Below are 72,089 nucleotides of genomic sequence, written 5' to 3'. Positions count from 1 at the left end.
GGGAAGCAGAAAGTGTGTGACTGTTGCCTAGTTTAGGCAGTCAACTGCACCAATGATACATTTACACTTAAAGCGCCCTGCCTTACAACCTCGCTGCTGCGGGCCTGCACCCCCCACCTCAGCTTCTGCCCCAGCATCCTCCTGTAGGCTCCATGGGATTGTTATTTAATCATCACTCAATGTTCTATGTACATTTGTGGAGTGAAGAGGCCCAAGCCTAGATGCCAAACTCAAACTAAATGCTGCTTCTAATAAACATTACAAACGTAAGTTGTCTGACTGAAACCATTAATGGTCTGACTTAATCACAAGGACACGAATTGAGCCTTCTTTATACATTTGGAGAATGGATTTCCCCTTTATTTCTTCTTTTCAAAGATCCATAGTCCCATTTGTGTTAAGCAAAGTCAGTGGTTGTTGGAATGCTAGATCTAATAAATCAGAGCTGTGGTCAGCTCATAGAAAGGCCTTCTGTTAGAAATGTTTGCTATACAACTTTACATGATGCACACATACTCCACTGGTCATTGTGTTAGTAAAACAGAATGATTGTGTTATCAAATGTATCAAATTACTATTCAATGTAATAATTTGTATATTTCTGTATTTTTGAGATGATTAAAGCTCAGGTGCCAAAGTTCTATATGTTTTGTCTTCAATTGAGAGCAGTAGAGGAGCAGGTCAGTGTCTCTGTCCTCTGGTGTTAAATGCTGTAATGACCAGGAAAGCAAAAAGGGTCTGACTGTTAAAATTAGGTTTTTACTTGTTCCGTGTAAATACATTAGAGCTCTGAAATAAAGTTACAAATGTTCAAAGGTAATTTCATCAACATTCATTTAGCCTAAGTTGGGAAGTCACTCTGGTATTGTTGTGGCTCAAACAAAATGTTTTCACATTATGTAATAATACAACATTCATTTAATCTTCATCATGCAAGTACAAATGTAATATTCAAAGAATTAGCAAAACAGTAAATAGTAAAAACAGTGATATTCTTCATTCCACAGATGCTGTATTTCACTTGCTTGTTTGTGTTGCTTCAAACTATTACAACATGTCTCCATGTCTTTTTCAGTCTCAGTGTATCAGATAAATGTGGGAACAGCCCAGGTGGAACAACAGTTCCAGACAACCGTACACTACACATGTGAGTCGTGTTGAATACTAACCCTAACTTTTTATCAAATAACTCACTATTAAAAATGAAATCACACTGTTGATAGGCAAACTCCTTTTTTGAGCACATTTTACAATCTCAATGTTTTAACTCTCATCAAAGATGCATAGTTTAGTTTTAAAGACGATTTTGTAAAAAAGAAAAGTCAATAATTGTTGGACAGCTAGATCTTATAAATCAGAGCGGTGATCTGTTCATATTAAGTGTCGTAGAAAGGCCTTGTGAAAAGGGTGTAAATATTTTTACTCTCTGTGTATGTTGGAGCTCCGTAATTTTGGTACAATTGTGCGAAGGTCATTTTATCAACATTCATTTAGCCTAAGTTGAGAAGTCACTCTAGTAATGTGGTGTCCTAAATAAAATGTTTTAAAATGATGTTATAAATTAATTATTCCTTTTCATGTTCATTGTGCAAGTACAAAAGTAATATTCAAATAATTAGCGAAACACTGAACAGTAACAACATGGAGACTTTTTGTTATACACATTTATCACCTGCTTGTTCCTGTTGATATTTTAAAGTGTTTGTTTCCATGTCTTTTGTCCACGTCAGTCTCAGTGTATTAGATAAGTATGGGAACAGCACAGGTGTAACAGCTGTTGAAGTCACAAGCAGTACCTACTGTATCTAGCATGTGGAATATTTGTAATGAACACACATCAAGATGTATGACACACTCACTGATGAAAATGAAATAACACTGTTGTGATTGAGAGACAGACAGATTAACACACTTTAAATATAGTCTCACTGAGGCCCTGTGGAGAGTAATGTACAATACAGGATCAATTATTTTAACAAAAATGTTCTTCATCATTTCTCACAAGCACAGCAAAGTAACGCATTTTTAGAGAAATCTCTAAAAACAGAACATTCAGAAAGTGCGGACCCACTTTTGAACATTTCTTTAGTGATCACTTAGCATCAACATATTCCTGCAGAAAAGCTTGTTTTTCTGTGACTCTTTGGCAGTCCAAACGTTTTATTTAATACCTTCATTTGGTTTGGTTGAAAATAAATGATGGATTCCGTGTGACATCGCCAGCTGAGCTGTTAGTCTTTTTTTAGTTGATGTCCAGATACTGTTTGGTTGTGAAAAACAGACAGAGTATGCCAAGTTCAGTTGACCAATAATATTAGGCCAACAGTGAAAACACCCTCTCCGATGCATATATAAAAAAGCAGCCTGTCATCTGTCTCCTTCAGAGTCTCTATCCCTTCGAACGCTTCAAATAAACTCAACCGACAAACAACCCTTCACCCTGCTCCTGTGACGGAGAGACTTCATCATGCTGTTGTTCCTCTTCCTGCTGGGTCTGGCTCTGGGTGCTGTGTCTCCTTCAGATGACCCTCTAGTGAAGCTTCAGCGTGGCAGCTGTCGCCCGTTCTGGTACTCCTTCAACGGCCGCTGCTACAAGTACATCGCCGCAGACATGGACTGGGCTGATGCAGAGCTCCACTGTGTGTCAGAGGGAGCCAACCTGGTGTCTATCCACAGTCAGGCCGAACATGAGTTTGTCAAATCTCTGATCAAGAACTTTCACCCTGCTGAGGGATGGACCTGGATCGGACTCAATGACATCCCCAAAGAAGGAAGATGGATGTGGTCTGATGGGTCAGCAGTCAACTTTGTCTTTTGGAATTCAAGACAGCCAGACAATAAAGGAAATGAAGACTGTGTCCACACCAACTTTAATCATAAATGGAACGATAGATCTTGTTCAGATACTTATCCCTCAGTTTGTGCATCTCACATAACTTGTCCTTAGCAACTGAGATGTTACATTTGTCTGATTGAACCAGGTCACTGTAAAACTGTTACTCTGTTAACATGCTTTGGACCACAATAAAGAGATGAATGTACACTTATATGTGTGTAAAGAAGTAATTGTATTAGTGCGAATGCTATCTTTATTCTTCCCCTTATTAGTGTGAATGCTGTTTACAGCATTCCACTATAGTTCTTCGAATCTTTAATCCCCTTATTCTTATTTCAACCGATACTTTGGCTCTCCATGACTTCAGCATACTTTCAGCTACAGAAACCATTCAAATATTAAACTATTCAGCCTTTTCAGCAATCGATGGGAAATCTTCAACTTTTTCAAAATATTTCATACTTTTTGAAATATTCAGCTTTTTAAACTCTTTTTTTAACATGGAAGTCAATGGGAGGAACCTTCAAATCCTCTTTTAACTACACCTTGCGCCAAAGGCTTCTCCTTCCACGTACTTTCAGCTAGAGACTTCATTCCAACTTTAAAATGATCACAAGACCTTCAGCTATTGTTTTTCAGATTTTAACATTAGTGTGTATTGAGCAGCTCGTTAAGTCTAGAGTGCTTGATATTTGCCCCAAAAAATGTTTTAAACCTGCCATAATTCCCAAACCCTATCTAGCATGTGGAATATTTGTAATGAACACATCAAGATTTATGACACAGTCACTAATGAAAATGAAATACCACTGTTGTGATTGAGAGACAGACAGATTAACACACTTTAAATATTGTCTCACTGAGGCCCTGTGGAGAGTAATGTACAATACAGGATCAATTATTTTAACAAAAGTGTTCTTCTTCACTTTTGACCTGGGCTGCAGCAGAGCTCCAATGTGTGTCAGAGGGAGCCAACCTGGTGTCTATCCACAGTCAGGGGGAACAAAAGTTTGTCACATCACTGATCAAGAACTTTGACCCTGCTGAGGAATACACCTGGATCGTACTCAGTGACGTCCACCAAGAAGGAAGCTGGATGTGGTCTGATGGGTGTGCAGCCAAGTTTTTCTATTGGTTTACAGGAGAGCCAAACAACGCTGGAGGAGTTCAACACTGTGTCACCAACAACTATTATCAGAAATGGGACGATTGGAATTGTCCTCATACTCATCCCTCAGTTTGTGCATCTCAAATAACTTGTCCTTAGCAACTGAGATGTTACATTATGTCTGATTGAACCAGGTCACTGTAAAACTGTTACTCTGTTAACATGCTTTTGACCACAATAAAGACATGAATGTACACTTATATATGTGTGTAAATAAGTCATTTTATTAACCTTAATTTCCATGAATTTTATATATTGACACAGGTAATTCGATTGAATACGATCTCAAACTTAAAGTGGACCTATCATGCTATATTTAAATGATATATTGTAGGGCCATACCTATATAAGGTATATTTATACGTTTCTGTTTTCAAAATACCAAACAGATCATGCATTTTAGCCATGCCTCATTTCGCTCTATTTGCTGTTCTCCAGCCCTGTTTTTGCAGGGGGCTGATTCTGTGAGCTGCAGCTGACCACGCCCCCCTGCAGGAGAGGGGAGCCGTGCTCTGATCAAGTCAGAAGAGGGGGAGAAAAATAGATCTCCGTCCTCCGTGTTTTATTATAGCCTATTATTATATAGAGTCGTTATTCATTTGTTTTAAAGCTCAATAAATAACAAAGAAGACCTTTGACCGGCACTTTTCTAATTTTGTCCGGAAGATTTAAACTTTAACGGACATCTTGACCGGCGAAAGAAAACCTAACTGAAACTCTGCCGCACGGTCCCCTCGTTCCTTGGAAGAGGCGGAGAGGTGGGTGTTTGTCATCTGCTGGTGGACTAACCGGAGATAATTACAGTGCTTGCCTCGACGGGGAGGGATTGCATTGAATTACAGCAGCGTGAGCAAACGCTTGCCTCGGGGAGGGAGAAAAAAAGCCACAGCGGAGAATAAACAGAAGGGTAACCATGGTAACCATGCGCGGGAAGTCTTCTTCGCTGCTTTTGTGGCAGACTACAGCGCCACTTACAGGCCTGGCATATGTACTACAGCGTCTCCAGCGCTTTCGAGCGGCAATGGCCGGCCGTGGCCCAACCCCACATTCCCCTGATAGGTGGAGAGTTGGCCCAATAGCCGTAGCGCCACCGTCCTGACGTCAGGACAGTGTTCAAATCAGGATCAGTTTTTATCAGATCCGTTGCAGCCCCTTTTTTTTTAGATATGGGTATGGAGGAAAATAGAGAGGGTTGTGTTTTCTGACACTTGGTGAGTTCCCTGGAACACCGGGGACACATATTCATGTATAAAAGACGTACAAAAGTGCATTTTGCATGATAGGTCCCCTTTAAATGAATGAAAACATATACAAGTGTTTGTGTTTCCATGTGTGCATAAACATATGTATTTTTCTTTGTATCTCAATGTTGTATTGGCTTTCAATAAAATTAACAAGATACAGAAAAAATACATAATTAAAAATAAATGACAATTATAGTTAATTAAATTAAAATGAATAATTAAATTCAAAATAATAACAAAAACTAATAAAAACTGAGAGAAAAAATACTATATAAACCAATAAATAAAATTAATTAATAAAAACAATCATAATAATATATATAGTTTTAAATATACATGAGGTAAGACTCTAATAAATCAGAGCTGTGGTCAGCTCATAGAAAGGCCTTCTGTTAGAAATGTTTACTATAACACTTTACATGATGCACACATACTCCACTGGTCATTGTGTTAGTGAAACAGAATGATTGTGTTATCAAATGTATCAAATTACTATTCAATGTAGTAATTTGTATATTTGTGTATTTTTGAGATGATTAAAGCTCAGGTGCCAAAGTTCTATATGTTTTGTCTTCACACACGCACAGCCCCACCTAGTGTCAGCAGAAAGTATTACACATAATGAAAACAAAAAATTCAAAAAGATGCAAAAAAAGAAATAAAAAAATATATAAAATATATTTTAAGGTCATGTTTAATCATCTGATTCGTCTGTACATTGCTGTTTTAGTCTGTGTTCTTCTAATTAGTGTCTACAGTGCCGTTTTGAGCCATGTGGGACAAAACCTGATTCTGCCCCTCCCTCTCACTGTTTAAGTGAACGGTGACTGTAAAAACTACACTGCGCATGCTCAGAGTATTTTTCAATGGAATGTGTGTGGCAAAAAAAAAAAAGGCCAAAGGGGCACGGAGCTGCCATCCCCACCATATGTCAGCTCACATTATTCAGAACTGATTGGCTGTAAATATGTCACGTGTGCAGTGCTGCGAAACGTCACGTGTAGTGTGAAGAGAAGACGAGAGAGCAGCATATAGCTAACATCACCAGCGATTAAAAATAAGTAAAAAACGGAAAGAAAATGAATGAAGTTGACCATTTACTGGAGCACACATTTGAGACACTTAGTCTCGGAGAGAAACTGGAGGTAAAGCGCCTCGGTGCCCACCATCCACCGGATTTCCAAATGGTCCAGACTGCGGGCAAAGTGAACCGCGGGTTTAATGCTGAGTGGTTTGCTAAAAAGAAATGGCTAACGGCGAGCATCCAGAAGAATTCCCTCTTTTGCTTTCCTTGCCTGCTTTTTGGTGAAGATCAAGGTACTTGGTCGAGGACAGGTTACAAGGACTTAAAGCATCTTTCGGAGAGGACAATGAAGCATGAGAGCAGCAACAGTCACTTGGAAAATGCCGTAAAATTGGGATTACTGGGAAGGGTGAATGTTGCAGCTCAGATTGACAGCGCCTACAGACGCGGCATTGATGATCATAATAGAAAGGTGGAAGAAAACAGGTACGTGTTGGGTCGGATCATCACCTGTATTAAACTGTGTGGGAAATGTGAGACAGCACTGCGGGGCCACGACGAGTCGGCGGACTCTCTGAATCCAGGGATATTCAGGTCAATTTTCGAGACAATGTGTGAGGGCGATTCCAGGCTTCGACGGCACTACGAAGCTCAGCCCGTTTTCAAAGGGACATCAAGCACCATACAGAATGAACTCTTGGACTGCATGTATGATGTGTACAGGGAGGAAATATCCAAGCAAGTGGACAACACATCATTTGTTGCCGTTCAGGCCGATGAGACAACCGATGTCTCATGTAAATCGCAAATGGTGATTGTGCTGCGATACATTATGCCTGACCTCACAGTTACAGAGCGTTTTTTGGAGTTTGTGGAAGTAAAGGACAAAACTGGTGTAGGTCTCTCTAACAGCATCAAGGCTGTTCTTGAACCCCTGAAGCTGAAAGAAAAGCTAATCGCTCAGACCTATGACGGGGCGGCCGTCATGAGCGGTAACTGTGCGCGGGGTACAGACGGTCATGAAGGAGACGTACCCAAACGCTCAGTTTGTTCACTGCTACGCCCACCAACTGAACCTGACCCTGCAGCAACTGTGTTCAGCAAGGATGAGCATCCTGAAGGTGTTTTTTGCAGATCTAACTGCTTTTTCCACTTTTTTCTCCGGTGCTCCAAAACGTGTTGCAGCTCTTGCAGAGGCAACACAGAGACGCATACCACGGCCACCGGCTGTGAGATGGAACTTTAAAAGCAGAACTGTGAACGCGGTTTGGGAGACCCGAGAAGCACTTCTTCAGTGTATGGACCATATACGCACACAACCAGGATGGGATGCGGTCACCATAAGTGAGGCATACGGCCTGTCAAAGAAACTGCGGGACCGAGCATTTATGCAGCTCCTGGAGTTTTTTTCGTTGCTTATGCCAGAAGTGGATGTTTTATACAACACTCTGCAAAAACGAACCATCGATGCACCTGGGATCAACAGCGCGCTCTGCCGCTTCAAGGAAAATGTCCAGAAAATGAGGCAGCAAACTGATGCATTGGCCGCCACCACTCATGATGGAACAGACGAGCCAGGCCGACGAGTCAGCAGCACAGCGCCGGTAATGAAGGAGGCATGTGACACAGTCATCTCACAGGTGGAACAGAGGTTCTCACAGAGTGACCATTTGATCGCTGCAAAGCTCGTTGACAGCTCATTCTTCCCACAGCATGTCCTGTCATTTCCTACACCTGAGCTTGACTGCGCAGTGAAATTGTGGCCTGCTTTGGGAAACAAGGAGAAGTTGAAGTCTGAGCTGACTACGCTCTACCGCCACAGTGAACTTCACACTGGAAACACTGCCCTGTCTCTGTTGAAATCCATTCACGAGAACAACTTGGAGGATACGTTTGCTGAGACTGTTATTTTGGTCAAAATAATAGTAACAACTCCGATGACGACATCCGAGTCAGAGAGGAACTTTTCCACCCTCAAAAGGATAAAGACTTTCACTCGCAACACCATGGGACAGCTGCGACTTAACGCATTGGCCATGCTTTCAATTGAAAGCCAGTTGATCCAGCAACTACAGGACTTCATCCCCAAAGTGATAGAAACATTCTGTCAGAGGAAGGACCGCCGTGCCGCTTTTCTTTTCAAGTGAGCCTTCAGCTTTGGTAAGTTCATTTATGTCATATATTTTGTTGATCTTCTGTGTTTTGCCTCTGCTGGATCGATTGATATTGTGACCTCGGTGATGAGTGTCTGTGTTTTCCTTATATTTACAGTCTATGGTGTTTTAATGCTAAAGCATTATGGTGGTTGTTGTTGTTGTTAAGAATTGCTTTGTGATGGTGCCCTTTACTTATGTATTAAGGTGCATTACAATATGACATCCCCACGCTGTGTACCGTACATTTACGTACACAGTGTACGTAAATGTATGCGCTGACAGTGTTGCTCCGTGTGGTCTTCAGTATGTAATTTGACACTCCCCCTCTCTCTCTCTCCCCCCCTCTCTCTCTCTCTCCCCCCCAACTCTCTCTGTCCCCCCCTCTCTCTCTCTCCCCCCCACCTCTCTCTGTCCCCCCCTCTTTCTCTCCCCCCTCTCTCTCTCTCTCTCCTCCCCCCTCTCTCTGTCCCCCCCTCTCTCTCTCTCCCCCCACCTCTCTCTCTCTCCCCCACCTCTCTCTGCCCCCCCAGTTTTGTACACATAGAAACGCCACTGCGTACACTACACATCCAACATGCGAGTCGTGATTAATACTAACCTCAACTTTTATCAAATAACTAAACTCACTATTAAAAATGAAATCACACTGTTGATAGACAGGCGAACATAACAAAAACACTTTAAATACCGTCTCACTGAGGCTCTGTGAAAGATATAGTACAATAAAGAAGAAATGGTTTGAAATGAAAAGTATTTATCTTCTTTTTAACTTTAAGTTCACATGAACAGGGACGAAACTCCTTTTTTTAACAAATGTAATTTATTAAATGAGGAAAGTCGACGGGATCTCAAAGACAATCTCAATGTTTTAACTCATCAAAGATGCATAGTGTAGTTTTAAAGACGCTTTTTGTAAAAAAGTAAAAAGTAATAAAAAAAAAAAAGTAAATAATTGTTGGAAAGCTAGATCAGGGTCTGTGTGGTGGTTTTGGATTAGGACAAACAGCCCTACTATATTTTTCTCTTTGTAAAGCCTTATGTTAAATATGTCAAGCGATAAGCCAAGCACATGAGGAGATTTTGACTTTTTATTCTTACTGACTGAAATGTCCACATTATTCAGAAGTCTTGTGTAAACTGTGAAAACACAGGGTGTGGAAAGAATAAAGGAGGCACAAGTGTGATTTAGTAAATCTGCCTGGTAGGAGTCTTACAGCTTTATTTTTGCCTTGCAACCACTAACTAGTATGGACTGAAAATGTATCTTCTCTGAACCAACAGATCCTACAAATATATTCCTGTTTACATTGCCCCGACATGTGAAAAACAGTTTTTATTTCAATCACAGAGGGACCATCCTGAAAAGAAATGTGGAGCAGCATGAGGGGAATCATTTAGAAATAATAAATGAGTTACAATGACTTGTACAAAGAGACATGCTTTAGATCCACAACATCATCTGGCAAACTATAAATAAGTGTTTGTGTTTATTTTGTCCCTGCCCTGTGTCTTTAAAACGCTTAGCCTGTCACATCAGTGCTACATTTCTGCTGAGTAGGAGAAAACATCCAAAGGCGAGGTTCCTAAATGTTATGTAGCGATGCATGTATCGCATTGTTTGGATACTTTTAAAACACGGGTGGTAACGTGCAATAGTAGAAGTAGTAGAAATGTTGTTGCCACTAGTGTTAATCATCATTTCAACACCAAGCCTTTCCGAGCACAGGGGCGTGTCTCCTCCAGATCATTATTAACCGGTGGACTGGGATTTCCAACTGTTCCAGTGCCAAAAACATCTCTGGTTCAAAAAGATCAGAGATGATTAAGGTAAAGACTCACTAAATATAATGTGTGTGTTTTGAGCAGCTTAGTCATTTTCTGTGCAAAGACTCGTTTGACGACTCTTAACCTGTTGTGTGTGTTGGAGTCTTGAGATCGATCCTCTCCAGGAGTTGTTCATATCCACACATCTACTCAAACTATTTAAGATTATTAGAATAATATTCATAAATTCTGAGAGTGGATTTCCCCTTTAAAGTGAGACTGTGTAACTTTTGCTTCGGAAACTTTCTTCAGGCAGGTATGTGATGATGCTAGTTGCTAAGCTGTTGTTAATCATTTAGCATTTAGCTAAAGACTAACCTCTGTAACAGTGGCACATGTGGAAGAGTCATGAGTCAGCAAACTGACTGTCCGTTATATAGATTTAGTGACGTAAAGTTTTTCAACAATAGCCACAATGAGGCTTTAGCAGCAACAAAACCCGGACTGTTGAATTGGACAATTATTTGTTAAGCGTTTTATTTATAAGACCGACAATGTGTTTTACTTCTCTTAAAAAAGTTACAAGGTCTCATTTCAAAGATGCATTTTGTGAAGTCAGTGATTCTGTGACAGCTAGATCTAATAAATCAGAGCCGTGGTCTGTTCATATTCAGTGTCATAGAGAGGCCTTGTGGTAGTCATTTTATACTAAAAACCTGTACATGACGCACACATGCACAAACACTCCTCTGTTCTTTGTGTTCATAGAGCAGAAATACTGTGTTATATTACCTATTTATTGTTTTATGTATTTTTGAGGTGACAAATGTTCAGGTGCCAGAGGTTCTGCAAAGTACAAGAGCATTTTGAGAAGAAAATATGTTTAAGGTTTGAATGCTCGAATGTACCTGTTGTGTTTTGTGATCACGCTCCTCTCTTTGCTCTGGTGCTGTAATGGACAGGAAACCAACAGGAAGGTGTATTTAGTGTTTTAACGGCCATTCTGTGAAGTAATTTTCTTTTCTTTTTTAAAGCAATGTTGTTTCAAACTTGTTTGCATGTTAAAATAAAAAAGTTCACAATTCAAGAAAGGACACATTGAAGGCTTTGTGCTACTGTAATATTGTTTATGTGTAAATATATGCCCATGTTTGGTATGTAGTTTTCAGTTGTACATGAAAAGAAAAGTCAGACAGAAAGCAATATGTCTCTCCTTGTGTCCCAGCAACCTTCTGACAGCTGAAGCCACACGTCTTTTCTAAAGCAGTGTTTTACTATTTCAACATTTGACTGAAATGAATAAATCATAGGTTTTATGTGACATCTCCAGGTGAGCTTGTGGTCTTTTTTGGGTAATGTTCATATTCTGTGTAGTTGTGTGAAACTTAAAGTTTTTGCAAAGTGAACTTTACCAATGTTTTGTGATTGTACTTTGCACAGTAAATAATTGCGGATGGGACTTTGTCTTTCTGGAATACCCGACATTACACAACCATAGACAAACATACACACACATTTATACTGCAAATGTATTCATCCTTATTTGAACTCCTAAGCTTAGATCATAATGAATCAAAAGGACAGGAAAGAGACACCATTTTAGAGCATCTTTGATGTATTTTAATATATTGTTCATGTATTTTTGTGTGATCATATCATTTTAGATTGTATTTAATATGGACCTCTAGACTTTTTTCAGAGCCAAATGTCACATCAAGTCCTGCAGCACAGAGGTCCTGGTTTATTATGGTCACTATTATCAGTGTCTTTTTAGTTTTCACCACAGTGTCATTTCCTTAACTAAGCCCCCAAACGATTGGTCTGTGATCATGTAAAGCAGACCAGATGTTTGCTTAGATGATTTTTGACATTATGACTGATATCAGGGTCTGTGTGGTGGTTTTGGATTAGGACAAACAGCCCTACTATATTTTTCTCTTTGTAAAGCCTTATGTTAAATGATGTCAAGCGATAAGCCAAGCACATGAGGAGATTTTTGACTTTTTATTCTTACTGACTGAAATGTCCACATTATTCAGAAGTCTTGTGTAAACTGTGAAAACACAGGGTGTGGAAAGAATAAAGGAGGCACAAGTGTGATTTAGTAAATCTGCCTGGTAGGAGTCTTACAGCTTTATTTTTGCCTTGCAACCACTAACTAGTATGGACTGAAAATGTATCTTCTCTGAACCAACAGATCCTAAAAATGTACACAAGGACAAAACGGCTTGTATCTGCATAGTTTCTCTTACGTATAGCCCTATTATTTACATGAGGCCGATAGAAACGGACCCCACAAACGATAACGGGTCCCAAGGTGGATAGATTTGCAAACGAAACTCTCTGGGGGGTCAAACAAGTCCGTGTAATCGCCTCTATACGAATATTTCCTGAAAAAATAACGATAGCCCCGCCTCTGCTGCTCACTGCTGTAGCATGGCCAGTAGCCATCTGTAACGATCAACTATCAAAAATAGCTGTGTTAATTAAACGCACAAGGGGTTCTTGAATGAAATAATATTATAAAAGGCAAACCAGAATTGTTAACACCCAATATACTCCTTAAACAAAATAAACAGAGTCAGATTTCATGCATTGATCCATTATATTGACAATTTTCCAGCCAAACAACACAAACAAAATTAAACAGTCCGCTCTGCGATACACCAAAATTGTCTTTACTGCCTAATCCAGGCCATTATTGTTCATTGCTCCTATGCCCGTCGGCGGCAAAAAGAGAAATGTTTGTAGGCCTATTCAGGCTATAATCCACAAAAAAAAAAGGAAACACGAGGACCGGCGTGTCCCAGAGGAGCGATCTCACCCGGTGTTTGTAGAGAATATCTCTCTTTCTGAGCGCGTCCTCTCCGGAGACGTGCTTCTTGGTCGGTCGATGCAATATCCACAGATTCGGTTTCTTTCAGTTAACTTCCCCGTTGCATGTATCCATATATTTACATGCTGAGGAAATTACTATATCCCGCTGAATACCAGCAATCGCCACACACACTTCCTCCTGTCAGTAGCTAGTGCTACTGCTACTGACCATGCTACAGATGTTAGTGCAAAATCTACAGCTCCTCTACCACAACCATCAGCAACAAGTGGACATGGAGAATTACATGAACTACATGTTGCTAAATCCACCGCGGGGCTTAAACAGAAGGGTAGCCATGGCAACATTGCTGCGGGGCTGCTCCGGGGTCTTCTTCACTGCTTTTGGTGTATTTTGTGGCGGAAGTTACAGCGCCACTTACAGTCCCGGCATATGTACTACAGCGTTTCCAGCGGTCTCGTTTGAACAGACACGTTAAATGAAACGAATGCATGTGAACGGAAGACTTTTTTGAAAACGCATAGGCCTACTGTGCATAAACGCAAACGTTTAACCCCCATCACCCCAGCCACAAACTGTTCTTTCTGTTGCCGTCTGGCAGACGTTACCGCAGCATCCTGGCAAAAACAAAAAGATTCGGAGACAGTTGTTTCCCGCGGGCAGTGAGACTGTTAAACAACTGAACTGCTGAAACAATTTCAAAACATTCATCTGCTACTTAGTAATATATATCTACTATCTAATATATATCATTCCAATAACTTGTATATAGACTCGTACTGCACTATTCCACTTTTTTTTTTCTCTCTCACTTTATTATAGAACTATTTTTCTTTTTGTATTACTTTTACTATCTGTATTATTATGTTGCATTGTTGGAGAAGCCTGTGACATAAGATTTTCAACGACATAATTACTCTGTAGCTATGTTAGTTTGACAATAAAGAACCTTGAACCTTGAACCTTGAGAAATGAGCTACATTAGGGGCGTTCACACCAAGTACTTTTCCCACAGTAGTTCATGAGAACTTTAGTTCATGAGAGCTCTTTAGTTCTGATGAACTAAAGCAGATCGCGTTCACACCAAAATGAGTTCCTGGGGGTGGATTAGGCAAATGAGCCGCTGACGTCACTTCTTCTTCTTCTGCTTTGGGTTTACTGGCAGGCCGCAAACAACTTCACGGCGAGTACAGTAGGTGGCGGTATGCACCTTAAAGTTGCAATTCGCCAAAAAACCGAGAGAAGAAGAAGAAAAAAAACTTCCACTTCCGCTGTATGCTTCTGTTTACCTTCCGACCTCAGACACGGTATGGAGTTGACGTTTTGGTGGTCGTGTTATACAGCTTCGTAACCGAGTTATTTAAGCCAATAACTCAGCCACAAATACAAATACAGATCGACCATTCAAATGCAATAGAAATGCTGAGTCGGAGGCGAAGGCGGTTAAGAAGCCTTAATAAAAGGATTGGACCACGAAAAGCACACGCTATGGACATGTTTCGCCAGGACAGCTGAGCATGATGACCGTTATCACGCCCAAAGAACAGCAATGGTACGTTCATTAAATCACATTAATACTATCTAATGTAGGATTTATGGAGTTATGTAGGGCTAATTTGTGTCTTTGTATGTGTTTCCAGATATGCGGCCTGGTGGGAGAAGGTGGTGCAAACGTACACCAGTGGATCAAAGATTTCCGAATGTCCAAGGGCTCGTTTCAACTCCTCTGTATTCGCCTGGAAGCAACGTTGGGGAGACGCAACCTAAAAAAATCGCCGCGGGGCAAGACACGTGCACAGCCCTTGAGGCATCTGAACAGCATGGAAATTGACAATAAAGCTGATCTTTTGTACAGTGCATTTAGTTCTCTCTTTTATTTACCACAGTCAACAGACACAATTACAATAGTGCAGACGCACCTTAGTGCAAAGATTACATGTCAGTATCAAAACAGTACTCATACTGTATATTTGTATATTAATATGAGTATATTATTATGTTAAATGTGTGTTAAAGACAATGGGATGAGGTTGAAAGCTCTTTAAAAAGCTTTTGTATATCATCTTTACTGTGATAAATACATACATGTTAAGCATACACACCTGAAGAACTACGTTACAGTCTGTGTACCGCTGCACTGCTGCTGGTTTAAACAAAGACAGTCATGATGCTAGTGCCGTGCATGTAGGTTCTCTTTTATTTATCAGCAGCAGATCAATAAGTGTCAGTAGTATCAAAACAATATAATAACAGTGGCAATATATATATATATATAATAACAATAGGTAGGCTCAGCAGCAGACACACCTTAGTGCAAAGTTAGGTGTTAGTATTAATAACAGTGGCATATATATATATATAATCACAATAATACAAAATTAACTGTCCCAGGTGTAGGCAATTTGGGGTGAAGTGTCTTGCCCAGGGACACAACGACATCCTGACTGCAGTGGGGTTTGAACCTGTGCTCCCCTGATCCGAACACCAACGCACCAGACCACTGCACCACACGCCTCCCAACAAGTCATTGTACAGTTTATCAACCACGACAAGTTTTTCTTAATTTTTGTATTGAAGGCCTGTTGGATTTAATCAGCTCGCTTTGCACTGCCAGAAGCCCAGCCTGAAAGGTATTTTGTTGCTCCACCTCGATTCCTGGGCCTTGTGTGAATGCAGCAGCCGTTCGTCGTGCATCTCCTTGGCACGCAGGTCCTCATTCTCCTTGCTGACCATGGCACGGCGGTCCATCGCCATGATGGTGTCAAGGAAGCTGTCATCGCTGCCCACTTTCCTAAGGTGAAATATGCAAGATACAAGATCAGTTTAATCGCAACAACGACACAACATTGTCCAAATACTGGAAGGGGAGCAGCCCATAACAGAGAGCCCCCCACGTCAGAGTCATCACTGTGGGCGATCTCCACCTCTGAGTCTGTCTCTGCAGGCACACAACAGGAGGAACACCTTTGATTTGACTATTAACATTTTAAATGGTGAAGGCACTAGCAATTGGGGGATGGAGGGCTCTCAGGACATGATAGGGAGGTGTGTGGCACAGTGGATAAGTGCATTGGTGTTCGGATCAGGGGAGCACAGGTTCAAACCCCACTGCAGTCAGCATGTCGTTGTGTCCCCGAGACACTTCACCCCAAAGTGCTCCTGTGGGGATTGCCCACAGTATTGAGTAGGTAAGCTTTGGATAAAAGCGTCTAACAAGTGACATGTAATGATTCAAAAAGCTTTTGGCGGCCATATTGAATAACAAACCAATGTGGTTTACTTGTTATCCACAGTTTAGCTGCTAAATGTTACCTTTACAAAGCTACGCTGAAAACACAGCAAAGTTCATATAACGGTATTAGGTTAGTTGAACCTAATATTTTTATAGTTAAACTCAACACTTTTCTTTGTGCTCCACATATCTAAATGTATAAAGTGTGTTTTCACCTCCGTTCCCTCCTGTTTGCTGCAGTATGGCAGCAGCGGTCAGGATGGGATCCTCTGTGATCAGATAGTAGTCCTGATGGTGTCCGCTGACCGGGCGCAGGGTGTGGAGCTGCCTACTCTCAGCGGGGGGGAACTGAACGTGGAAACTGTGTTTCTCTGAGGGATCCTCCATGTAGTCTGAGAAGCCTTCTGAGGAAACAAGGTCAAACTATTTAGGATAATACTATGACAAGGAACAATGTTTAGGCAGTAAATAGAATTTCAATTACATTTCTACTTAAATGTGCAAAGATATTAGAACATCAGTCTTTGTGGCATGCAGGTAATCAACTGTTTAAGCTTTTACCATTAACATGTAGAATGAATGTTGCAAATTACTTGAAATTATAGCAACTACAATCTATTGTTTACCTCTATGCATTCAGTGTAGCCACAGAGGTAGCATTATGTCCAGCTAGCATGCTAATTGCTAACGTTATATTATCGTTTTATCCCGGAGGGGAAAACTAGTTTCTAATCCTGAGAGAAACACCTCGCCTGAAACACACGATTAGTGCCATGAGTTAGTGAAGCAAATTACAGAACATTGCACACTTATTCACAAGTCAAAACGTGTTCATAGCGGGCATGGATGAGAATAGCTAGCTAGCTAGATGTTATTAGCCAGCTTGGACCTAACGTTAGCAAGTTCTAGCATGGCTAGCTCGATCTACTGAGCAAATAAAAGTACATCTAAAACCAGTATTGTGCAGATTAAAACAGATTAAAACAGTGCAGTGCATGTATTTTAATTTACCTTCGTAGCCGTCCCGACATTACTTTACCAGGTCTGCTAACTTTGCTGATCGAGCCACGGAAACTGCATTCAGTAGAAGCTTCTGAATGCGTCCTCCGAGTAAATCGCCAGAAGCGCAGACACATCCTCATCACTCCACCGCTCCAATTGATTTATTTAGTGTTGCTATAATAACTGCTTTCACAAAAGGAATGTCTTCGGGTGCGCTGCCCGAAGCGAGCAAATACAATGGCCGCTTTCAACAAAAAATTCAGAGTCAAACGGGCGTGGTTTGCATTCCGCACAGCCAATCAGACGTACAAACTACTTTCTCCCACAAAAGTCCCTGCTCTCTAGCAGGGACTGAAAAGCGGGTCGGACGAACTAAATTGAGCTACTTTAGTTCCTGGGGCTTTTTGGTGTGAACGCAAATATATCGTAGTTCTGATGAACTATTGTGGGAAAAGTACACCAAAGTACTCCGGTGTGAACGCACCTACTGTATAGACTCGTACAAAGAGACATGCTTTAGATCCACAACATCATCTGGCAAACTATAAATAAGTGTTTGTGTTTATTTTGTCCCTGCCCTGTGTCTGTAAAATGCTTAGCCTGTCACATCAGTGCTACATTTCTGCTGAGTAGGAGAAAACATCCAAAGGCGAGATTCCTAAATGTTATGTAGCGATGCATGTATCGCATTGTTTGGATACTTTTAAAAATAGTAGAAGTAGTAGAAATGTTGTTGCCACTAGTGTTAATAATCATTTCAACACCAAGCCTTTCCGAGCACAGGGGCGTGTCTCCTCCAGATCATAATTAACCGGTGGACTGGGATTTCCAACTGTTCCAGTGCCAAAAACATCTCTGGTTCAAAAAGATCAGAGATGATTGAGGTAAAGACTCACTAAATATAATGTGTGTGTTTTGAGCAGCTTCGTCATTTTCTGTGCAAAGACTCGTTTGACGACTCTTAACCTGTTGAGTCTTGAGATCGATCCTCTCCAGGAGTTGTTCATATCCACACATCTACTCAAACTATTCAAGATTATTAGAATAATATTCATAAATTCTGAGAGTGGATTTCCCCTTTTAAATGAGACTGTAACTTTTGCTGCAGAAACTTTCTTCAGGCAGGTATGGGATGATGCTAGTTGCTAAGCTTTTGTTTAGCATTTAGCTAAAGACTAACCTCTGTAACAGTGGCACATGTGGAAGAGTCATGAGTCAGCAAACTGACTGTCCGTTATATAGATTTAGTGACATAAAGTTTTTCAACAATAGCCACAATGAGGCTTTAGCAGCAACAAAACCCAGACTGTTGAATTGGACAATTAGTTGTTAAGTGTTTTATTTATAAGACCAACAATGTGTTTTACTTCTCTTATAAAAAAGTTACAAGGTCTCATTTCAAAGATGCATTTTGTGAAGTCAGTGATTCTGTGACAGCTAGATCTAATAAATCAGAGCCGTGGTCTGTTCATATTCAGTGTCATAGAGAGGCCTTGTGGTCATTTTATACTAAAAACCTGTACATGACGCACACATGTACAAACACTCCTCTGTTCTTTGTGTTCATAGAGCAGAAATACTGTGTTATATTACCTATTTATTGTTTTATGTATTTTTTTGAGGTTCAGGTGCCAGAGGTTCAGCAAAGTACAAGAGCATTTTGAGAAGAAAAGATGTTTAAGGTTTGAATGCTCGAATGTACCTGTTGTGTTTTGTGATCACGCTCCTCTCTTTGCTCTGGTGCTGTAATGGACAGGAAACCAACAGGAAGGTGTATTTAGTGTTTTATTGGCCATTCTGTGAAGTAATTTTCTTTTCTTTTTTAAAGCAATGTTGTTTAAAACTTGTTTGCATGTTAAAATAAAAAAGTTCACAATTCAAGAAAGGACACATTGAAGGCTTTGTACTACTGTAATATTGTTTATGTGTAAATATATGCCCATGTTTGGTATGTAGTTTTCAGTTGTACATGAAAAGAAAAGTCAGACAGAAAGCAATATGTCTCTCCTTGTGTCCCAGCAACCTTCTGACAGCTGAAGCCACATGTCTTTTCTAAAGCAGTGTTTTACTATTTCAACATTTGACTGAAATGAATAAATCATAGGTATTATGTGACATCTCCAGGTGAGCTTGTGCTCTTTTTTGGGTAATGTTCATATTCTGTGTAGTTGTGTGAAACTTAAAGTGTTTGCAAAGTGAACTTTACCAATGTTTTGTGATTGTACTTTGCACAGTAAATAATTGCGGATGGGACTTTGTTTTTCTGGAATACCCGACATTACACAACCATAGACAAACATACACACACATTTATACTGCAAATGTATTCATCCTTATTTGAACTCCTAAGCTTAGATCATAATGAATGAAAAGGACAGGAAAGCGATACAATTTTAGAGCATTTTAGATTGTATTTAATATGGACCTATAGACTTTTTTCAGTGCCAAATGTCACATCAAGTCCTGCAGCACAGAGGTCCTGGTTTATTATGGTCACTATTATCAGTGTCTTTTTTGTTTTCACCACAGTGTAATTTCCTTAACTAAGCCCCCAAAAGATTGGTCTGTGATCATGTAAAGCAGACCAGATGTTTGCTTAGATGATTTTTGACATTATGATGACTGATATCAGGGTCTGTGTGGTGGTTTTGGATTAGGACAAACAGCCTACTATATTTTTCTCTTTGTAAAGCCTTATGTTAAATGATGTCAAGCGATAAGCCAAGCACATGAGGAGATTTTGACTTTTTATTCTTACTGACTGAAATGTCCACATTATTCAGAAGTCTTGTGTAAACTGTGAAAACACAGGGTGTGGAAAGAATAAAGGAGGCACAAGTGTGATTTAGTAAATCTGCCTGGTAGGAGTCTTACAGCTTTATTTTTGCCTTGCAACCACTAACTAGTATGGACTGAAAATGTATCTTCTCTGAACCAACAGATCCTAAAAATATATTCCTGTTTCAGAGATGGAGTACTCGAGTCCTGGACTCGGACTCGAGTGCCGATTTTCGGGACTCGTGACTCGACTCGGACTCGCGCACTGATTGACGCGACTCGGACTTGGACTCGTGAATTCTCGCTCACGATGACTTGGACTCGGACTCGGACTCGTGAATTATCGCGTACGCTGACTTGGACTCGGACTCGGACTCGTGAATTTTTCCCCCCACGATGACTCGGACTCAACTTGTACATTGACGCTCCGACTTGGACTCGGACTCGAGCAAGTTTTCTATGGAGTCTGATGTCCTCTATCCTGGCGTGTGCACCGGCTGCGAGGCGAGTTCACGTACTGGGCCCATGGATGTATAATAAGAACTGGATACAGCGTGGGAGGCGGGGCCTCATTCATTCCTATGAGAGTTGCTCATTCGCGCATGATGATAAAATGGCCCAACTTTTGAGAGAGCGAAACGTCACAGATTACTCGGCATGCCTGAGAAGTACCCGTATGTGCGCTCATAGCGCATGCGCAACTTTAACCATGCCCCCCAAAATGCTCGTTCACATCAAGCACGTCAATTTGCGTACACGTAACAACACCGCACGTTCATGACAGCATGGTAATGGGTTGTTATTATGATAGATTTGATATTAACGAGGCGGCAGTTAGCAGCTAGCGGTTAGCTAGTAATTATGCTAATTTACACATCAATCGTTATGTACTTTTATATTACGCTGTAACAGGATCTAGTGATATCCAAGCAACAGAGCTTCATTTAGCATGAAAGAATTATTGCACTGTATATATATATATATATATATGTATATGTATGTATATATATATATATATATATATATATATATATATATATATATATATACAGTGCAATAAGCTTCTTAGTGCAATAAGAAGCTACTGTACAGGGACGTTAATCTACGTCGGTAATATTAACTTTATTTAATACAACATTTACGGTACAAGATTTAATCATACAGCCCATGTAGTATAATATTTTACAAATGATGAATTACAGCAAACATGTGCAATATATCCATTATTACAGCTCCGTGGGCTGGCAGTAAGGCGATATGGGTCCGTTCTTATTGTGCATCCATGGGTAAAGATAAACGCATGTAGTGCTGAACACGTAACATGAACGTGCCGGGCGGCGCGGTCCCGTGGGTTAGATGCGCGTTCATAATGCAGAGGGAAATAACTCACAGAATAACGTTATTAGCACATTTTTACAACTTGAGCAACGAATGTTTTTAATAAGGGCTATACAAGTGTTCATACTGGGTAGTTTATTTAGTTTAAAAAAAATTATCCAACGATTTACAGACCACTCTTTCCCCATGTAAGTCAATGGGAAAAAGTGTTTCCGGGCCTGGCAACCAAAAGCAAGTGTAGTACCGCCGTTTGGCCAGCACGAATATTTTCATCTGAGTCCGGCGCACTTCCTGGGGGCTTGACTGGGCCCCGCTATTCCAGTCTGAAGATGTCTAGAGACACACCCCGCATCGTGCTGTATGCTTTCACACATTCTGCTTCCACATTGGAAAAGAGCAGCGCAAAATGCTCTATGTGGAAACAATATTGAAGAGAAGGCTCCGTAACACATTACTCTAAACATCGAGTTCAGACATATAGGCTGTCTTGAACACTATCATCAGAGTAACGTGATCTAATCAATAAATAAAGATTCAGCCGATAACACGAAAGCACACGGCTACTTAAAGCTCCCATGTCATGCTTTTCCGGTTATTACCCGTCCCCTTGTGTGTTATGAAGGTTTTTATGCATGTGAACGGTGTGCAGAGTCAAAACCCTCAAAGTACACCCTGTAGCGAGTAAAACTCTAACACAGCCTCCCCAAAACGCCTCGTTGGAGATACATCACTGCCCATTTGATTCTTCCGGGTACCGCCTGATGTCATGCGGTACCCGGAACGAAATGGACCAATCCCGAAGAGCTATGGCCACACCAGCAGCGGCGTGTTCCTCCTCCAGAGGTTCGAAGAACCGGCATTTCACAGACGAAAGCTTCCAAAACATTGCCCAGTTTGAGGCCGGATATGCACAGCTTGTTTGGACCGTTTGGAGCTGGGGAAGATCTGGGTATACAACCTGTAAGTTTGCATTGTTATTTGTGTATTTATCAAACAAGACTGTTTAAATGTGTAAACTGTGTTGGACTGCTAAGCCATTGACACAGTGCTAACTGTGCTAACTAAGTTGCTAGAGTTTCCATATATCAACTCTAATATCAGCAGATGGCCTTGCATACATGTATCTCATAGCAGGAGAATGTCTGCATTCACACACAAAATACCTATTGACAGTATACTCCGGGTGATTTGCCGTGCGGTCAGTCGCGAAACGTAATTACATTATAGTTGGCATAGCGTGTATGCAACCGATCTAACACACGGAGCTGGAGCTAGTTTTGGTCGGAAAAACATTTTTGTGATGCTACGTTGCTAGCGTTTAAATATATCAACTACAATGTCAGCAGATGGCCTTACATGTTTGTCATGGCAGGAGAATGTCTGCAGTCACACACACGGAATACTCATACAGTATACTCCGGGTGATTTACCGTACATTGTGACAGTACATATACTGCATGTAGCTAACGAGGCTAGCTGTATGCTAGCGCAAAACAATGTATTCATGCAAGTTACATTGTATGGTAGCAGAATACCCGTATACGATTGCAATTATAAACACGTTATTGCTAGCCTAATATGAACCACTAGCTTTTGTTCATAGTAGTTTTATTACACTGCATTATAGTTGCCTTTCCTCCAAGCTAACGTTCATATCGTGTTAGCTACCAAGGTAAACAAAGCTAGGTTAGCATATTAGCAGGCAAGCTGTTCATTACACAACTACTACTAACGAATCTAAAACAACTAAGTTTCTCTAATATTTTGTGATTTGCATTTGATTTCGTCCAGCCAGATCCTGGCGGACAATCCATGACGGGGAAGGGACTTCTACTACTACTGAGGCCTCGTGCTAAAAGGCACCGCACCGACTGTGCGCAGGCAAGATGCGAGGAGGAGGAATGGATGATATACCGTGTGTATATATGTATATTTATGTTCATTTTGTACATTTCTAAAAATAAAGTTTAATGGAAATACCTAGTAGGCCTATCCTTTCTTCACTGAATTCATATATAGCAAACCATGATTTGATTTCTCATCAAACAGTAGTAGTTTATAACGGGTAAAAATAACTTACTCTTTGTTATGAGCGGCTCGTAGGCCACAACGGAAAGACAAGGAGACATACACGAGTTTACAAAACCACGGCACATTTATTTTGGTAAATGCAGAGATAGGTGGTTGAGAGGATCGCAGAGTTAGTCTTCCTGCAGCCGCTTTGGAGAGAGACTGGGGCCGTCGTGTGACTCCGGGCAGCTGGGCTTAATAGCACCTCGGCTCCGGAGGTGTCCGTGATCGTGCTGATTAGCCTCTTCAGCTCCACCCCATCGTAAGACAAAGGCCCTGGGGCCGTCACACTCTTCTATAACAACAGTTAAAAATATATATGTATATAAAATATACGGCTGTACCGACGCCATGATAAGACTGATGTTACGCTGAGAGCAGCCGGGAAAAGCACTGTTAGACATGGGCGCAGCCTCTCTGGTGGTTGACTAATCAGAACGAGTGGCCGAGCTGACCAATCGGAGCACACTAGGCTCACAGGGAGGGGGGGGCAAGAGCTCCAACGAGTCGTTTAGTGGAGAAAGTGAATACTGCTGAATACACATGCTTGACAGAGATGCTGTATGCGAAACCAATGTGAGTTTGGAAAATTGCACAGTATAAATCTATTTTAGTATACCTCAACAATGTAATTATGATCAGTGGAAATGGCCATGACATGGGCCCTTTAACATGCAGAATGACGTCATTTTGCATGCTAAGTAGCCATGTGCTTTCTGGGGCTAAATCTTTATCAGTAAACCGATTTAACCGGTAAAAGTTCCTTCAAAATAAGAGTCCCGATCTTATTACTATCAAAATAAAAGTGCAAAACGAAAACTTTACCATAGGAAAATATTGGCATACAAATATAATCACTTCTCTAAAAGGTAACTCATTTTAAACATAGTTTATTTATATATAATAATAATAATATTAATATTAGTAATAAGCTTTATATTTGTATAGCACCTATTACAAGAATTGTAGCCAAACTGGCTTCACAGCAGTTCAATAGACAGATTAGTATAACATGACAGGATAAAAGCAATGTAGAGGAGCAGCTACATTTCAACACATATATCCACGAAGATTAATACATGAAGACTTGTGACTCGAACTTGACTTGGACTCTTCTTAGGTGACTCGGACTTGGACTCGGACTCGAACACAGGTAATGATGACTCGGACTCGGACTCGACTCGGACACTCCTTGGGTGACTCGGACTTGGACTCGGACTCGAACACAGGTAATGATGACTCGGACTCGGACTCGACTCGGACACTCCTTGGGTGACTCGGACTTGGACTCGGACTCGACTACGACTCTCCCTTGGTGACTCGGACTTGGACTCGAACTCGAAGAGTGGTGACTCGAGAGTGACTTGGACTCGTGAATTGGTGACTTGACTACAACACTGTCCTGTTTACATTGCCCCGACATGTGAAAAACAGTTTTTATTTCAATCACAGAGGGACCATCCTGAAAAGAAATGTGGAGCAGCATGAGGGGAATCATTTAGAAATGAGAAATTAGTTACAATGACTCGTACAAAGAGACATGCTTTAGATCCACAACATCATCTGGCAAACTATAAATAAGTGTTTGTGTTTATTTTGTCCCTGCCCTGTGTCTATGAAACGCTTAGCCTGTCACATCAGTGCTACATTTCTGCTGAGTAGGAGAAAACATCCAAAGGCGAGATTCCTAAATGTTATGTAGCGATGCATGTATCGCATTGTTTGGATACTTTTAAAACACGGGTGGTAACGTGCAATAGTAGAAGTAGTAGAAATGTTGTTGCCACTAGTGTTAATCATCATTTCAACACCAAGCCTTTCCGAGCACAGGGGCGTGTCTCCTCCAGATCATTATTAACCGGTGGACTGGGATTTCCAACTGTTCCAGTGCCAAAAACATCTCTGGTTCAAAAAGATCAGAGATGATTAAGGTAAAGACTCACTAAATATAATGTGTGTGTTTTGAGCAGCTTAGTCATTTTCTGTGCAAAGACTCGTTTGACGACTCTTAATGTTTTACATTTTTATTAATTTTTTTTATTTAATTTTTTTTTCTTTGGATGAAATGAATACCTATGGTGATAATTCAATGTAATACATCATTTTTATAGTCTGGTACCTGAAAAAGGTCAAATGGCACTGATGGAACCAGATGTACCCAAATGTGCCGAAAGCTTATTCCGCCTGGAACTTTCTTTTGCTAAACCTCTCTAAAAAGGTCAAATTTAACTTGTTTTGCCTCAATCTTGATACAGGGTACTTATTATATGTTATAGTTTGGATTCCTGAAGCTTTTAGTCTACCATCCCATCATTCAAGGGTGGTTTTCACTATAAGTAATGTTTTTTCTTTAGGCGGAGGTAAGAATTTACCTTTTTTTACTATGTTCCATCTGAATTTACTCTGACTGAGAAAAATCTATATTGATTCTGACACTTCTACATCCAACTCACAGATGTAACCTTGCTTTGATAAAAGAAATTATTCATATAACCCTTTTAGAAGTGAAGTTGTAGTCATTTGTTTTGGGCATGTCATTTTCGAGCCTGAAACCTGAAAAACAGGCTCGGGGCTTAACAGGTTAACCTGTTGTGTGTGTTGAGTCTTGAGATCGATCCTCTCCAGGAGTTGTTCATATCCACACATCTACTCAAACTATTCAAGATTATTAGAATAATATTCATACATTCTGAGAGTGGATTTCCCCTTTAAAGTGAGACGATGTAACTTTTGCTGCAGAAACTTTCTTCAGGCAGGTATGGGATGATGCTAGTTGCTAAGCTGTTGTTAATCATTTAGCTAAAGACTAACCTCTGTAACAGTGGCACATGTGGAAGAGTCATGAGTCAGCAAACTGACTGTCCGTTATATATATTTAGTGACGTAAAGTTTTTCAACAATAGCCACAATGAGGCTTTAGCAGCAACAATACCTGGACTGTTGAATTGGACAATTAGTTGTTAAGCGTTTTATTTATAAGACCAACAATGTGTTTTACTTCTCTTATAAAAAAGTTACAAAGTCTCATTTCAAAGATGCATTTTGTGAAGTCAGTGATTCTGTGACAGCTAGATCTAATAAATCAGAGCCGTGGTCTGTTCATATTCAGTGTCATAGAGAGGCCTTGTGGTAGTCATTTTATCCCAAAAACCTGTACATGACGCACACATGCACAAACACTCCTCTGTTCTTTGTGTTCATAGAGCAGAAGTACTGTGTTATATTACCTATTTATTGTAATATATTGTTTTATGTATTTTTGAGGTGACAAACGTTCAGGGGCCAGAGGTTCAGCAAAGTACATCATAATGAATCAAAAGGACAGGAAAGAGACACCATTTTAGAGCATCTTTTCATTCATTAAATGTATTTTAATATATTGTTCATGTATTTTTAAGGGGACATAAGTGCCACGTTGAGAGGTTCAGAAATGGGCAAGTGCATTTTTGAGAAAATGTTTTGTTTCTGGTTTACAACTACAATGCTGGAATATAAAAGTACCTGTTATGTTTCTTATCTGTTTTCGGGCATCAAACAAACAAATGAGTCACAACAGAAAGTGTTTTCCAAATTCAGTTGACCACTAATATTGGGCCAACAGCGAAAACACCCTCCCTGATGCATATAAAAGGAACAGCCCGTCACTTGTCACAGAATCTTCTTACTATCCAACGGTTCAGTTCAACTTTAACAGACAGAGACGGTGACATCGTCATGCTGGTTTTTCTCTTCCTGTTGGGCCTGGCTCTCTGTGCGGTGTCTCCTTCAGAAGAACAAGCAGTGGAGCCATGGCAAAACAGCTGTCCCATGTCCTGGTCCTTTTTCAACGGCCGCAGCTACAAGTACATCTCCACACATTTGGCCTGGGCTGATGCAGAGCTCCACTGCGTTTCACTGGGAGCCAACCTGGTGTCTATTCACAGTAAAGAGGAACATTTGTTTGTCAGATCCGTGATCAAGAACTTTGACCCTGCTGAGGGATGGACCTGGATCGGACTCAATGACATCCACAAAGAAGGAAGATTCATGTGGTCTGATGGGTGTGCAGCCAAGTTTTTCTATTGGAATTCAGGAGAGCCAAATGGAGAAAATGAAGACTGTGTCAACACCAACTTAGGTCCTGCTAAGAAATGGAACGATGGACCATGTTCTAATACTTATCCCTCAGTTTGTGCATCTCTCATAACTTGTGTTTAACAACTGAGATGTTACATATGTCTGATTGAACCAGGTCACTGTAAAACTGTTGCTCTGTTAACATGCTTTGGACCACAATAAAGACATGAATGTACACTAATATGTGTTTAAAGAAGTCATTTTATTCACCTTCATTTCCATGAATGTTATATATTGACACAGGTAATTTGGTTCGATACGATCTCAAACTTAGTTAAATGAAAACATATAAAAGTGTTTGTGTTTCTATGTGTGCATAAACATATGCATTTTTCTTTGTATCTCAATTTTATATTGGTTTTCAAGAAAATTAACATGATACAGAAAAAATACATAATTAAAAATAAATGACAATTATAGTTAATTAAATTCAAATGAATAATTTAACTCATAACAAAAAACTAAAAGAAACAGGAATAACAAACACTATAAACCAATAAATAAAATTAATTAATAAAAACAATCATAATAATATATATAATTTTAAATATACATGAGGTAAGACTCATATCTGTCACGCTCACCTTTCACCACAACAATAATATACATGTTAAGTATAATAATCTTTCCTACATCAAGATCATATAACCAGTATTACTGTATAGATGCTTTTCACATATCTGATCATAAAGACATTATTGTCAAACATCACATTACATTTATACCTTTATTATATAATCATTATATAAATAATCATTCACATGTAGTATCAATGTCTTCCCCACCCCCCACGCTACTGCCACTATGCAACTTCATTTATTCAATTACTATCAATCATAATATATTGTTTCACTTGCCATGTTCAGAAGTGCATCAACTTTAACTGACCTTGAAGCAGGCCGCTGTGTCTTCCTGAGAATAAAGCATGTTTGTGGTTTGAAGCTTTAAAAAGTACTTTGTTATGTTTTGTTGCCACTTGATAGCAGTAGTACTAGTAATCTTCACGTAACAACAAATGAATACATTTGCAACAACAAATGTTAATCAAATAAAATCAGATATAATATGATTTCCATTTATATATGTTTCAGAAAACTACAATTCAGGTTCACTTTTCAAAATACATTGATAAGAATAAATCATGTTTGTGGTTTGAATCTGTAAAAGTGCTTGTTGTTCATGTTTTGGCCACTTGAGGGCAGTAGAGGGAAACGTCAGTGTCTTTATCCTCTGGTGTTAAATGCTGTAATGGAAAGGGAAGCAGAACGTGTGTGACTGTTGCCTAGTTTAGGCAGTCAACTGCACCAATGATACATTACACTTAAAACGCCCTGCCCCTCTTACAACCTCGCTGCTGCGCGCCTGACCCCCACCACCCCAGCTTCTGGCCCATAATCCTCCTGTAGGCTCCATGGGATTGTTATTTAATCATCAGTCAATCTTCTATGTACATTTGTGAAGTGATGAGTCCAAAACCTAGATGCCAAACTCAAACTAAATGCTGCTTCTAATAAATATTTTAAACGTAGGTTGTCTGACTTAAATGCATTAATGGTCTGACATAATCACAAGGACACAAATTGAGCCTTGTTTATACATTTGGAGAATAGATTTCCCCTTTAAAAGCTAGACTGAGTAACTTTTTCTGAACAATGCAACACTGCAGCCTTTATAGAAAGTAATGGGATAATGACAAAACTATCTAGTGCTGTTTAGCATTTATTCAAGTTGCAATTCAGCATCTGGTTAAACGAGTTGTTATTTCTTCTTTTCAAAGATCCATAGTCTCATTTTTGTTAAGCAAAGTCAGTGGTTGTTGGAACGCTAGATCTAATAAATCAGAGCTGTGGTCAGCTCATAGAAAGGCCTTCTGTTAGAAATGTTTGCTATAAAACTTTACATGATGCACACATACTCCACTGGTCATTGTGTTAGTCAAACAGAATGATTGTGTTATCAAATGTATCAAATTACTATTCAATGTAATAATTTGTATATTTGTGTATTTTTGAGATGATTAAAGCTCAGGTGCCAAAGTTCTATATGTTTTGTCTTCACTTGAGAGCAGCAGAGGAGCAGGTCAGTGTCTCTGTCCTCTGGTGATAAATGCTGTAATGAGCAGGAAAGCAAAAAGGGTCTGACTGTTAAAGTTAGGTTTTTACTTGTTCCGTGTAAATACATTAGAGCTCTGAAATAAAGTTACAAATGTTCAAAGGTAATTTCATCAACATTCATTTAGCCTAAGTTGGGAAGTCACTCTGGTATTGTTGTGGCTCAAACAAAATGTTTTCACATTATGTAATAATACAACATTCATTTAATCTTCATCATGCAAGTACAAATGTAATATTCAAAGAATTAGCAAAACAGTAAATAGTAAAAACAGTGATATTCTTCATTCCACAGATGCTGTATTTCACTTGCTTGTTTGTGTTGCTTCAAACTATTACAACATGTCTCCATGTCTTTTTCAGTCTCTGTGTATCAGATAAATGTGGGAACAGCCCAGGTGGAACAACAGTTCCAGACAACCGTACACTACACATCTAACATGTGAGTCGTGTTGAATACTAACCCTAACTTTTTATCAAATAACTCACTATTAAAAATGAAATCACACTGTTGATAGGCAAACTCCTTTTTTGAGCACATTTTACAATCTCAATGTTTTAACTCTCATCAAAGATGCATAGTTTAGTTTTAAAGACGATTTTGTAAAAAAGAAAAGTCAATAATTGTTGGACAGCTAGATCTTATAAATCAGAGAGGTGATCTGTTCATATTAAGTGTCGTAGAAAGGCCTTGTGAAAAGGGTGTAAATATTTTTACTCTCTGTGTATGTTGGAGCTCCGTAATTTTCGTACAAATGTGCGAAGGTCAGTTTATCAACATTAATTTAGCCTAAGTTGAGAAGTCACTCTAGTAATGTGGTGTCCTAAATAAAATGTTTTTAAATGATGTTATAAATTAATTATTCCTTTTCATGTTCATTGTGCAAGTACAAAAGTAATATTCAAATAATTAGCGAAACACTGAACAGTAACAACATGGAGACTTTTCATCATACACATTTATCACCTGCTTGTTCCTGTTGATATTTTAAAGTGTTTGTTTCCATGTCTTTTGTCCACGTCAGTCTCAGTGTATTAGATAAGTATGGGAACAGCACAGGTGTAACAGCTGTTGAAGTCACAAGCAGTACCTACTGTATCTAGCATGTGGAATATTTGTAATGAACACACATCAAGATGTATGACACACTCACTGATGAAAATGAAATAACACTGTTGTGATTGAGAGACAGACAGATTAACACACTTTAAATATAGTCTCACTGAGGCCCTGTGGAGAGTAATGTACAATACAGGATCAATTATTTTAACAAAAATGTTCTTCATCATTTCTCACAAGCACAGCAAAGTAACGCATTTTTAGAGAAATCTCTAAAAACAGAACATTCAGAAAGTGCGGACCCACTTTTGAACATTTCTTTAGTGATCACTTAGCATCAACATATTCCTGCAGAAAAGCATGTTTTTCTGTGACTCTTTGGCAGTCCAAACGTTTTATTTAATACCTTCATTTGGTTTGGTTGAAAATAAATGATGGATTCCGTGTGACATCGCCAGCTGAGCTGTTAGTCTTTTTTTAGTTGATGTCCAGATACTGTTTGGTTGTGAAAAACAGACAGAGTATGCCAAGTTCAGTTGACCAATAATATTAGGCCAACAGTGAAAACACCCTCTCCGATGCATATATAAAAAAGCAGCCTGTCATCTGTCTCCTTCAGAGTCTCTATCCCATCCAACACTTCAAATAAACTCAACCGACAAACAACCCTTCACCCTGCTCCTGTGACGGAGAGACTTCATCATGCTGTTGTTCCTCTTCCTGCTGGGTCTGGCTCTGGGTGCTGTGTCTCCTTCAGATGACCCTCTAGTGAAGCTTCAGCGTGGCAGCTGTCGCCCGTTCTGGTACTCCTTCAACGGCCGCTGCTACAAGTACATCGCCGCAGACATGGACTGGGCTGATGCAGAGCTCCACTGTGTGTCAGAGGGAGCCAACCTGGTGTCTATCCACAGTCAGGCCGAACATGAGTTTGTCAAATCTCTGATCAAGAACTTTCACCCTGCTGAGGGATGGACCTGGATCGGACTCAATGACATCCCCAAAGAAGGAAGATGGATGTGGTCTGATGGGTCAGCAGTCAACTTTGTCTTTTGGAATTCAAGACAGCCAGACAATAAAGGAAATGAAGACTGTGTCCACACCAACTTTAATCATAAATGGAACGATAGATCTTGTTCAGATACTTATCCCTCAGTTTGTGCATCTCACATAACCTGTCCTTAGCAACTGAGATGTTACATTTGTCTGATTGAACCAGGTCACTGTAAAACTGTTACTCTGTTAACATGCTTTGGACCACAATAAAGAGATGAATGTACACTTATATGTGTGTAAAGAAGTAATTGTATTAGTGCGAATGCTATCTTTATTCTTCCCCTTATTAGTGTGAATGCTGTTTACAGCATTCCACTATAGTTCTTCGAATCTTTAATCCCCTTATTCTTATTTCAACCGATACTTTGGCTCTCCATGACTTCAGCATACTTTCAGCTACAGAAACCATTCAAATATTAAACTATTCAGCCTTTTCAGCAATCGATGGGAAATCTTCAACTTTTTCAAAATATTTCATACTTTTTGAAATATTCAGCTTTTTAAACTCTTTTTTTAACATGGAAGTCAATGGGAGGAACCTTCAAATCCTCTTTTAACTACACCTTGCGCCAAAGGCTTCTCCTTCCACGTACTTTCAGCTAGAGACTTCATTCCAACTTTAAAATGATCACAAGACCTTCAGCTATTGTTTTTCAGATTTTAACATTAGTGTGTATTGAGCAGCTCGTTAAGTCTAGAGTGCTTGATATTTGCCCCAAAAAATGTTTTAAACCTGCCATAATTCCCAAACCCTATCTAGCATGTGGAATATTTGTAATGAACACATCAAGATTTATGACACAGTCACTAATGAAAATGAAATACCACTGTTGTGATTGAGAGACAGACAGATTAACACACTTTAAATATTGTCTCACTGAGGCCCTGTGGAGAGTAATGTACAATACAGGATCAATTATTTTAACAAAAGTGTTCTTCTTCACTTTTGACCTGGGCTGCAGCAGAGCTCCAATGTGTGTCAGAGGGAGCCAACCTGGTGTCTATCCACAGTCAGGGGGAACAAAAGTTTGTCACATCACTGATCAAGAACTTTGACCCTGCTGAGGAATACACCTGGATCGGACTCAGTGACGTCCACCAAGAAGGAAGCTGGATGTGGTCTGATGGGTGTGCAGCCAAGTTTTTCTATTGGTTTACAGGAGAGCCAAACAACGCTGGAGGAGTTCAACACTGTGTCACCAACAACTATTATCAGAAATGGGACGATTGGAATTGTCCTCATACTCATCCCTCAGTTTGTGCATCTCACATAACTTGTCCTTAGCAACTGAGATGTTACATTATGTCTGATTGAACCAGGTCACTGTAAAACTGTTACTCTGTTAACATGCTTTTGACCACAATAAAGACATGAATGTACACTTATATATGTGTGTAAATAAGTCATTTTATTAACCTTCATTTCCATTAATTTTATATATTGACACAGGTAATTCGATTGAATACGATCTCAAACTTAAAGTGGACCTATCATGCTATATTTAAATGATATATTGTAGGGCCATACCTATATAAGGTATATTTATAAGTTTCTGTTTTCAAAATACCAAACAGATCATGCATTTTAGCCATGCCTCATTTCGCTCTATTTACTGTTCTCCAGCCCTGTTTTTGCAGGGGGCTGATTCTGTGAGCTGCAGCTGACCACGCCCCCCTGCAGGAGAGGGGAGCCGTGCTCTGATCAAGTCAGAAGAGGGGGAGAAAAATAGATCTCCGTCCTCCGTGTTTTATTATAGCCTATTATTATATAGAGTCGTTATTCATTTGTTTTAAAGCTCAATAAATAACAAAGAAGACCTTTGACCGGCACTTTTCTAATTTTGTCCGGAAGATTTAAACTTTAACGGACATCTTGACCGGCGAAAGAAAACCTAACTGAAACTCTGCCGCACGGTCCCCTCGTTCCTTGGAAGAGGCGGAGAGGTGGGTGTTTGTCATCTGCTGGTGGACTAACCGGAGATAATTACAGTGCTTGCCTCAACGGGGAGGGATTGCATTGAATTACAGCAGCGTGAGCAAACGCTTGCCTCGGGGAGGGAGAAAAAAAGCCACAGCGGAGAATAAACAGAAGGGTAACCATGGTAACCATGCGCGGGAAGTCTTCTTCGCTGCTTTTGTGGCAGACTACAGCGCCACTTACAGGCCTGGCATATGTACTACAGCGTCTCCAGCGCTTTCGAGCGGCAATGGCCGGCCGTGGCCCAACCCCACATTCCCCTGATAGGTGGAGAGTTGGCCCAATAGCCGTAGCGCCACCGTCCTGACGTCAGGACAGTGTTCAAATCTGGATCAGTTTTTATCAGATCCGTTGCAGCCCCTTTTTTTTTAGATATGGGTATGGAGGAAAATAGAGAGGGTTGTGTTTTCTGACACTTGGTGAGTTCCCTGGAACACCGGGGACACATATTCATGTATAAAAGACGTACAAAAGTGCATTTTGCATGATAGGTCCCCTTTAAATGAATGAAAACATATACAAGTGTTTGTGTTTCCATGTGTGCATAAACATATGTATTTTTCTTTGTATCTCAATGTTGTATTGGCTTTCAATAAAATTAACAAGATACAGAAAAAATACATAATTAAAAAGAAATGACAATTATAGTTAATTAAATTAAAATGAATAATTAAATTCAAAATAATAACAAAAACTAATAAAAACTGAGAGAAAAAATACTATATAAACCAATAAATAAAATTAATTAATAAAAACAATCATAATAATATATATAGTTTTAAATATACATGAGGTAAGACTCTAATGAATCAGAGCTGTGGTCAGCTCATAGAAAGGCCTTCTGTTAGAAATGTTTACTATAACACTTTACATGATGCACACATACTCCACTGGTCATTGTGTTAGTGAAACAGAATGATTGTGTTATCAAATGTATCAAATTACTATTCAATGTAGTAATTTGTATATTTGTGTATTTTTGAGATGATTAAAGCTCAGGTGCCAAAGTTCTATATGTTTTGTCTTCACTTGAGAGCAGTAGAGGAGCAGGTCAGTGTCTCTCTCCTCTGGTGTTAAATGCTGTAATGAGCAGGAAAGCAAAAAGGGTCTGACTGTTAAAGTTAGGTTGTTGTTCCGTGTAAATACATTAGAGCTCTGAAATATAGTAAACAAATGTTCAAAGGTAATTTCATCAACATTCATTTAGCCTAAGTTGGGAAGTCACTCTGGTATTGTTGTGGCTCAAACAAAATGTTTTCACATTATGTAATAATACAACATTCATTTAATCTTCATCATGCAAGTACAAATGTAATATTCAAAGAATTAGCAAAACAGTAAATAGTAAAAACAGTGATATTCTTCATTCCACAGATGCTGTATTTCACTTGCTTGTTTGTGTTGCTTCAAACTATTACAACATGTCTCCATGTCTTTTTCAGTCTCAGTGTATCAGATAAATGTGGGAACAGCCCAGGTGGAACAACAGTTCCAGACAACCGTACACTACACATCTAACATGTGAGTCGTGTTGAATACTAACCTCAACGTTTATCAAATAACTCACTATTAAAAATGAAATCAGACTGTTGATAGGCAAACTCCTTTTTTGAGCACATTTTATTTATTATATGAGGAAAATCGACGGGATCTCAAAGACAATCTCAATGTTTTAACTCTCATCAAAGATGCATAGTTTAGTTTTAAAGACGATTTTGTAAAAAAGAAAAGTCAATAATTGTTGGACAGCTAGATCTTATAAATCAGAGAGGTGATCTGTTCATATTAAGTGTCGTCGAAAGGCCTTGTGAAAAGGGTGTAAATATTTTTACTCTCTGTGTATGTTGGAGCTCCGTAATTTTGGTACAATTGTGCGAAGGTCATTTTATCAACATTCATTTAGCCTAAGTTGAGAAGTCACTCTATTAATGTGGTGTCCTAAATAAAATGTTTTAAAATGATGTTATAAATTAATTATTCCTTTTCATGTTCATTGTGCAAGTACAAAAGTAATATTCAAATAATTAGCGAAACACTGAACAGTAACAACATGGATTATTTTTGTTATACACATTTATCACCTGCTTGTTCCTGTTGATATTTTAAAGTGTTTGTTTCCATGTCTTTTGTCCACGTCAGTCTCAGTGTATCAGATAAGTATGGGAACAGCACAGGTGTAACAGCTGTTGAAGTCACAAGCAGTACCTACTGTATCTAGCATGTGGAATATTTGTAATGAACACATCAAGATTTATGACACACTCACTAATGAAAATGAAATAACACTGTTGTGATTGAGAGACAGACATATCAACACACTTTAAATATAGTCTCACTGAGGCCCTGTGGAGAGTAATGTACAATACAGGATCAATTATTTTAACAAAAGTGTTCTTCTTCATTTCTCACATGCACAGCAAAGTAACGCATTTTTAGAGAAATCTCTAACAGAACATTCAGAAAGGAGGATTTCAAAGTGCGGACCCACTTTTGAACATTGCTATAGTGTAATGTGCTGGTTAGTATTTTTCTTTGCATGAAAAAGCTTATTTCAACACACTTCGACAGACTGTTATCACTTACCATCAATATTTTCCTGCAGAAAAGCATGTTTTTCTGGGACTCTTTGGCAGTCCAAAAGTTGTATTTAATACCTTCATTTGGTTTGGTTGAAAATAAATGATGGATTTCGTGTGACATCTTCAGCTGAGCTGCTAGTCTTTTTTTAGCTGATGTCCAGATACTGTTTAGTTGTGTAAAACAGACAGAGTATGCCAAGTTCAGTTGACCAATAATATTAGGCCAACAGTGAAAACACCCTCCCTGATGCATATAAAAAAAGCAGCCTGTCATCTGTCTCCTTCAGAGTCTCTATCCCATCCAACACTTCGAATAAACTCAACCGACAAACAACCCTTCATCCTGCTCCTGTGACGGAGAGACTTCATCATGCTGTTGTTCCTCTTCCTGTTGGGTCTGGTTCTGGGTGCTGTGTCTCCTTCAGATGACCCTCAAGTGAAGCTTCAGCGTGGCAGCTGTCCCATGTTCTGGTACTCCTTCAACAACCGCTGCTACAAGTACATCGCCACTGACATGGACTGGGCTGATGCAGAGCTCCACTGTGTGTCAGAGGGAGCCAACCTGGTGTCTATCCACAGTCAGGCCGAAAATGAGTTTGTCAAAACACTGATCAAGAACTTTGACCCTGCTCAGGGAAATACATGGATCGGACTCAGTGACCTCCACAAAGAAGGAAGATGGATGTGGTCTGATGGGTGTGCAGCCAAGTTTTTCTTTTGGTATGCAGGACAGCCAGACAATGAACTACGAAATGAACACTGTGTCCACACACGTAATCAGAAATGGAACGATTGGATATGTTCTAACACTATTCCCTCAGTTTGTGCATCTCAAATAACTTGTCCTTAGCAACTGAGATGTTACATATGTCTGATTGAACCCGGTCACTGTAAAACTGTTACTCTGTTAAGATGCTTTTGACCACAATAAAGACACTTATATGTGTGTAAAGAAGTCATTTGACCAACCTTCATTTCCATGAATTTTATATATTTACACAGGTGATTCAAAATGAATATGATCACAAACTTAAATGAATGAAAACATATAAAAGTGTGTGTGTTTTTATGTGTGTATAAATGTGTGCATTTTTCTTTGTAACTAGATTTTGTATTGGCTTTTAAGAAAATTAACAAGATACAGAAAAAATACAAAATTATTGTTAATTAAATTGAAATTAATAATTTAATTCAAAACAAAAAATAATAAAAACAGAGAGAAAAAATACTATATAAACCAATGAATAAAATTAATTAATAAAAACAATCATAATATTCATAATTTTATATATACATGAGGTAAGACTCATATCATACTGTCACCCCTCACCTTTCACCACAACAATAATATACATGTTAAGTATAATAATCTTTCCTACATCATATAACCAGGCCAAGTATTACTGTATAGATGCTTTTCACATATCTGATCATAAAGATATTAATGTCAAACATTACATTACATTTATACCTTTATTATATAATCATTATATAAATAATCATTCACATGTAGTATCAATGTCTTCCCCACCCCCCACGCTACTGCCACTATTGCAACTTCATTTATTAAATTACTATCAATCATAATATATTGTTTCACTTGCCATGTTCAGAAGTTCATCAACTGCAAGTGCATTCCTGAGAATAAAGCATGTTTGTGGTTTGAAGCTTTAAAAAGTACTTTGTTATGTTTTGTTGCCACTTGATAGCAGTAGTAGTACAAGTAATCTTCACGTAACATAAACTTGCAACAACAAATGTTAATCAAAGAAAATCAGATATAATATGATTTCCATTTATATATGTTTGACAAAACTACAATTCAGGTTCACTTTTCAAAATGCATTGATAAGAATAAATCATGTTTGTGGTTTGAATCAGTAAAAGCACTTGTTCATGTTTTGGCCACTTGAGGGCAGTAGAGGAAAAGTCAGTGTCTTTGTCCTCTGGTGTTAAATACTGTAATGGAAAGGGAAGCAGAAAGTGTGTGACTGTTGCCTAGTTTAGGCAGTCAACTGCACCAATGATACATTTACACTTAAAGGGGACCTATCATGCAAAATGTCTCCGCTGTGGCTTTTTTTCTCCCTCCCCGAGGCAAGCGTTTGCTCCCGCTGCTTTAATTCAATGCAATCCCTCCCCGTCGAGGCAAGCACTGTAATTCTCTCCGGTTAGTCCACCAGCAGATGACAAACACCCACCTCTACGCCTCTTCCAAGGAACGAGGGGACCGTGCGGCAGAGTTTCAGTTTCAGTTACTTTCACCGGTCAAGATGTCCGTTAAAGTTTAAATCTTCCGGACAAAATTAGAAAAGTGCCGGTCAAAGGTCTTTGTTATTTGTTATTTATTGAGCTTTAAAACAAATGAATAACGACTCTATATAATAAAACACGGAGGACGGAGATCTCTTTTTCTCCCCCTCTTCTGACAGCCCAGCAGCTGATCAGAGCACGGCTCACCTCTCCTGCAGGGGGGCGTGGTCAGCAGAATCAGACCCGTAGACAGCAAATAGAGCGAAATGAGGCATGGCTAAAACGCATGATCTGTTTGGTATTTTGAAAACAGAAACGTATAAATATACCTTATATAGGTATGGCCCTACAATATATCATTTAAATATAGCATAATAGGTCCACTTTAAAGCGCCCTGCCCCTCTTACAACCTCGCTGCTGCGCGCCTGCCCCCCACCACCCCAGCATCCTCCTGTAGGCTCCATGGGATTGTTATTTAATCATCACTCAATGTTCTATGTACATTTGTGGAGTGATGAGGCCCAACCCTAGATGCCAAACTCAAACTAAATGCTGCTTCTAATAAACATTACAAACGTAAGTTGTCTGACTGAAACCATTAATGGTCTGACTTAATCACAAGGACACACATTTAGCCTTCTTTATACATTTGGAGAATGGATTTCCCCTTTATTTCTTCTTTTCAAAGATCCATAGTCCCATTTGTGTTAAGCAAAGTCAGGTTGTTGGAACGCTAGATCTAATAAATCAGAGCTGTGGTCAGCTCATAGAAAGGCCTTCTGTTAGAAATGTTTGCTATAAAACTTTACATGATGCACACATACTCCACTGGTCATTGTGTTAGTAAAACAGAATGATTGTGTTATCAAATGTATCAAATTACTATTCAATGTAGTAATTTGTATATTTGTGTATTTTTGAGATGATTAAAGCTCAGGTGCCAAAGTTCTATATGTTTTGTCTTCAATTGAGAGCAGTAGAGGAGCAGGTCAGTGTCTCTGTCCTCTGGTGTTAAATGCTGTAATGAGCAGGAAAGCAAAAAGGGTCTGTCAAGTTCTTCAGGGTTTTGGCATGTACATAGTGATTTGCCCGAACTTGAGAGGCTGGAGGGCAACAGAGGACGCTTGGACAACTCGGATTGTGTTCTTTTTTGTCTTTATTTTTAAAAGACAACTCCAAGAATTTTCATCAGGTTGAAAACCTTCAAAAACACAAACAAATGTTAGCTCACATGCAAACACAAATTACAAACATTTTGCATGCCTCATTGCATTTTTCCTAATTATAATAACACCAGTCACATTTCTGCCTTTTCAGGGTATTTTAATTAAAAGGATAAAGTGTGAGTTATTTTACAACCACATCATTACTTAAATGAATTAATAAGAGAGTGTTTTGCTCTACTTGGAAATAAGCACCAGAGAAAACCTCAACTGAAAACCACCTGCGCTGTCTAAAATATACACCAAACAAGCGGAGCGCAGGCAGACCACGCTGCGTAAAAAGCCGTCGATTACGCAACAGCACTCACAAAATAAGGCAACAGATCAAGTACATAAAACACAATAAACACCGGAGAAACATACCAACGGCGTCTCTGGAGCCTCACACACACTGTCGCCAACTTCTCCCTCCGTGGCTTTGGGACCGGCCATCATAATTCCTGCCCCTTTTGTTACCGGAAGCGGCATTCATTCTTTTTAATGACAGCTCGCTTCTCATTGATAAAAAGTAGCCTACGGTATTCAAAATGAAAACGAATACCCCCTCTTGGTATTGAACACCTATAATTACAATAATCTAAATGAAAATACATACAAATAATTATTTGTCCATCCGTTTTCATCAGATATTATTTTTTTCCTTTTTATACTGACTTTCGTCTCGACAGGGTCTGACTGTTAAAGTTAGGTTTTTACTTGTTCCGTGTAAATACATTAGAGCTCTGAAATAAAGTAACAAATGTTCAAAGGTAATTTCATCAACATTCCTTTAGCCTAAATTGGGAAGTCACTCTGGTATTGTTGTGGCTCAAACTAAATGTTTTCACATTATGTAATAATACAAAATTCATTTAATCTTCATTATGCAAGTACAAATGTAATATTCAAAGAATTAGCAAAACAGTAAATAGTAAAAACAGGGACATTTTTTATTCCACAGATGCTGCATTTCACTTGCTTGTTTCTGTTGCTTCAAACTATTACAACATTTTTCCATGTATTTTTCAGTCTCTGTGTATCAGATAAATGTGGGACCAGCCCAGGTGGAACAACAGTTCCAGACAACCGTACACTACACATGTGAGTCGTGATTAATACTAACCTCAACTTTTATCAAATAACTAAACTCACTATTAAAAATGAAATCACACTGTTGATAGACAGGCGAACATAACAAAAACACTTTAAATACCGTCTCACTGAGGCTCTGTGAAAGATATAGTACAATAAAGAAGAAATGGTTTGAAATGAAAAGTATTTATCTTCTTTTTAACTTTAAGTTCACATGAACAGGGACGAAACTCCTTTTTTTAGCAAATGTAATTTATTAAATGAGGAAAGTCGACGGGATCTCAAAGACAATCTCAATGTTTTAACTCATCAAAGATGCATAGTGTAGTTTTAAAGACGCTTTTTGTAAAAAAGTAAAAAGTAATAAAAAAAAAAAAGTAAATAATTGTTGGAAAGCTAGATCAGGGTCTGTGTGGTGGTTTTGGATTAGGACAAACAGCCCTACTATATTTTTCTCTTTGTAAAGCCTTATGTTAAATATGTCAAGCGATAAGCCAAGCACATGAGGAGATTTTGACTTTTTATTCTTACTGACTGAAATGTCCACATTATTCAGAAGTCTTGTGTAAACTGTGAAAACACAGGGTGTGGAAAGAATAAAGGAGGCACAAGTGTGATTTAGTAAATCTGCCTGGTAGGAGTCTTACAGCTTTATTTTTGCCTTGCAACCACTAACTAGTATGGACTGAAAATGTATCTTCTCTGAACCAACAGATCCTACAAATATATTCCTGTTTACATTGCCCCGACATGTGAAAAACAGTTTTTATTTCAATCACAGAGGGACCATCCTGAAAAGAAATGTGGAGCAGCATGAGGGGAATCATTTAGAAATGAGAAATGAGTTACAATGACTCGTACAAAGAGACATGCTTTAGATCCACAACATCACCTGGCAAACTATAAATAAGTGTTTGTGTTTATTTTGTCCCTGCCCTGTGTCTGTAAAACGCTTAGCCTGTCACATCAGTGCTACATTTCTGCTGAGTAGGAGAAAACATCCAAAGGCGAGATTCCTAAATGTTATGTAGCGATGCATGTATCGCATTGTTTGGATACTTTTAAAACACGGGTGGTAACGTGCAATAGTAGAAGTAGTAGAAATGTTGTTGCCACTAGTGTTAATCATCATTTCAACACCAAGCCTTTCAGAGCACAGGGGCGTGTCTCCTCCAGATCATAATTAACCGGTGGACTGGGATTTCCAACTGTTCCAGTGCCAAAAACATCTCTGGTTCAAAAAGATCAGAGATGATTAAGGTAAAGACTCACTAAATATAATGTGTGTGTTTTGAGCAGCTTAGTCATTTTCTGTGCAAAGACTCGTTTGACGACTCTTAACCTGTTGTGTGTGTTGAGTCTTGAGATCAATCCTCTCCAGGAGTTGTTCATATCCACACATCTACTCAAACTATTCAAGATTATTAGAATAATATTCATAAATTCTGAGAGTGGATTTCCCCTTTAAAATGAGACTGTGTAACTTTTGCTGCAGAAACCTTCTTCAGGCAGGTATGGGATGATGCTAGTTGCTAAGCTGTTGTTAATCATTTAGCATTTAGCTAAAGACTAACCTCTGTAACAGTGGCACATGTGGAAGAGTCATGAGTCAGCAAACTGACTGTCCGTTAAATAGATTTAGTGACGTAAAGTTTTTCAACAATAGCCACAACAAGGCTTTAGCAGCAACAAAACCCGGACTGTTGAATTGGACAATTAGTTGTTAAGCGTTTTATTTATAAGACCAACAATGTGTTTTACTTCTCTTAAAAAAGTTACAAAGTCTCATTTCAAAGATGCATTTTGTGAAGTCAGTGATTCTGTGACAGCTAGATCTAATAAATCAGAGCCGTGGTCTGTTCATATTCAGTGTCATAGAGAGGCCTTGTGGTAGTCATTTTATACTAAAAACCTGTACATGACGCACACATGCACAAACACTCCTCTGTTCTTTGTGTTCACAGAGCAGAAGTACTGTGTTATATTACCTATTTATTGTTTTATGTATTTTTGAGGTGACAAACGTTCAGGTGCCAGAGGTTCAGCAAAGTACAAGAGCATTTTGAGAAGAAAAGATGTTTAAGGTTTAAATACTCGAATGTACCTGTTTTGTGATCACTCTCCTCTCTTTGCTCTGGTGCTGTAATGGACAGGAAACCAACAGGAAGGTGTATTTAGTGTTTTATTGGCCATTCTGTGAAGTAATTTTCTTTTCTTTTTAAAGCAATGTTGTTTAAAACTTGTTTGCATGTTAAAATAAAAAAGTTCACAATTCAAGAAAGGACACATTGAAGGCTTTGTACTACTGTAATATTGTTTATGTGTAAATATATGCCCATGTTTGGTATGTAGTTTTCAGTTATACATAAAAAGAAAAGTCAGACAGAAAGCAATATGTCTCTCCTTGTGTCCCAGCAATCTTCTGACAGCTGAAGCCACATGTCTTTTCTAAAGCAGTGTTTTACTATTTCAACATTTGACTTAAATTAATAAATCATAGGTTTTATGTGACATCTCCAGGTGAGCTTGTGGTCTTTTTGGGTAATGTTCATATTCTGTGTAGTTGTGTGAAACTTAAAGTGTTTGCAACGTGAACTTTACCAATGTTTTGTGATTGTACTTTGCACAGTAAATAATTGCGGATGGGACTTTGTCTTTCTGGAATACCCGACATTACACAACCATAGACAAACATACACAAACATTTATACTGCAAATGTATTCATCCTTATTTGAACTCCAAAGCTTAGATCATAATGAATCAAAAGGACAGGAAAGAGACACCATTTTAGAGCATCTTTTCATTCATTAAATGTATTTTAATATATTGTTCATGTATTTTTAATGGGACATAAGGGAGAGGTTCCGAGGTTCAGAAATGGGCATTTTTCAGAAAATGTTTTTTTTCTGGTTCACAACTATATGCTGGAATATAAAACTACCTGTTATGTTTCTTATCTGCTTTCGGGCATCAGACAAACAAATGAGTCACAACAGAAAGTGTTTTCCAAATTCAGTTGACCACTAATATTGGGCCAACAGCGAAAACACCCTCCCTGATGCACATAAAAAGAAGCAGCCAGTCACTTGTCACAGAATCTTCTTACTATCCAACGGTTCAGTTCAACTTTAACAGACAGAGACGGTGACATCATCATGCAGGCTTTTCTCTTCCTGTTGGGCCTGGCTCTGGGTGCTGTGTCTCCTTCAGAAGAACTAGCAGTGGAGCCACAGCAAAACAGCTGTCCCGTGTTTTGGACCTTTTTCAACGGCCGCTGCTACAAGTACATCTCCACACATTTTACCTGGGCTGATGCAGAGTTCCACTGCGTTTCACTGGGAGGCAACCTGGTGTCTATTCGCAATCAGGAGGAAGATAATTTTGTCGGATCCATGATCAGGAACTTTGACCCTGCTCGGGGATATACCTGGATCGGACTCAGTGACATCCACAAAGAAGGAAGATGGATGTCGTCTGATGGGTGTGCAGCCAGGTTTTTCTTTTGGAGTTCAGGACAGCCAGACAACTATCGAGGAAGGGAAGACTGTGTCTGCACCAACTTTGGTTCTGCTAAGAAATGGAATGATTTCCCATGTTCTCATACTTATCCCTCAGTTTGTGCATCTCGCATAACTTGTCCTTAGCAACTGAGATGTTACATATGTCTGATTGAACCAGGTCACTGTGAAACTGTTACTCTGTTAATATGCTTTTGACCACAATAAAGACATGAATGTACACTTATATGTGTGTAAATAAGTCATTTTACTAACCTTCATTTCCATGAATGTTATATATTTACACAGGTGATCTCAAACTTGATTAACTGAAAACATATAAAAAGTGTTTGTGTTTGTATAAATGTGTGCATTTTTCTTTGTATCTACATTTTGTATTGGCTTTTAAGAAAGTTAACAAGATACAGAAAAAAACATAATTAAAAAGCAATGAAAATCATAGTTAATTACATTAAAATGAATAATTACATTTAAAATAATAACAAAAACTAATAAAAACAGAGAGAAAAAATACTATATAAACCAATAAATAAAATTAACAAATAAAAACAATCATAATATATGTAATTTGACTCATATCAAACTGTCCCCCCTCACCTTTCACCACAACAATTATATACATGTTAAGGTTAATACTTTTTCCTATATCAAGATCATATAACCAGGCCAAGTATTACTGTATAGATGCTTTTCACATATCTGATCATAAAGACATTAATGTCAAACATCACATTACATTTATACCTTTATTATATAATCATTATATAAATAATCATTCACATGTAGTATCAATGTCTTCCCCACCCCCCATGCTACTGCAACTATTGCAACTTCATTACTGGCAATCATAATGTATTGTTTCACTTGCCATGTTCAGAAGTTCATCAACTGCAAGTGCATTCCTGAGAATAAAGCATGTTTGTGGTTTGAAGCTTTAAAAAGTACTATATATATTTAGTGACGTATAAAAAGTGTTATGTTTTGTATTAGTAATTTCCACGTAACACAAACTTGCACAAACAAATGTTAATCAAATAAAATCAGATATAATATGATATAATATGATTTAGCAGCAACAAAACCCGGACTGTTGAATTGGACAATTAGTTGTTAAGCGTTTTATTTATAAGACCAACAATGTGTTTTACTTCTCTTAAAAAAGTTACAAAGTCTCATTTCAAAGATGCATTTTGTGAAGTCAGTGATTCTGTGACAGCTAGATCTAATAAATCAGAGCGGTGATCTGTTCATATTAAGTGTCGTAGAAAGGCCTTGTGAAAATGGTGTAAATATTTTTACTCTCTGTGTATGTTGGAGCTCCGTAATTTTCGTACAAATGTGCGAAGGTCATTTTGTCAACATTCATTTAGCCTAAGTTAAGAAGTCACTCTAGTAATGTGGTGTCCTAAATAAAATGTATTAAAATTATGTTATAAATTAATTATTCCTTTTCATGTTCATTGTGCAAGTACAAAAGTAATATTCAAATAATTAGCGAAACACTGAACAGTAACAACATGGATTATTTTTGTTATACACATTTATCACCTGCTTGTTCCTGTTGATATTTTAAAGTGTTTGTTTCCATGTCTTTTGTCCACCTCAGTCTCAGTGTATCAGATAAGTATGGGAACAGCACAGGTGTAACAGCTGTTGAAGTCACAAGCAGTACCTACTGTATCTAGCATGTGGAATATTTTTAATGAACACTCATCAAGATTTATGACACACTCACTAATGAAAATGAAATAACACTGTTGTGATTGAGAGACAGACAGATTAACACACTTTAAATATTGTCTCACTGAGGCCCTGTGGAGAGTAATGTACAATGCAGAATAAACAATTGTAATAAAAGTGTTCTTCATCATTTCTCACATGCACAGCAAAGTAACGCATTTTTAGAGAAATCTCTAAAAACAGAACATTCAGCTAGTGCGGACCCACTTTTGAACATTTCTTTAGTGATCACTTAGCATCAACATATTCCTGCAGAAAAGCATGTTTTTCTGTGACTCTTTGGCAGTCCAAACGTTTTATTTAATACCTTCATTTGGTTTGGTTGAAAATAAATGATGGATTCCGTGTGACATCGCCAGCTGAGCTGAGCCAGGTACTGTGTGGTTGTGTAAAACAGACAGAGTTTGCCAAGTTCAGTTGACCAATAATATTAGGCCAACAGTGAAAACACCCTCCCTGATGCACATAAAAAAGCAGCCACTTGTCTCCTTCAGAGTCTCTATCCCATCCAACGCTTTGAATAAACTCAACCGACAAACAACCCTTCATCCTGCTCCTGTGACGGAGAGACATCATCATGCTGTTGTTCCTCTTCCTGCTGGGTCTGGCTCTGGTTGCTGTGTCTCCTTCAGATGACCCTCAAGGGAAGCTTCAGCGTGGCAGCTGTCCCATGTTCTGGTTCTCCTTCAACGGCCGCTGTTACAAGTACATCGCCACACATTCTACCTGGGCTGCAGCAGAGCTCCAATGTTTGTCCCAGGGAGCCAACCTGGTGTCTATCCACAGTCAGGCCGAACAAGAGTTTGTCAGATCACTGATCAAGAACTTTGACCCTGCTGAGGGAAATACATGGATCGGACTCAGTGACGTCCACCAAGAAGGAAGCTGGATGTGGTCTGATGGGTGTGCAGCCAAGTTTTTCTTTTGGTATGCAGGACAGCCAGACAACACTGGAGGACTTGAACACTGTGTCCACCCCAACTCTGGTCAGAAATGGAACGATAGACAATGTTCTAATACTATTCCCTCAGTTTGTGCATCTCGCACAACTTGTCCTTAGCAACTGAGATGTTACATATGTCTGATTAAACCAGTTCACTGTAAAACTGTTACTCTGTTAACATGCTTTTGACCACAATAAAGACATGAATGTACACTTATATATGTGTGTAAAGAAGTCATTTTATTAACCTTCATTTCCATGAATTTTATATATTGACACAGGTAATTCGATTGAATACGATCTCAAACTTAAATGAATGAAAACATATAAAAGTGTGTGTGTTTTTATGTGTGTATAAATGTGTGCATGTTTCGTTGTAACTATATTTTGTATTGGCTTTCAAAAAAATTAACAAGATACTGAAAAAATACATAATTAAAAAGAAATGACAATTATAGTTAATTAAATTAAAATGAATAATTAAATTCAAAATAATAACAAAAACTAATAAACACAGGAATAACAAACAATATATGAACCAATACATAAAATAAAATAACAAAAACAATCCTTTAAATATATGCATTTTTTTAAATCTACATGGGGTGAGACTCATATCATACTGTCACCCCTCACCTTTCACCACAACAATAATATACATGTTAAGTATAATAATCTTTCCTACATCAAGATCATATAACCAGGCCAAGTATAGCCTAACTATAGATGCTTTTCACATAAGCATTAATAAAGACATTTATGGCAACACAATATATTTATATAATACCTTGGTATCTGGCTTGATGACTGTCTCACTTTTAAACATCATGTCAATAACCTGCTTAAAAAACTGAGGGTTAGGCTAGGTTTCTTCTACAGGAACAAGTCCTGTTTCTCACTCGAGGCCAGGAAAAGGCTAGTCTCTGTGACCTTTTTACCTGTGCTGGACTATGGTGATTTGATTTATATGAATGCACCTGCCAATTGCCTGGTCAAGTTAGATGCTGCGTATCACAGTGCACTGAGATTTGTGACAAACTGTAAAGCATTAACCCATCACTGTACCCTGGATGCAAGGGCTGGTTTGCCTTCGCTAACTGTACGGAGGCTCAGTCACTGGTACATTTTTATATACAAAGCCATGTTAGGGAAACTTCCATCCTACATCTGCTCCCTGATCTCACGGCGAATTGTAAGTGGCTACTGCCTGAGATCGCATGCTGTGGTTTTATTAAATGTGCCAACTGCTAGGACTGTCTTAGGGAAGATAGCATTTAGATGCGCAGCTCCACTGTCTTGGAATAGTCTGCAATTGAAATGGAAACTGAGCAATCTGGTGCCACTAAATGTTTTTAAAGCTCGGTTGGATGCTACTCAATCGGAAGCTGTTGGTACCTGTTCATGTGGATAGTTATGTAAATTGTAATCCCTGTAATGATGCTGTTTGATGTCCTTTTTGTTGTTCTGTTTATGTTTTTAATGTTTCATGTGGAACCTACTTGAGCAGGTCTCCCTTGAAAAAGAGATCAATGATCTCAATGGGATACAACCTGAATAAATAAAGGTTTGAAATGAAATTAAAATATTTTTCAAATCTAAAGAACTACTCACTCCTCCCATGTGTAACTCTATGAAAATATCATCCTTTTTGTCATAATGTATAAATTAAACCTGTAAATATTCACCATTTCCCGTCACATTTCTATCCACATATAGCATCGATGTATTCTCTCTTTACTTCCACTATAACAACATAATCCCTCAAATTACCAATCATCATATTTTGTTTATTTTCATATTTTTGATATGAGAAGGTTCAGTTGCAATGTTCAGAAGTTCATCAATTGAAGAGCATTCCTGATAATAAAGCATGTTGTTTGAAGCAGCAAAAGTACTTGTTCATTGTTGTGCCACGTGAGGGCAGTGTCTCTCTCCTCGGGTGTTACATGCTGTTGTGGACAGGAAAGCAGAACGTTATTGATTGTTAAAGTTATGTTTTTACTTGCTCTGTTAATATTCACTGAATCAGAATCAGAATACCTTTATTCATCCAACAGAGGGGACATTTACATTGTTACAGCAAGTAAAGAGCCAAATAAAGCTTAATATTAATTAACAAGCATGCATAACATTTTTTTGTATAAAATAGAAATTACACAATTTACAAAATACACATCCTGTACCAGTAACAGTTATGAGATAGCAGCCAGGTGAAAGTATTACAGGTGGAAGTATATATTTCACAGTTATTTACAGATTTATTAGAGAAGTTGAATTGTCCAGCTATAAGGAACAGCAGCCAGAAATAATAATAACAATAATAATAATAATAATTGTGAAGGGGTATAAATATGTATTGCACATAAATAGCTCAGAATAAAAAAAGATCAAATGTACAAAGGCAAATTCATCAACATTAATTTTGTCTAATTTGGGAATGATATGTGGTGATGTGGGGCTCAAATAAAGGTTTTCACATTATGTAAAATATATGTAATCTTGATTTTGCAAACACAATTTAATACTGAAATAATTGTCTAACAGAAAACAGTTATAACATACATACTTTTTTATTCTATAGAGTTGTTCACCTGCTTGTTTGGGTTCATTCAAACTATTGCGACATGTTTCCATGTATCTTTCCGTCTGTGTATCAGATAAGTATTGGAACAGCACAGGTGTAACAGCTGCTGCATTCTCAAGGACTCTACATATCTTATGTGAAGGTCTTTTAATGTACAGGAACAGCAGCATTTACCAATCACCTATGAAAATGAAATCCTTCTGTTAAGAGAATGAGAAGAATAAAGTTTAAATTGAGTGTATGAAACAGAGGCAGCGGGCAGGACTGGAGCAATAAACACTCAAACACATTTTAAATATTGCCTCACTAAGGATGTGTGGAGATGACAAAGAAGAATAAATGCATGTCCCAAAAGTCCAAGAGGATCTAAAAGTGAAGACTAACTTTTAAGAAATCTTTAGTGTAATGGGCGGCTTAGTCTCTTTTGCATTAAAGAGTATCTGAACAGACCATCATCTCACCCCACCAACATCTCCTGGAGATAGCTAGAGAACATCACATATTTTCTGGCACTCTTTGGCAGTGCACATGTTTTAATATCTTCATTTAGTCTTGTTAAAAACGAATAGTACGTTTAGTACGACATCTCCAGGGGCCTCATTTATAAAGGGATATACGCTCAAAAAATGGCGTACGCCAGTTTCTACGCAATGTTTGCGATTTATAAAATACTAACTTGACGGGAAAATGTGCGGTCCTCCACGCAAACTCTAACCCATGCGTACGCACTAAGCACAACAACGGGAGAGACGAGAAACTGTGACACCGTTGGCAGAAGGAAGAATGGAGAGAAATATGTGGAAATAAATAAAATGTTACCTCTCATTTATCATATGAAGAATTCATTTTCAAACATTGATTAAAGCCAATCTTAAAATGATTAAACAAACGCCTGTTTGAGACTCCTCAGTGCACACAAAAACATAACTTGGAGAAATAAATAAATACGGATATGTTATTTAAAACCACCTCGAATATGTTGTGTTAATGTTATGAAATGTTTTCTCATAAATGATGCGGTAAGCAGGAGGACAGAATTACGTCTAAACTGACGCCGTTTTGCATTTCTATAGGTTGTAGATACGAGCATGGTTTTATATACTATCACGTTTAATCGTGTTTTATGCCGTTTGCCAAGACTTGATAAGTCGCTCGTAAAACACAGGAGGTATGGAAACTAAGAACACCATATGTGGTAAATTGTACAGCTAATATAACACAACCAGTGGCGAGCCGTCAGGGCCCTCTAGGCCCTCTGTGAGGGCCTAAGATATTCCAAAAAATAATATTTAAAAACATTAAAAAAAAATATATTTTTTAAAAATATATATTTTTTTTATATTATTTTTGTTATATTTTTCATTAGTTTTACCGAAAAAAAACTTGATTTAATAAAATAACATTTCCAAATAAATAAATCCTTCGAATCTGCCTGTTCGGTCTCTGTTTGAATGTGAAGGGTTACATGAAAGAAGGTCTGGCCCTCTCTGCGATTCACAGAGGGCCCGCTATAGTAACTGAACGAGAGAGTAATGTCAAATGACAGTACAATTGACCAATCATATCTTCCCTCTAAATGGGTGGGTTTCATTATCGCGGACTTTATGACAAGTTCCGCCCGCTGTGAAACTTTTCTTGTTTCCATAGCAACAACAACTTCCTGTCAACAGCGTGAACTCGCCTTCAAAATAAAAGCATGCCAAATTACACTTAAGACATACAACTGTAACGAAAGTAACAAACACAATGCAATATCATTTTCAATGTCAAAGAACACAAATTGGGTTCACAGGTGTTGTTTTGTGTGGTAGAGGGTCGCTGTCATTGATGAGTTTTGCACCCTGGGCCGTTGTTTTGATATTCCGCTGAAGTATACGCTGTGACGTAATAACTTTTTTTTCCTTTTTTTCGAGGGAAGGGGTGGGGGTCAGAGGGCCTAGGTATAAAGCTCACGGCTCGCCACTGAACACAACACATTAGTTGTATTTCCTTTAACTGGTGGATTATGGATATATGCTGATCGACAGCTGGAACACAAACCACCAAATACAACAAAATAATTCAGATCCAGTCGTCATGACTCCACTCCGGAGGGATTCCCCGATCATTTCTTACAGTTTCTCATCAAGGGGGTGTCTCCTGTCCCCGGGACAAACACACTGCCTGAGGAAGGTTATGTGTATTTTTTTTGTCATTAACTTTTTTCGGACCACTTATTTATTTATTTTAGTGACGATCCGACCTCCATGCTGCTACTCTGGTTCAAACTGCATCCACCAAACAATATGATTTATCTCGACCTCCCCAAAATAACCAAAATCTGACACGGTGTGAGATGTCTTTTTTAGCTGTTCGGTCGTAATGTCCTGCGATCTTCTTCATGCAGTCAGTCAAAATGAATGAATGGGCGTTTCTTTTACTATTTATAGGCAAATATGGGCGTTACGTGAAGCCTGCAAAAGCTGCGCCGCATTTCGAGTCGATTGTGATTTATAAAGGGAAACAGGCGTAGGAAGTGCCGGTACGCACTTCCCTCGCCGGTACGCAATGTTTTGTGAATCGGAAAATGTCAGAAAATGTCTGTACCTATTTTTTTGCTTTGTACTACGTAAGCAACCTTCCCACATCAATCCTACGCAAGGCGTTATAAATGAGGCCCCTGGTGAGCAGACGGTCTTTTTTTGCTTATGTTAAGGTGTGTTTTTTTTAACATGAGGCACAATTTCTCTTTCTTCTGAGAAACATTATCTATTTTTAAAGACACTTTTTGTTAAATCAACACAGCAATTGTTCGTCGGCAAGATCTACTAAAATCAGAGCTGTGGTCTGTTCCTATTCAGTGTCATAGGAAGGCCTTGTGGCAGTCATTTTACTATTACCCTGTACATTACGCAAACACATCTCTGCTCACTGTTATTAGAGCATTCGTATTGTACTATATTCCTCATTTTATTGTATATAGTTTATATTTGTGTTGAGGTGACAGGTTTATGTGCCATGTTCAGGGGCCTCATTTATAACGCCTTGCGTAGGATTGACGTAGGAAGGTTGCTTATGTAGTACAAAGCACAAAAATAGGTAGGCCTACACATAGATATATATAAACACTAGATGACTCACCCGCGCTGCTGGCCAATGGAGACCGACGTTGCCACATGGCCGCCATCTTGCTACAGGCAGTGCTCTCATTCATAACATTATGGTTTACTATTTAAATAACCATAGCTTGCTCAATTTTCAACCAATTTTCAAACGGTGTGGTTTTTTATAAACATCAAAGATGTAGTTATGATACTGCATACTTATAATCATGGACTTTCATATGAAAATAACATTAAGCAGATAAAGCAATAGCTATACACACACACAAGGTATTTATATTAAATATTTGCCGGTGTATATATTTCCATTTATTTTATTATATTGTTAATATTTAAAATAAATTATAAAATTAAAATATATTTATATTTTTTATATAAAAATCGGTCTCATGTTACCACTCTGTAAGCCAAGAGTTGTTAATTTAGCAATGCCTTAGCTTGAAGAACAGGGACACAACTAATGACAATAGTATATGGTGGTATATTATTTAGATATTCACACCTTTATCAGAAGAACCAAACCAACATAAAATGAGCCCACAGACAGGCCAGTTCTGTCTCATTTATCACAATTATTTTTGACATGAGATCTTCATATCGTCCTAGTTTTGTATTTAGTTTCTAGATTTGTAAACAAATCCAGAACCTTTGAAATACGTTACCACTTCACAGCACGGTGCGCTGAGTTCTTGTAGTCATTTTGTGTCCTTCTGTAGTCCATTTACTGTTGTTTGTCTTACCCCGGCTGATATCTCACTAAATCCAGTTTTAATTGTTCCCTATATTGCCCCTATGCCCTGTAAGGTGTCCTTGGGTGTTATGAAAGGCGGCCCCCCAAAATAAATGTATTATTAAGAAGAACAACTTGGTGTGGTTTCTATTCTCCTAAAAAAATGTTACGTTCTCCAACAGAAAACACAACTCAGCGTACTTTTAAGAAATTTATCTTAATAGGCTTGTCCCCTTATAAAAGGCAGAAATATGTTTTGAGGCTCTGGACAAAAATGGCTATTTTGATTGTAAAGGTTGCCAACCCCTGGGTGTAGTTTCAATGTTTGCACATGTTTATTCAAGTGTATGAGTGACATAGAGCAAGTGAGATGGCCAGTGGTTCTCAAACTTTTTACACAGAGTACCACCTCAAATTATATTGGGCTCTCCTAGTAACACCATCATAGACCTTCCTGGGTACCACCGAGATAAAGGATTTAATATGACAAGCCATATGATGCTCTCATTTGTTAGTGACATTCCACATGCAAATAAGATAAGATAAGATGGTACTTTATTGATGCCAATTTGGGAAAACATTTTTAGTTACAGCAGCATAAGGGACAAGGCATTTTACAATAAATTAGAAATAAGCAAGAAAAATAAAGAAAATAAAGAAAGAGGAAAATAATATACATGTTGAGTTTGGCAGGATATTATATATATATCTAATATACATATACATAAATATAAGGCATATGGAATATTAATGTTAAAGGTAGGGTAGGTAATTTTGGAGAAACCAGCTCGAGATCGCTAGAATTTGAAAATACAGCCGGAAAAAATCTGCTACTTCCTTCCAGAGCCCCTCCTCCAACACACACAAACGCGCACATGACCAATGAGGGCACGAGATAAGTTTGTGCACAGATGGAAGGCTGACAGGCAGGTAGGCCATCCAGTTATTTTAGCTGGGCCGGCTAAAATGATTGGTCGTGCTTTTTACAGTACCACGGCTTCCACAGATGACATTTTTTTATGGATTTGTTGTCAAAGCACTTCAGATATTCATTGCTATCGGGATGTTAAGAGCATTCCATGGAATATAACAAAAAGTGTATCTCGAGCCGGTTTCTCAAACTTACCTACCCCACCTTTAAATATTGAACAGATTATATATGTGTAAAATGTACAACGTGGTAATATTCAAGATAAACTATGGAGCAGAGAGTTATCTTCCAGCCAGAGGTGATTTGTTGTACAGAGTTATGGCTGTGGAGCTGCAGCAGTCTGTTGGAGAAGGAGCTCCGCTGACTGTCCAGCTGCAGGTGGAGAGGATGGGTGGGGTTATCCATGATGGACAACAGCCTGTTCAGTGTCCTCCTCTCCACCACAGCTTCAAAGGGGTCCAGCTTGATGCCGATGACTGACCCAGCTTTCCTGATCAGTTTATTGATCCTGCTGGTGTCACCGTCTCTGATGCTGCCCCCCCAGCAGACCGCAGCAAAGAAGAGTGCACTAGCCACCACAGACTGATAGAAGATCTCCAGCATCTTGCTGCATACGTGGAAGGATCTCAGCTTCCTCAGAAAATAGAGTCTGCTCATCCCCTTCTTGTGCACAGCGTCAGTGTTGATCCTCCAGTTCAGCCCATTGTCTAAGTGCACTCCCAGGTATTTGTAGTCCTCCACAACAGCCACATCCTCTCCCAGAATGCACAGGGGTAGAGGAGGAGACGTCCTCACCCTCCTGAAATCAATGACCATCTCTCTGGTCTTGGCCACATTCAGAATACTCACAACATGGCTGAGGTTCATCTTCCGCTCTTCTTGAAGTGGTTGTGCTTCTTGTTGCTTCCGGCTAAAATAAACATAATTAAAGACATTTTGAGTGTTTAAAATGTGCTGTAATACACAACACATTATTTATTCCTAAACTTGCAGAAAGAAAAACTAAAGTGTGACATTTAATCACATATTTATATATATCAATCTTATACACCTTGAATTCTTGTTGGCCAATGATACACATACCCTTTGAAGATGAGCTGGGAAGTTGAATACTGTTGGCCCAACACCATCTTTAAGCCGGACAGTCTGCCCCGTCCTGTCAAAGTCCTCACAACTGAAGTGCTCACTGCAGAGCAGTGTCCTGCCTTCTTAGGGCAACTTCCCACTGCCTCCTCCTCTCTCCGGTTTTGGGAAACCTTAAAAACATGAGAAAGGTAGCCAGATATATAAATTATTGTCAACATTTTCCTCCCTTCTTTCCTTTAACATTAAGGGTAAGGACAAAAATACACACCGAAATTATCATATTTTTGGGGTAATTGTATGTATGTATGTATACTTTAAGAATAAGACAACTACACTAAGAGTTATAAAAAAGGTGTCCAAAAGAAACATTAAATAATTGTGTAAAGAAATGGTAGCAACATATTCTAAAGAGGCTGGGTCAACAACAATCTTGCAATACTATTATCTCACATAGCCCCACTGATCCTGTGTAGCAGAACTTGTAATGTACATACATCCACTACGTAATTAACGATTATCCTAATTATAGTCATAATATTGTCATATCTTACACGTGAAAGGTGATTCCACGGGTTCTTGGTCAACTTTGTAATACTAGGTCTCACTCACAGCCTCTTGTTATTAGCCAGCTAATAAATACAACCACACATACACAAAGAAAAGCTGCTATTTCAACATGTCCAAGCATCCTGTATCATAGCCATGCTAATAATGTTTATAATAAACCAAACCGTTTGTAAATCAGTCAAGATTTCAGCGAGTTAAGAGTATTTTTGTGCAGATCACTCACCTTACAACAGCTACCATAGCGCGTACCAGAGTAGCTGTTGACTGTAGCAAGATGGCGGCCAGTGAGCTACGCTGGAAAATCTCCCATGAGCCATCTAGTGTTTATATTAGGGCTGTCAGTCGATTAAAATATTTAATCGCGATTAATCGCATGATTGTCCATAGTTAATCGCGATTAATCGCAAATTAATCGCACATTTTTTATCTGTTCTAAATGTACCTTAGATGGATATCTTTCAAGTTTTTAATACTCTTATCAACATATGAGTGGACAAATATGCTTTATATGTTTGTTTATTATCATTTGAACAATGACAAATATTCTCATGAATATTAAACACAACAACCTCTGAACATTACAAATATTCGCCTCAATTCAACCTGGAACCTCTCTCATACAATAATACTGTGTGTGTGTGTGTGTGTGTGTGTGTGTGTGTGTGTGTGTGTGTGTGTGTGTGTGTGTGTGTGTGTGTGTGTGTGTGTGTGTGTGTGTGTGTGTGTGTGTGTGTGTGTGTGTGTGGACACTGTGATGGATCGTTGAGCTATGTGCAGCTCAAGGCATATATGCTCGAATGGGAGCTGCCTGGACGCTGCAATAATGTTGCGCGTACTATCCGTGCTGAGTGTGCTGACTTTTCGTACAATGTCACACTGTCTGGCTACCTGCATAAAGTCAAGTGCTCGGCGCAGTTGTCGGCGAAATGTCATTGAAACAGCTCCTTATATCCGTTAGCGCAGCTAGCTAGCACCAGATGCTAACAACAACAACACGTAAGGTGTGCCTCGCTCGCGCGAGTCGCGCCACACATACACACTCCCTCCCGGTCCTCCCGATCCTCCCGATGGCCAGTCCGGGCCTGCCAGTGAGCGTGGAAGTGTGGTCTGCCACAAGCGGGCGGCAGGAGCGGGGCTGTCAGCATCAGCTTGTCGATGGTATTTCACACTCGATGCGCTCTCAAACTACGGCGGCCGAGGACAAAAAATACACATGCGTTAATCGCGTTAAAATAATTAGTGGCGTTAATTTTTTTTTGCGTTAACGCGTTATTAACGCGTTAACTTGACAGCCCTAGTTTATATATATCTATGGGCCTACATACATTTTCCGCCATTTTCCGATTCACAAAACATTGCGTACCGGCGAGGGAAGTGCGTACGGCACTCCCTACGCCTGTTTCCCTTTAGAAATCACAATCGACTCGTAACGCCCATATTTGAGTATAAATAGTCAAAGAAACGCCCATTCATTCATTCATTTTGACTGACTGCATGAAGAAGATCGCAGAAAATTACGACCGAACAGCTAAAAAAGACATCTCACACCGTGTCAGATTTAGGTTATTTTGGGGAGGTCAAGATAAATCATTATGTTTGGTGGATGCAGTTTGAACCAGAGTAGCAGCATGGAGGTCGGATCGTCACCAAAATAAATAAATAAGTGGTCCGAAAAAAGTTAATGACAAAAAAAATACACATAACCTTCCTCAGGCAGTGTGTTTGTACCGGGGACAGGAGACACCCCCTTGATGAGAAACTGTAAGAAATGATCGGGGAATCCCTCCGGAGTGGAGTCATGACGACTGGATCTGAATTATTTTGTTGTATTTGGTGGTTTGTGTTCCAGCTGTCGATCAGCAACTATATATCCATAATCAGGCGCGCCGGATTCATTTTAGAAGTGGGGGGGGGCCAAAAAAGTGCGTGTGTATGGCCCAATCCCAAACCACGCCCTACACCCTACACACTCCCCCTCCGTGACGGAGTGAACTCCGTGGAGTGACACATGAGGCTCCCTCCTGTCAGATGGAGGGAGTAGATACAGCGGCAAACTTTGGGACAAACTCCCCTCTCTCCGGCAGAAACAGGAAATGCCGTAACTGTATCAACGGTATCAAATCAGCATCTCTTTGACAAAAAATGTAAATTAATAACTAAAATAAAACTCCAAACATCTCTAATTGTGTTCTTTTTTTGTAAAGCTCTTTTAGTTTTAAACCTGATGTTTATAAGCTTCTTAGTTTTTGCAACAGTCTGTAAATATACACACCTTTATAATAAAATGCACACATTTACCTTTTTTAGACTAAACACAGGTAGATCCTAAGTTAAAAAAATATGAGGTTATCATGAGGTTGTTAACATCGCAGTTTATCAGTGGATGTTTGCTGGAAGCACAATAACTGCATGTTTTGCATTGCTTTTAAATTTCAGTTAATACAGTGGTGAGAGACTCCCGATACATTAGATTTATAAGTTCATTAAATGTCTCATGATGCATATTTCCCGGTGAGCATGAAGCTTTTCAGAGTGGGGTTTTTCTCAGCTACGAGTTATTTTGGAAATTGCTCTCCTGAAGAAAGTGCACTTTTTTTTAATACACTCTCTGTGGAAATTAGACTTTTCGTGGCTGTCCAGGAGGTTTGGGCACTTTTCCAGTTATTAACTCCGGTATTAACAAAGCTATCATCTCCACATTTTGAGAAAGTTACAAGCCGTTTGACAGGAGCAAATCTGCATATTTTTTTTATTATGTGGCGGCGGTTTTGACAGTCTCTGCGGCCGCAGAGCTGCTGCTTTTGGGTTCATCTGGCTTCGCTGTTTCTATGATTGATGAAGGTCCAGGCTCCGGAGACGTGGATGTCAGGGATGTGACCTTCCAGTTGTTAATTTAAGTTTAGATTGACTGTATTTAGTTTTCTTCTGCGCTGGTTCTTCTGACGTGTTTGCAAGTGTATATATTCTTTCTATAGGTTAACGGCTGACACACACAGAACAACGTAACAAATAAAGTAAACAACGTAACGAATAAACAAATCTAAGCTTTTTTATTGGTTGTAATTTACATGGATACATTTGAATGGTGTGACAATGTCCTATTTGATTGGGTTAAAATGTACATATTCTTCCTGTTATGTCTGCCTGCTTTATTTTACCTAATGCAAAGTGACCTGCTCCATCGAAATCAGTGGCATTGACCCGAAGACACATTTTGAGTTGTATACACTGATGGAAAGAGGAGATTCATAGCTTTCTAATGATATCAGGAAGGATTGTTGTAGGCTACTCCAAATATTAAGCAAAATATGTCACATTATATAATGACTGTTACAGAGTCATCATTTTGAGAAAAAGGCCTTTAAAGTTTCCTCTTCTCTGGATCGATCTGATTGATTAGCGGAGCAAATGATCAAAATAGTACGGAGGGAAGATATTTTCGTTTGGATTACTGGTCTGGGGGAAGCCCGCGAGTGTGTGTGTATACGTGTGTGTGTTTGTGTATTTTTGCGTTTGTGTGTATTGTGTTTGTTTCCCGGGGAAAACACTCACGAGAAACACCGGCTGCTGCCTGCAGTGACGTAAAGTTACTCCGTTCTCCGCTTCTAATTATGCCGTTACAAGCTTCAAAGTTGTATTTATCATCTGAATTTGCCGAAACAATTGTAATATTCTCAAAGCCAAGACTTTGTTTATTTGAAATCAGATACAAACAAACTGTAACGGACCCTGCCGTGTTATCTATGATTACTATATGCCTTACATTCATAATTTCAGCAGAGGGAGGGGAAGCGGCGCTGTGGAACAGCAGAGTGGCGAGTGAGAGCTGTCATCTTCCCTTTACAAGCTTAAAAAATGCCTGTAGCTAATGAGATTGAATATAACAATCAAACATAACAAAATATACACAGCTATATCAGATCGCGTTTTAGATGCGACTTTAGAGTAGAGGGGAATTATTGAAACGGGATTTGTACAGTGTTCCACGGCATCCGCCGCTGCGAAAATGTGGGGCAGGGCTGAAAAGTGGGGGGGCCAATGGCCCCCTGGCCCCCCCCGCTTCCGGCGCCCTTGCCTTGTGATTATGTCAGACCATTAATGCATTTCAGTCAGACAACCTACGTTTAAAATATTTATTAGAAGCAGCATTTAGTTTGAGTTTGGCATCTAGGTTTTGGACTCATCACTTCACAAATGTACATAGAAGATTGAGTGATGATTAAATAACAATCCCATGGAGCCTACAGGAGGATGCTGGGCCAGAAGCTGGGGTGGTGGGGGGCAGGCGCGCAGCAGCGAGGTTGTAAGAGGGGCCGGGCGCTTTAAGTGTAATGTATCATTGGTGCAGTTGACTGCCTAAACTAGGCAACAGTCACACACTTTCTGCTTCCCTTTCCATTACATCATTTAACACCAGAGGACAAAGACACTGACGTTTCCCTCTACTGCCCTCAAGTGGCCAAAACATGAACAACAAGTACTTTTACAGATTCAAACCACAAACATGATTTATTCTTATCAATGTATTTTGAAAAGTGAACCTGAATTGTAGATTTCTCAAACATATATAAATGGAAATCATATTATATCTGATTTTATTTGATTAACATTTCTTGTTGCAAATGTATTCATTTGTTGTTACGTGAAGATTACTAGGACTACTACTGCTATCAAGTGGCAACAAAACATAACAAAGTACTTTTTAAAGCTTCAAACCACAAACATGCTTTATTCTCAGGAATGCACTTGCAGTTGATGAACTTCTGAACATGGCAAGTGAAACAATAGTTGCAATAGTTGCAGTAGCGTGGGGGGTGGGGAAGACATTGATACTACATGTGAATGATTATTTATATAATGATTATATAATAAAGGTATACATGTAATGTGATGTTTGACATTAACGTCTTTATGATCAGATATGTGAAAAGCATCGATACAGTAATACTTGGCCTGGTTATATGATCTTGATGTAGGAAAGATTATTATACTTAACATGTATATTATTGTTGTGGTGAAAGGTGAGGGGTGACAGTATGATATGAGTCTTACCCAATGTATATTTAAAATTATATATATTATTATGATTATTTTTATTCATTCATTTTATTCATTGGTTTATATAGTATTTTTTCTCTCTGTTTTTGTTGTTATTTTGAATTAAATTATTCATTTTAATTTAATTAACAATAATTTTGTATTTTTTCTGTATCTTGTAAGTTTGTGATCATATTCATTTTGAATCACCTGTGTAAATAGATAACATTCATGGAAATGAAGGTTAATAAAATGACTTCTTTACACACATACTGTATTAGTGTACATTCCTGTCTTTATTGTGGTCAAAAGCATGTTAACAGAGTAACAGTTTTACAGTGACCCGGTTCAATCAGACATATGTAACATCTCAGTTGCTAAACACAAGTTATGCGAGATGCACAAACTGAGGGAGAAGTAGCAGAACATGGTTCATCATTCCATTTCTTAACAGAACCAAAGTTGGTGTGGACACAGTGTTCATTTCCTCCATAATTGGTTGGCTGTCCTGAACTCCAAGAGACAAACTTGGCTGCACACCCATCAGACCACATCCATCTTCCTTCTTTGTGGATGTCATTGAGTCCGTTCCAGGTGTATCCCTGAGCAGGGTCAAAGCTCTTGATCAGTGTTTTGACAAAATTCTCTTCCTCCTGACTGCGAATAGACACCAGGTTGCCTCCCAGTGAAACGCAGTGGAGCTCTGCATCAGCCCAGGCCAAATGTGTGGAGATGTACTTGTAGCAGCGGCAGTTGAAAGCGGACCAGAATTGGGGACAGCTGTTTTGCTGTGGCTCCTCTGCTAGTTCTTCTGGAGACACAGCACCCAGAGCCAGGCCCAACAGGAAGAGAAAAGCCAGCATGATTATGTCACCGTCTCTGTCTGTTAAAGTTGAACTGAACCGTTGGATAGTAAGAAGATTCTGTGACAAGTGACGGGCTGTTCCTTTTATATGCATCAGGGAGGGTGTTTTCGCTGTTGGCCCAATATTAGTGGTCAACTGAATGTGGAAAACACTTTCTGTTGTGACTCGTTTGTTTGTCTGATGCCCGAAAGCAGATAAGAAACATAACAGGTACTTTTATATTCCAGCATTGTAGTTGTAAACCAGAAACAAAACATTTTCTCAAAAATGCACTTGCCCATTTCTGAACCTCTGAACGTGGCACTTATGTCCCCTTAAAAATACATGAACAATATATTAAAATACATTTAATGAATGAAAAGATGCTCTAAAATGGTGTCTCTTTCCTGTCCTTTTGATTCATTATGATGTACTTTGCTGAACCTCTGGCCCCTGAACGTTTGTCACCTGAAAAATACATAAAACAATATATTACAATAAATAGGTAATATAACACAGTATTTCTGCTCTATGAACACAAAGAACAGAGGAGTGTTTGTGCATGTGTGCGTCATGTACAGGTTTTTAGTATAAAATGACTACCACAAGGCCTCTCTATGACACTGAATATGAACAGACCACGGCTCTGATTTATTAGATCTAGCTGTCACAGAATCACTGACTTCACAAAATGCATCTTTCAAATGAGACTTTGTAACTCTTTTAAGAGAAGTAAAACACATTGTTGGTCTTATAAATAAAACGCTTAACAACTAATTGTCCAATTCAACAGTCCGGGTTTTGTTGCTGCTAAAGCCTCATTGTGGCTATTGTTGAAAAACTTTACGTCACTAAATCTATATAACGGACAGTCAGTTTGCTGACTCATGACTCTTCCACATGTGCCACTGTTACAGAGGTTAGTCTTTACCTAAATGATTAACAACAGTTTAGCAACTAGCATCATCCCATACCTGCCTGAAGAAGGTTTCTGCAGCAAAAGTTACATAGTCTCATTTTAAAGGGGAAATCCACTCTCAGAATGTATGAATATTATTCTAATAATCTTAAATAGTTTGAGTAGATGTGTGGATATGAACAACTCCTGGAGAGGATCGATCTCAAGACTCAACACACACAACAGGTTAAGAGTCGTCAAACGAGTCTTTGCACAGAAAATGACTAAGCTGCTCAAAACACACACATTATATTTAGTGAGTCTTTACCTTAATCATCTCTGATCTTTATGAACCAGAGATGTTTTTGGCACTGGAACAGTTGGAAATCCCAGTCCACCGGTTAATTATGATCTGGAGGAGACACGCCCCTGTGCTCGGAAAGGCTTGGTGTTGAAATGATGATTAACACTAGTGGCAACAACATTTCTACTACTTCTACTATTGCACGTTACCACCCGTGTTTTAAAAGTATCCAAACAATGCGATACATGCATCGCTACATAACATTTAGGAACCTCGCCTTTGGATGTTTTCTCCTACTCAGCAGAAATGTAGCACTGATGTGACAGGCTAAGCGTTTTACAGACACAGGGCAGGGACAAAATAAACACATACACTTATTTATAGTTTGCCAGATGATGTTGTGGATCTAAAGCATGTCTCTTTGTACGAGTCATTGTAACTCATTTCTCATTTCTAAATGATTCCCCTCATGCTGCTCCTCATTTCTTTTCAGGATGGTCCCTCTGTGATTGAAATAAAAACTGTTTTTCACATGTCGGGGCAATGTAAACAGGAATATATTTGTAGGATCTGTTGGTTCAGAGAAGATACATTTTCAGTCCATACTAGTTAGTGGTTGCAAGGCAAAAATAAAGCTGTAAGACTCCTACCAGGCAGATTTACTAAATCACACTTGTGCCTCCTTTATTCTTTCCACACCCTGTGTTTTCACAGTTTACACAAGACTTCTGAATAATGTGGACATTTCAGTCAGTAAGAATAAAAAGTCAAAAATCTCCTCATGTGCTTGGCTTATCGCTTGACATCATTTAACATAAGGCTTTACAAAGAGAGAAAAAAACAATATAGTAGGGCTGTTTGTCCTAATCCAAAACCACCACACAGACCCTGATCTAGCTTTCCAACAATTATTTACTTTTTTTTTTTACAAAAAGCGTCTTTAAAACTAAACTATGCATCTTTGATGAGAGTTAAAACATTGAGATTGTCTTTGAGATCCCGTCGACTTTCCTCATTTAATAAAATACATTTGCTAAAAAAAGGAGTTTCGTCCCTGTTCATGTGAATTTAAAGTTAAAAAGAAGATAAATACTTTTCATTTCAAACCATTTCTTCTTTATTGTACTATATCTTTCACAGAGCCTCAGTGAGACGGTATTTAAAGTGTTTTTGTTATGTTAGTCTGTCTATCAACAGTGTGATTTAATTTTTAATAGTGAGTTTAGTTATTTGATGAAAGTTGAGGTTAGTATTCAACACGACTCGCATGTTGGATGTGTAGTGTACGGTTGTCTGGAACTGTTGTTCCACCTGGGCTGTTCCCACATTTATCTGATACACAGAGACTGAAAAATACATGGAGACATGTTGTAATAGTTTGAAGCAACATAAACAAGCAAGTGAAATACAGCATCTGAATGAAAAATGTCCCTGTTTTTACTATTTACTGTTTTGCTAATTCTTTGAATATTACATTTGTACTTGCATAATGAAGATTAAATGAATGTTGTATTATTACATAATGTGAAAACATTTAGTTTGAGCCACAACAATACCAGAGTGACTTCCCAACTTAGGCTAAAGGAATGTTGATGAAATTACCTTTGAACATTTGTAACTTTATTTCAGAGCTCTAATGTATTTACACGGAACAAGTAAAAACCTAACTTTAACAGTCAGACCCTGTCGAGACGAAAGTCAGTATAAAAAGGAAAAAAATAATATTTGATGAAAACGGATGGACAAATAATTATTTGTATGTATTTTCATTTAGATTATTGTTATTATAGGTGTTCAATACCAAGAGGGGGTATTCGTTTGCAATGGAAAAATGCAATGAGGCATGCAAAATGTTTGTAATTTGTGTTTGCATGTGAGCTAACATTTGTTTGTGTTTTGAAGGTTTTCAACCTGATGAAAATTCTTGGAGTTGTCTTTTAAAAATAAAGACAAAAAAGAACAAAATCCGAGTTGTCCAAGCGTCCTGTTGCCCTCCAGCCTCTCAAGTTCGGGCAAATCACTATGTACATGCCAAAACCCTGAAGAACTTGACAGACCCTTTTTCCTTTCCTGCTCATTACAGCATTTAACACCAGAGGACAGAGACACTGACCTGCTCCTCTACTGCTCTCAAGTGAAGACAAAACATATAGAACTTTGGCACCTGAGCTTTAATCATCTCAAAAATACACAAATATACAAATTACTACATTGAATAGTAATTTGATACATTTGATAACACAATCATTCTGTTTTACTAACACAATGACCAGTGGAGTATGTGTGCATCATGTAAAGTTTTATAGCAAACATTTCTAACAGAAGGCCTTTCTATGAGCTGACCACAGCTCTGATTTATTAGATCTAGCGTTCCAACAACCTGACTTTGCTGAACACAAATGGGACGATGGATCTTTGAAAAGAAGAAATAACAACTCGTCTAACCAGATGCTGAATTGCAACTTAACTAAATGCTAAACAGCAATAGATAGTTTTGTCATTATCCCATTACTTTCTATAAAGGCTGCAGTGTTGCATTGTTCAGAAAAAGTTACTCAGTCTAGCTTTAAAGGGGAAATCTTGTCTCCAAATGTATAAACAAGGCTCAAGTTGTGTCCTTGTGATTAAGTCAGACCATTAATGGTTTCAGACAGCTTAGGTTTGTAATGTTTATTAGAAGCAGCATTTAGTTTGAGTTTGGCATCTAGGCTCGGGCCTCATCACTCCACAAATGTACATAGAAGATTGAGTGATGATTAAATAACAATCCCATGGAGCCTACAGGAGGATGCTGGGCCAGAAGCTGAGGTGGTGGGGGTCAGGCGCGCAGCAGCGAGGTTGTAAGAGGGGCAGGGCGCTTTAAGTGTAAATGTATCATTGGTGCAGTTGACTGCCTAAACTAGGCAACAGTCACACACTTTCTGCTTCCCTTTCCATTACATCATTTAACACCAGAGGATAAAGACACTGACGTTTCCCTCTACTGCCCTCAAGTGGCCAAAACATGAACAACAAATACTTTTACAGAATCAAACCACAAACATGATTTATTCTCAGGAATGCACTTGCAGTTGATGAACTTCTGAACATGGCAAGTGAAACAATACATTATGATTGATAGTAATTTAATAAATGAAGTTGCAATAGTTGCAGTAGCGTGGGGGGTGGGGAAGACATTGATACTACATGTGAATGATTATTTATATAATGATTATATAATAAAGGTATAAATGTAATGTGATGTTTGACATTAACGTCTTTATGATCAGATATGTGAAAAGCATCTATACAGTAATACTTGGCCTGGTTATATGATCTTGATGTAGGAAAGATTATTATACTTAACATGTATATAATTGTTGTGGTGAAAGGTGAGGGGTGACAGTATGATATGAGTCTTACCCAATGTATATTTAAAATTATATATATTATTATGATGGTTTTTATTCATTCATTTTATTCATTGGTTTATATAGTATTTTTTCTCTCTGTTTTTATTATTTTTTGTTATTTTGAATTAAATTATTCATTTTAATTTAATTAACAATAATTTTGTATTTTTTCTGTATCTTGTAAGTTTGTGATCATATTCATTTTGAATCACCTGTGTAAATATATAACATTCATGGAAATGAAGGTTAATAAAATGACTTCTTTACACACATACTGTATTAGTGTACATTCATGTCTTTATTGTGGTCCAAAGCATGTTAACAGAGTAACAGTTTTACAGTGACCTGGTTCAATCAGACATATGTAACATCTCAGTTGTTAAACACAAGTTATGCGAGATGCACAAACTGAGGGAGAAGTAGCAGAACATGGTCTATCATTCCATTTCTGATGAAAGTTGGTGTGGCCACAGTCTTCATTTCCTCTATTATTGTCTGGCTGTCCTGAATGCCAATAGAAAAACTTGGCTGCACACCCATCAGACCACATGCATCTTCCTTCTTTGTAGATGTCATTGAGTCCGATCCAGGTGTATCCCTCAGCAGGGTCAAAGTTCTTGATCAGGGATCTGACTAACAAATGTTCCTCTTTACTGTGAATAGACACCAGGTTGGCTCCCAGTGAAACGCAGTGGAGCTCTGCATCAGCCCAGGTCAAATGTGTGGAGACGTACAGGTAGCTGCGGCCGTTGTAAAAGGACCAGGACATGGGACAGTTGTTTTTCCATGGCTCCACTTCTTGTTCTTCTGAAGGAGATACCGCACAGAGAGCCAGGCCCAACAGGAAGAGAAAAACCAGCATGACGATGTCACCGTCTCTGTCTGTTAAAGTTGAACTGAACCGTTGGATAGTATGAAGATTCTGTGACAAGTGACGGGCTGCTTCCTTTTATATGCATCAGGGAGGGTGTTTTCGCTGTTGGCCCAATATTAGTGGTCAACTGAATTTGGAAAACACTTTCTGTTGTGACTCATTTGTTTGTTTGATGCCCGAAAGCAGATAAGAAACATAACAGGTACTTTTATATTCCAGCATTGTAGTTGTAAACCAGAAACAAAACATTTTCTCAAAAATGCACTTGCCCATTTCTGAACCTCTGAATGTGGCATTTATGTTCCATTAAAAATACATGAACAATATATTAAAATACATTTAATGAATGAAAAGATGCTCTAAAATGGTGTCTCTTTCCTGTCCTTTTGATTCATTATGATGTACTTTGCTGAACCTCTGGCCTCTGAACGTTTGTCACCTCAAACACACACACACACACACACACACACACACACACACACACACACACACACACACACACACATTCTTAATTGCTGTTACAATAAAATACTTTCAATACCAATCCTTATGTTATGACTCATTTGGCTTGATTCTAAGTGAACGGGTCAATTTGACCCTGAACAGAAGAGGTGTCTCGTCTCTATTTATCAACATCAACCAATTGGAAAAAAAGTTGGAACATTTTAACCCTCCTGTTACATTCAGGGTCAAATTGACCCGTTTGAAAGTTTGAAAATCTACGAAAAATACTTTCAAGTATTCTTTTTGTATGAAACTTCTTCTCCTTACCTTAATTAGTGCAATAAACAAGTAAAATGAAAATGGTTCATGTCATGCATTTGGAACCCCCCCCTACATGTCTATATCACAGAGATGGTATTCGGGTCAATCTGACCCAGCAGTGCAAGTGGAGGCTAAAAGGGGTCAGAAATGCACACACACACACACACACACACACACACACACACACACACACACACACACACACACACACACACCACACACACACACACACACACACACACACACACACACACACACACACACACACACACACACACACACACACACACACACACACACACACACACACACACACACACACACATTCTTAATTGCTGTTACAATAAAATACTTTCAATACCAATCCTTATGTTATGACTCATTTGGCTTGATTCTAAGTGAACGGGTCAATTTGTCAATTTGACCCTGAACAGAAGAGGTGTCTCGTCTCTATTTATCAACATCAACCAATTGGAAAAAAAGTTGGAACATTTTAACCCTCCTGTTACATTCAGGGTCAAATTGACCCGTTTGAAAGTTTGAAAATCTACGAAAAATACTTTCAAGTATTCTTTTTGTATGAAACTTCTTCTCCTTACCTTAATTAGTGCAATAAACAAGTAAAATGAAAATGGTTCATGTCATGCATTTGGAACCCCCCCCTACATGTCTATATCACAGAGATGGTATTCGGGTCAATCTGACCCAGCAGTGCAAGTGGAGGCTAAAAGGGGTCAGAAAATGCACACACACACACACACACACACACACACACACACACACACACACACACACACACACACACACACACACACACACACACACACACACACACACACACACACACACACACACACACACACACACACACACACCACACACACACACACACACACACACACACACACACACACACACACACACACACACACACACACACACACACATTCTTAATTGCTGTTACAATAAAATACTTTCAATACCAATCCTTATGTTATGACTCATTTGGCTTGATTCTAAGTGAACGGGTCAATTTGTCAATTTGACCCTGAACAGAAGAGGTGTCTCGTCTCTATTTATCAACATCAACCAATTGGAAAAAAAGTTGGAACATTTTAAAAGTAATTTAAAAAATGTTATGTTATGCAAAACTAATGTATTTTATATCAAGGTTTTTCCAATGTAAAAAAGAAAATAGAAAAACGTGTTTGAATGTATATGTTTTGTGAAAAACGAGTGACTTATTCCAATGGAACCATGATCTGTGAGAGGTGAATAACACAATTGCACTAAATATTGATTTCATTGATAGTAATAAAAGGTACAAACTATGTACAATATAATATGGATTTTGGGGCTTCTGACAATTTTTGGATAATTAAACATGCAGTGGGTCAAATTGACCCACGAATATTATTGCTGTTACAAAAAACGAATATAACAGGAGGGTTCATAAGGCTTTACAAAGAGAAACATATAGTAGGGCTGTTTGTCCTAATCCAAAACCACCACACAGACCCTGATATCAGTCATCATAATGTCAAAAATCATCTAAGCAAACATCTGGTCTGCTTTACATGATCACAGACCAATCGTTTGGGGGCTTAGTTAAGGAAATGACACTGTGGTGAAAACAAAAAAGACACTGATAATAGTGACCATAATAAACCAGGACCTCTGTGCTGCAGGACTTGATGTGACATTTGGCTCTGAAAAAAGTCTATAGGTCCATATTAAATACAATCTAAAATGATATGATCACACAAAAATACATGAACAATATATTAAAATACATCAAAGATGCTCTAAAATTGTATCGCTTTCCTGTCCTTTTGATTCATTATGATCTAAGCTTAGAGTTTAAATAAGGATGAATACATTTGCAGTATAAATGTTTGTGTGTATGTTTGTCTATGGTTGTGTAATGTCGGGTATTCCAGAAAGACAAAGTCCCATCCGCAATTATTTACTGTGCAAAGTACAATCACAAAACATTGGTAAAGTTCACTTTGCAAACACTTTAAGTTTCACAGAACTACACAGAATATGAACATTACCCAAAAAAGAGCACAAGCTCACCTGGAGATGTCACATAAAACCTATGATTTATTCATTTCAGTCAAATGTTGAAATAGTAAAACACTGCTTTAGAAAAGACATGTGGCTTCAGCTGTCAGAAGGTTGCTGGGACACAAGGAGAGACATTGCTTTCTGTCTGACTTTTCTTTTCATGTACAACTGAAAACTACATACCAAACATGGGCATATATTTACACATAAACAATATTACAGTAGTACAAAGCCTTCAATGTGTCCTTTCTTGAATTGTGAACTTTTTTATTTTAACATGCAAACAAGTTTTAAACAACATTGCTTTGAAAAAAAATTACTTCACAGAATGGCCGTTAAAACACTAAATACACCTTCCTGTTGGTTTCCTGTCCATTACAGCACCAGAGGAAAGAGAGGAGCGTGATCACAAAACACAACAGGTACCTTCGAGCATTCAAACCTTAAACATCTTTTCTTCTCAAAATGCTCTTGTACTTTGCTGAACCTCTGGCACCTGAACGTTTGTCACCTCAAAAATACATAAAACAATAAATAGGTAATATAACACAGTACTTCTGCTCTATGAACACAAAGAACAGAGGAGTGTTTGTGCATGTGTGCGTCATGTACAGGTTTTTAGTATAAAATGACTACCACAAGGCCTCTCTATGACACTGAATATGAACAGACCACGGCTCTGATTTATTAGATCTTGCTGTCACAGAATCACTGACTTCACAAAATGCATCTTTCAAATGAGACTTTGTAACTTTTTTAAGAGAAGTAAAACACATTGTTGGTCTTATAAATAAAACGCTTAACAACTAATTGTCCAATTCAACAGTCCGGGTATTGTTGCTTGCTGCTAAAGCCTCATTGTGGCTATTGTTGAAAAACTTTACGTCACTAAATATATATAACGGACAGTCAGTTTGCTGACTCATGACTCTTCCACATGTGCCACTGTTACAGAGGTTAGTCTTTAGCTAAATGCTAAATGATTAACAACAGCTTAGCAACTAGCATCATCCCATACCTGCCTGAATAAAGTTTCCGAAGCAAAAGTTACATAGTCTCACATTAAAGGGGGAATCCACTCTCAGAATTTATGAATATTATTCTAATAATCTTGAATTGCTTCTTTTATCAAGCCTACTTTATGCTTCTGAAACTGATTGAAAGTTTAATTCCTCACGTTGTGAGCGATTTTTTGTTGTACCTTTTTGGACCCTTTTTTGTCACCTCGTAAGAGTGTTTTTCTTTTGTATATCTTTTGTGGAAGAAATAAAGTATATTTATTATACTTTACCTCTGGCTCCCGGGTCGTGCATTTGAGTCCTTACCTTTTGAGTATCCAAGTTCGTGACAAATTAGTTGTTAAGCGTTTCATTTATAAGACCAACAATGTGTTTTACTTGTCTTATAAAAGTTACAAAGTCTCAATAATAAAATTATAAAATGCAATAATGTGCTTTAACCAGTAGGTGTCCCTTTCTATCAGCTGTGCACTGTTATGGCGTAAATACAGCCTATCTACCAATTGGATCAAATATAAAAGTCAGCCGAATTAGTGTTGATACTGCAAGGAGACGTATTTTGTGAAAAGAAATGTAAGATGTTGTTTAATTGCTTATATATTTAAGATCCACGTCAAGTTTTCAGTTTCGGCGGCAGTTCCTGTTTGTCTAGAACAGCGGTTTTCAAAGTGTGAGGCGCGCCTCCCCTGGGGGGCGCCAGAGAGCTTCAGGGGAGGCGCAGCGTGAGAAAAAAATAAAGAGAAACAATGAAATCTAGCTCGTTAACTTCAGCTAACTTTATGCGAGCGGCA

The 72,089-nt window shown here is 38.6% G+C and overlaps 7 protein-coding genes, 1 long non-coding RNA gene and 1 pseudogene across 8 annotated transcripts; 6 read left to right on the top strand and 3 right to left on the bottom strand.

The window, feature by feature from the left end:
- The first annotated feature begins 2,416 nt into the window (after positions 1 to 2,416).
- On the top strand, positions 2,417 to 3,036 carry LOC117477798 (lactose-binding lectin l-2-like). Its single transcript, XM_034124544.1, has one exon. The coding sequence runs from the start codon at positions 2,468 to 2,470 to the stop codon at positions 2,945 to 2,947; it is 480 nt and encodes a 159-aa protein (XP_033980435.1). The 5' UTR covers positions 2,417 to 2,467; the 3' UTR covers positions 2,948 to 3,036.
- Positions 3,037 to 27,104: 24,068 nt separating this feature from the next.
- On the top strand, positions 27,105 to 27,745 carry LOC117477898 (lactose-binding lectin l-2-like). The gene has a single exon (XM_034124698.1). The coding sequence runs from the start codon at positions 27,163 to 27,165 to the stop codon at positions 27,643 to 27,645; it is 483 nt and encodes a 160-aa protein (XP_033980589.1). The 5' UTR covers positions 27,105 to 27,162; the 3' UTR covers positions 27,646 to 27,745.
- A 3,648-nt stretch (positions 27,746 to 31,393) lies between these two features.
- LOC117477902 (lactose-binding lectin l-2-like) lies at positions 31,394 to 32,011 on the top strand. Its single transcript, XM_034124701.1, has one exon. It carries the CDS (start codon positions 31,438 to 31,440, stop codon positions 31,915 to 31,917), a length of 480 nt encoding a protein of 159 aa, XP_033980592.1. The 5' UTR covers positions 31,394 to 31,437; the 3' UTR covers positions 31,918 to 32,011.
- Positions 32,012 to 36,658: 4,647 nt separating this feature from the next.
- LOC117477892 lies at positions 36,659 to 37,292 on the top strand (annotated as a pseudogene).
- Positions 37,293 to 43,972: 6,680 nt separating this feature from the next.
- On the top strand, positions 43,973 to 44,638 carry LOC117477894 (lactose-binding lectin l-2-like). The gene has a single exon (XM_034124694.1). It carries the CDS (start codon positions 44,050 to 44,052, stop codon positions 44,536 to 44,538), a length of 489 nt encoding a protein of 162 aa, XP_033980585.1. The 5' UTR covers positions 43,973 to 44,049; the 3' UTR covers positions 44,539 to 44,638.
- Positions 44,639 to 46,678: 2,040 nt separating this feature from the next.
- LOC117477901 (lactose-binding lectin l-2-like) lies at positions 46,679 to 47,291 on the top strand. Its single transcript, XM_034124700.1, has one exon. It carries the CDS (start codon positions 46,730 to 46,732, stop codon positions 47,210 to 47,212), a length of 483 nt encoding a protein of 160 aa, XP_033980591.1. The 5' UTR covers positions 46,679 to 46,729; the 3' UTR covers positions 47,213 to 47,291.
- A 7,849-nt stretch (positions 47,292 to 55,140) lies between these two features.
- LOC117477903 lies at positions 55,141 to 56,416 on the bottom strand. Its single transcript, XR_004555372.1, has 3 exons — positions 56,318 to 56,416; positions 55,525 to 55,697; positions 55,141 to 55,351 (listed from the first exon to the last, which is right to left on the bottom strand). It is a non-coding gene; the product is annotated as an uncharacterized LOC117477903 (long non-coding RNA).
- Positions 56,417 to 61,403: 4,987 nt separating this feature from the next.
- On the bottom strand, positions 61,404 to 62,050 carry LOC117477895 (lactose-binding lectin l-2-like). Its single transcript, XM_034124695.1, has one exon. It carries the CDS (start codon positions 61,992 to 61,994, stop codon positions 61,509 to 61,511), a length of 486 nt encoding a protein of 161 aa, XP_033980586.1. The 5' UTR covers positions 61,995 to 62,050; the 3' UTR covers positions 61,404 to 61,508.
- A 4,797-nt stretch (positions 62,051 to 66,847) lies between these two features.
- Positions 66,848 to 67,487, bottom strand: LOC117477900 (lactose-binding lectin l-2-like). The gene has a single exon (XM_034124699.1). It carries the CDS (start codon positions 67,430 to 67,432, stop codon positions 66,950 to 66,952), a length of 483 nt encoding a protein of 160 aa, XP_033980590.1. The 5' UTR covers positions 67,433 to 67,487; the 3' UTR covers positions 66,848 to 66,949.
- Between the last annotated feature and the right edge of the window lie 4,602 nt (positions 67,488 to 72,089).

Source organism: Trematomus bernacchii, unplaced genomic scaffold (assembly GCF_902827165.1).
Source record: "Trematomus bernacchii unplaced genomic scaffold, fTreBer1.1, whole genome shotgun sequence".
Lineage (NCBI taxonomy): Eukaryota > Metazoa > Chordata > Actinopteri > Perciformes > Nototheniidae > Trematomus > Trematomus bernacchii.
This window is presented reverse-complemented; position numbering and strand designations above follow the sequence as displayed.

What these genes read in the sequence shown, in the direction of transcription:
- LOC117477898 (XM_034124698.1), top strand. Translation starts at nt 27,163, where the DNA reads ATGCTGGTTTTTCTCTTCCTGTTGGGCCTGGCTCTCTGTGCGGTGTCT.
- LOC117477901 (XM_034124700.1), top strand. Translation starts at nt 46,730, where the DNA reads ATGCTGTTGTTCCTCTTCCTGCTGGGTCTGGCTCTGGTTGCTGTGTCT.
- LOC117477902 (XM_034124701.1), top strand. Translation starts at nt 31,438, where the DNA reads ATGCTGTTGTTCCTCTTCCTGCTGGGTCTGGCTCTGGGTGCTGTGTCT.
- LOC117477894 (XM_034124694.1), top strand. Translation starts at nt 44,050, where the DNA reads ATGCAGGCTTTTCTCTTCCTGTTGGGCCTGGCTCTGGGTGCTGTGTCT.
- LOC117477895 (XM_034124695.1), bottom strand. Translation starts at nt 61,994, where the DNA reads ATGCTGGCTTTTCTCTTCCTGTTGGGCCTGGCTCTGGGTGCTGTGTCT.
- LOC117477900 (XM_034124699.1), bottom strand. Translation starts at nt 67,432, where the DNA reads ATGCTGGTTTTTCTCTTCCTGTTGGGCCTGGCTCTCTGTGCGGTATCT.
- LOC117477798 (XM_034124544.1), top strand. Translation starts at nt 2,468, where the DNA reads ATGCTGTTGTTCCTCTTCCTGCTGGGTCTGGCTCTGGGTGCTGTGTCT.